This window comes from Mycena indigotica (genome assembly GCF_014461135.1).
Source record: "Mycena indigotica strain 171206Taipei chromosome Unknown Mind.scaff0011, whole genome shotgun sequence".
NCBI classification, from domain to species: Eukaryota; Fungi; Basidiomycota; class Agaricomycetes; order Agaricales; family Mycenaceae; genus Mycena; species Mycena indigotica.
Genome location: NW_023503010.1, coordinates 789,994 through 861,755, shown reverse-complemented (window position 1 = coordinate 861,755; position 71,762 = coordinate 789,994). Strand labels below are relative to the sequence as shown.

General features: G+C 52.6%; 3 protein-coding genes across 3 annotated transcripts; 1 reads left to right on the top strand and 2 right to left on the bottom strand.

Annotated features, from left to right (window-relative positions):
- Positions 1-2,132: 2,132 nt before the first annotated feature.
- On the top strand, positions 2,133-4,387 carry MIND_01160500 (uncharacterized protein; the record flags this gene model as incomplete). Its single annotated transcript, XM_037368128.1, has 4 exons — positions 2,133-2,617; positions 2,667-3,035; positions 3,156-3,899; positions 3,949-4,387. 4 exons carry the CDS (start codon positions 2,133-2,135, stop codon positions 4,385-4,387), a joined length of 2,037 nt encoding a protein of 678 aa, XP_037215054.1.
- Positions 4,388-41,950: 37,563 nt separating this feature from the next.
- On the bottom strand, positions 41,951-43,613 carry MIND_01160400 (uncharacterized protein; the record flags this gene model as incomplete). The annotated part of the gene is made up of 6 exons (XM_037368127.1): positions 41,951-42,530; positions 42,582-42,740; positions 42,876-42,901; positions 42,942-43,104; positions 43,152-43,280; positions 43,330-43,613. The coding sequence occupies 6 exons, from the start codon at positions 43,611-43,613 to the stop codon at positions 41,951-41,953; spliced, it is 1,341 nt and encodes a 446-aa protein (XP_037215053.1).
- A 4,269-nt stretch (positions 43,614-47,882) lies between these two features.
- MIND_01160300 (uncharacterized protein) lies at positions 47,883-50,340 on the bottom strand (the record flags this gene model as incomplete). Its single annotated transcript, XM_037368126.1, has 7 exons — positions 47,883-48,078; positions 48,128-48,343; positions 48,388-49,146; positions 49,199-49,351; positions 49,444-49,665; positions 49,715-49,849; positions 49,904-50,340. 7 exons carry the CDS (start codon positions 50,338-50,340, stop codon positions 47,883-47,885), a joined length of 2,118 nt encoding a protein of 705 aa, XP_037215052.1.
- Between the last annotated feature and the right edge of the window lie 21,422 nt (positions 50,341-71,762).

Genomic DNA, 71,762 nt, shown 5'->3' with positions numbered 1-71,762 from the left:
ATGTTGGCTTTGACCAGACCTGAACAAATAATGCGCCGTGTGGGACCAAGCTCCAACTGCCTATAAAAACCCAGCAACTTGGGTGTCTTTCACTGCACCCTTCCCACTGCACTCTCTCCAACGCTTCAGTTACATTGACTACCCATTCCCATGACGCGCAAGCCATCCCCAACACGACTTTGGAAAGCAAAAGCCTCCACGGCTACTCACCCCGCAAAGAAGCATCCTGGGGCAGTCATGCCACCATACGAGCTTTCAAAGAAGAACGAGGGCCGCTACAAACTGGCAGCGGCTGCACAACTTGCCTTAAATCTACGACCACTTCAAGCCAAGAAGAATCAACTCTTCCAGCGTGTGGACCCGTATGCCTACGCTAGCTCTATTCAAGCTGGGCAGAAGATGGACGAAGTTGCAGCCGGATATACGCAACTTGCGCCGAGACGATCTCGCCATAATGGAAGGTCGAGAAATTATGTGGCAACGACGCAGCGCCAAAGCATAAGGACTTGTCGGATCGCCCTGAGATGTGGGCCATCTTGAAGGCACTTTATGGCGACAAGAACGCGAAAGGCGGCGTGTTGAACATACCCGGGCTTGGGCTGCGAGTGCGTTATGGGCATAGGGACATTGTCATGATTCGGGGTCGTTTGCTTGAGCATTGGGTCGAGGATTGGTCTGGTGGTCAACGAGTGGCCATTGCTAATTTCACCCACGACACTTACTGGAAGTTTCTTGGTATGCTGCCACCAAATCCTTTAGAAACAGTACAAGAGATGGAAGATGAGGATGTATAATTATATAGTACATACACAAAATTAAGAATCTACTGCTCCGTTCTCCACTGTGTCTGTGCCAAATGTGGCCGTGAAGTTGCCGACCGTGGCTACAAGGTCGGCGACCTTGAGGCCAAGGGTCACCGACTGAGGTTGCAAGGTCGCCGGCTGAGGTGGCAAGGTCACCGACTAAGGTCGCGGAATCGGCGACCTTGAGGCCGGGGGTCACCGATTGGAGAGAGGGAGATGGCTTGGGGAGTTGCCGACTAGGATGCTAAAGTCGCTGACTGTGCAAAGGGGGTCGGCGACTGGAGTGCAAGAGTCGCCGATTGCGGACCGAGAATCGCCAACTGAAGGCTTCAAGCAAAGCCGCTGACTGCAGGGTGGCGGTCGCAGACTATCGCCTGGGGGTCACCGATAGGGCTGTAGGCCGTTGCCGTATATTACGGCGTACGGCACGCCGTAATACGGCGCCGTAACCGTACCGTATGGCAGCCTGGTGCCCAAGTGTACGGGACGGCGACGGGACGGCCGTGACGCCGTAATGACCGTCCCGTATACGGTGACGGTCGCCGTATACGGCGAAGGCTCGGCTAGCGCGCGATTTGATCCGGAGATCGTCGATCCGCCGGGTATCGGACCTCCGGATGCCCGTTGCTACGCTGTCGGTGGTCAGCCAACACGGCCTGGCTAGCCTCCGAGGCAGCCTAGCACTCCAGGCGGGCGCTTGGCACTGCCACCCGTCCCGGCCCGGTCGCTCGGAGGCACCTTTAGCCTAGGTCACACCCAGTGACCTAGCTGGCCGTCACCGTCACCGTAATACGGCGTGACGGCGCCGTCCCGTACCGTAAGCGCCTCGAGCTCGAGGGCTTACGGTACGGCGTAGGGCCGTCCCGGCACCGTCAGAGGCCGTACCGTACACGGCCGTAGCCGTATACGGTACGGTCTACAGCCCTAGTCACCGACTGTCCCTTGGGGTCACTGACAGTTTTGGTGGACAGTTGGCGACTGCGGCCATGGAGGTACGCGGTCAGCGAAGCTCGGCGGATAAGAGCACAAGGGTCGCCGACTCTGACCCTTGCAGTCGCTGACTGTCGCCGACTGGTGTGACCGCGTTATTTCGCGGCGTATTACTGATCAATGCCGCAGGAAGTCCTCGAAAAATGTTGGCAGATATTAGTGAATGTGGAGCAGCTTCTAAGTTCTGACATCCTTTTTGATATGTCTTACAGCACTTGCACTGCCCATCGATCTCACACTTTCGGTCAAGCTGTCGGGACTTGTCCGCCGAGCCACGTGTTGCACCGCCACGTTCCCCACGCTGATCTCCCTTGTCTCCGTACCACGACATACGACATCATGGACCCTTCCCCATCTGCGCAACCCGCCTCCGAGAGCGACGACGACAACCAGGCCTTGACCGCCGCCGCCCTGCTGGCCGCAGGGACGCAGTCGCGGATGCGGCGAAGACCGGCGCAGCGCGAGTCGGTGGTGGGGAGTCTGCAGAGCGATAATGCGAGGGGGGTGACGTGTGGGGGCGTGATTGGACCGGGAGAGAGGCTGGAAGAGCACGGAGGCGTGCTGCCAAACCCGCTGCCGCTGCCACTGTCGGCTTCAGCGTCACCCTCACCAGTGGCGCGGACAAATGGGTGTGGTGCACGTGTCCACGCGTCCGCCCACCCTGCGCGGGCAGGCGGACGATGGGTAGCTCCGCCAGAGGGTGCAAGTGGGGTAGTCGTCCCACTGGAGAGCACGTATTTCACCCCAGATGCGGCGCGGATGCTGGAATTGGCAAGAGCCGCGGGGTGTGGATGCGCAGCCCATGGTGTCGGGTGTGCGGTTTGGTGTGTGAACTGTCTTATCCTCGGTTACTGTTGGCTGATAACGGTGTAGCGGCAATGCGCTGGGGGCGCTGTTCACACCGTGCAGGACTCATACGGCGCGCAGCACCGGAGCGTTGCGCCGACAACAGCATTATGTCTTCCTTCCGGGCCATGTTAGTCCCGCCATTCAGGAGGCGTCAACTGGGAGTAGACACGCCACAACGACACCCACTCACACAGACGTCACGCCCCGCCCGCCCGCAGTCACGCTCCCGCCGCTCACGACGTTATCTATTCGCCATGCAGGTCCATCGATAGAATCAGGCGTGAGGCTAGGCGGGTCCTTCACAATAGCGCCCGCGACGCTGGAGAGGTTTGCCGCGGCCGATGCGGAGGTCCGCCAAAGGCTAGAGGCAGAAACGGCCCGGGGAGATGTCGAGTGCGTGATTGTTCTATCGTTGTTCGCCTCTACCATCCCTCGTTTACTTTTGTTCTCCGCCTTTCCGCCTGGCCCCTCTTCTTCATCCACGCGGTTTAAGCCTTACTCATCACATTACAGTGCCACCCCGCCCGTAACGGCGCCGACCGTGACGGAACCAGACACGTTCATGGCGATGGAGAGTCCGTTCCGGGAGCTGTACCAGCTGCTGCGCCCCGTGGGCGAGCGGGCAGACGGCGGCAGCAACGCGGAGAACCAGGCGGTTGGCCCCTTCGGGAACGCGGGCGCCGGCTGGCCCGAGCCGCCCCCGCCCCCGCCGCCAGGGATTCTGCCGCCGCTGGAGATCGTCGCGCCGCGGCCGCCGGTCATGGGCGCCGGCCCGGGCCCGGGGGATCCGGCGGCTGCGATAACGGATTCACAACCGCTCCCCCTGCCGGGGATACAACCGTCGACAGGCGCGACCCCGGCAGCGCCGAACGACGGCGTGGAGGAGATGATCGAGGTGTTGCGCATGGTGGCCGAGATGGGGACGCCGGTCCCGCCGCCTGCGCCTGCGCCTGCTCCGGCGGCGGACCGTGACCGTCGGGCCGCGCTGCGCCGACTGGCGGACGAGCAGGGCCGGATGGACCGCGGGACGCCCGGGCCGGTGACAGGGGCGATGGACCGGGAGTGGGACGCCTTGCGTGTGCGGGCAGCCAGAGAGCGCGTTGCGACGGCACGGCAGAACGCGGGGCAGGAGGATATTGCAGCGGATGGCGAGATTGCGCCGTGGTACACCCCAACGATGCCTCCTGAACGATCTGAGGCACCAACGTGGCCGCCCCCGCGTCAATTCCCTGGCGGCGGCGCAAGTGTGAACAGCACGTGAGTGTGTCTTTCCTTCTCGATGCCGTTATGTGTTAAACGCGGGCAGAGCGCCGGGGCCCCGGCTACTGGCAGCAGCGCACGCGCGGAGGTCCAGGCTGACGGCGGTACGGGCGGAGGGACTGCCGGACGCTGCGACCTCCCGCGCGGGGGTTGTTCAGCGCAGGCGGGCCGATGCGGGTGGCAGAGGCGTCCCGGTCGCCACTGGGGCAACTACAACGGTCACCCTTCAGCCAATTGCGTCCGGCCCGCCCGCGCCGGCCGCACCAGGCGATGCTTTGGACGCCGCCCCTCCATTCAACGAGCGCGAATTCATGGCCGCGATCCGCGCGCGGTATGCCGCGATGAATAGTGCTCGAGCTGCCGGTCTGCCGCACACAACTACGGCGGGACCGCCTGTAACCACGCCTCCCGCGGCGCAGGCGGGGACGGCTGCGGGTAGTGAAGGCCAGAGTGCAAGGCATGCGTCGCCCCCGTTCGAGCGCTAGCTGCATATGGATGAAGGGGGGTTTGTGTACGAGGAGAATTGTTTGCACGCGGGTTCATCAACAACTCTGACATTGCATCACTTGGCCGGCCTAATGGTCGACAAGACTGGCTCTACCACTATGTAAACTTGTGATTCCCACATTAGGCAACTCTGGTCTGATCCCATCAATAGCTTTGTTGATCGCGACATGCTGATGCACGATCTTGGTGGTGTGGGCCATTTCTATCAGGTCTTGGTCACCTGTGTAGCCCAATACCCACTGTGTACTATCTAGTCCACCCCAGCGGGGTGTCGCAGATAAGCCATGCTGCTCCCAGCATTGCCATAGAACTGAATAAACCTTGGAAAGGGAACTGAATAAATCTGAGCAGTTCTTAGGTTTTCACCATTTTTCGCACCAAGTCCACATGACTGGCTATTATCACCTCACTCATAGTATGAATAATGTTCAATAGTGATTATATACCCAAGTATAGGAGTCAGTTCTATATAATTATGGACTACTCAAAGAGGAAATTGCATACCAGGTCCTAATAGTAAGTGAAATTCAGACACCTGTGCAGCCCAGATCAGCTCCATATATACTGTTAGGTTACAAGGATGACACAGTTCCCAAAAAGGAAATTTTCGCAGTCTAACAGTGGAATTATAAGAGAGTGTCACACTTTGTCACAAAATCAAAGTTGTGTATTGTAACTATATAAACACCTTTCATTAAGTAACCTATAGTGGTGGCTCAATAAATGTGTTAGCACTGACCCATCATGAGCTTGTATTTAGCTGATGGGCTCCGATCTCAATAGCTGCTCGACCTAAATACATGAATCAAGTGCTAGCAGGAAGGCTATCAAAGGCAAGGATTGATTATGAAGTATTTTGATCATCATTATATGATATGATTACTATATTGATCATTCAGTAATTAAAAAGAGAATATCTAGTACTTTGACAATGTAAGGTGACAGACTTGTAAGTTTAGCTACTCTAACAAAACTCCCTGGCGTATACCCTCCTCACTCCCAGTGACTATGGCACTGATAATACAATACATTCACTCATCAGTAGAATTTGATCTCCATCACCTCTGAAAGATGGGCACAGATCTCCAGAATACATGCCAGAACCATGATGAATTATAGTATGGGGTCCTACTAGACATCCAAATATCCTCATACATGCATCTCAATGTCCAGTACTCAGTCTTAGACCCCACCATTAATGTAAACCAGTTCTGCACTCAACTCATCTTGGAATATTCACCCCAATTCATCCTCCAAAAATATATAGAGATCAATCAGGGTATGTAGGTAGATGTATACACCTCATTTGCCAAGTTTCACATATTTGATCTATAATCAACTGGCAGATCATAGCTGTATTGCCAATATGATATGCAGTACTATTCATCATTATAATAGGGAATAACAAGATTTCGTATGTATATAATGTGGTGTGGGAAATTTAATCTCATAGGGGGACCCCTCCGTATGCTTCCTACTCTTGTTGTGTTGGGGATCCCTCACTTCTAAGTAAGTTATTGGGAGATTGGTGTGATAGGATATTGTTAAGTGCCGTGTCGACCAAAGGGACGGAGACGGAGACGGAGACGGAGTCGAAGTCGGAGACGGAATCGAAGTCGTAGAGCACTTGGGGCGGAACACCACAGAAGGATGATTGGGTGACCGGGGCTTCCAGTTGACCAAGACAAGACAAGAGGAGAAGAGCGGAGTCGAGACGACGCTGGGAGATAGAGACCAGCAACGTTAATTTACAAACTGAAGTACGTGATAATACATCAAAGTATTTATAGTATGAGAAGTAACGGAAACGGAATAAGGTATAACAAAGTAAGTAACAAGATTAGAACAAAGTCAAGTAAAGTAGAAGAGGAGTTGCATACGAGGAACAAGGCATAGATGATTGCATAGATCATAAGTCGGGGTAATTGGAAACGCTCAGTAAATCTTCATTACGTAAAAACCAAATACCGGAGACGGATATCGGAGACGGATGCCGGAGTCGGCACGGATATAACATCCCCCTCTTGTGTTTCTTGCCCACAAGAAACAGGAGCAATGGTCGTAGAGGTAGGAGTCGGAATCAGAATGAGTCGGAGTCAGAGTTGGACTTGTGAAAATTTTGAGTCGAAAGCCGGAAAGGCCGAGATCACCGAGGAAGCCGGTGAGAACGTGATAATAGCAAGGAGGACGAAAAAGGAAAGGGGTGACAAGAAGCACGTCACCGATTGACATCAATCTCTCTAGCTTCTCCTCCTCCCACCATGCCACCTAAACGCCAAAACGCCAGAAACGCGAAGAAGACCAAGAACCTGTACACCAACGCGGTGGAGCAGGTCGAGGAGTTTTCGGAGACGGAGAGGGTCGGTGGCTGGGTTGGGGGGACAGACAGAGACCCCTTGGCTGACGTGTTACCGTCGGGTAGCAACCGACGCGTAGACATGCGGAGGGAGTTGGAGGAGTTGGAGCGTAGAGCGGAGAGGCTTCGTGCTGAGCTCGCGGAGATGGCTCCAAAGGCGCCGTCACCGGGTGGTCGGTCGGAGTCGTACGATCCCGATGACCCGGTTGACAACGAGCCGATCAACGAGGAGGAGTCGGAGCACGGTTCCGTCATAGCCCCATTGGCAGCGGTTCCGGATGATGAAGCAGAGCTCATCGAACGAGCAGCCGAGTACCATAGGAGCCGCGCCGAGCAGCAGCGAGCCCGGGTGCTCAAGGAACAAGAGGAGGAGGCCGAGGCCAGGCAGAAGGCGGCGAAGAAGGCCGCTGATAAGGAAGAACGGCGCCGGGCCCAGGCCGAGTTGGGCCAGAGAGCGGGCCAGAGCTCGCAGGGAAAGCGGACTCGCCCCGCTGACCCTTGCCGAGACGGGCGGAGGCGAATGCCCGGATTGGCCGGCGAATCATACGGCGCGTTGAGTCATCCGCGGAGCCCGAGCCGGCGGTTGTAGCCGAAGAACCCAACAATGCGGGAACACCCGAAGACGCCAAGAACGCCGATAAGGCCCAGAACGAAGGGTCCGATGCGGGGAGCGATGAAGAAGGCAAAAGTAAGTGCCAGACTTGAATTGGATTACAAACCTAACCCGATTTGGTAGAAAAATGCGCCAAGTGTATCAAGTCGGGAAACCCTGCGTGTGGAGAGCGAACCCAAGCCCAACACGACTTGGCACGGGCGGCTTTCCTGCGACAATTGCCGCAAGCTCAAGATCCGTTGCGAGGACGGAAACCCGCCACTGCGATTCCGCAAGAACGAGAAGGAGGCGGGGATGGTCAAGGAGAAGGGGAAAAAGAAGAAGTTTGCGGGGCCACGAATCGTGGTGCCCAGGGTAGTTGCGAAGAAGGCTCCTGCGGAGACGTCAGCGGAGACGCCAGCGGAAATGTCAGGTTTGATGCTCAGCAACGCGGGGGTTGCCGCCACAATCGGCAATCTGCTGATGCGTCAGCGAACTGATCACCGGCAACTCAACCGCGTGATCATGGGTTTACAAAACCTTGGTCGCGAGCTGCGATTCAACGTTGGCGCAATCAATTCGGCGACCACACCCGAACAGCTGGACGAGCGCATCCAGGGGATCGACAAGACCCTAAAACACTGGGATGTGTTCATTCAGCGAGAAGGGCAGTTGTGCCGGGACGCAGATGAGTCGGAATCGGAGGATGCCGTGGGTGAGCCGTACGAGGAGGAAACAGAGGAGCAAGAAGAGGTCGAAGAAGAAGACGCGATGGATGTGGACGAGGAGCCCCCGGCGAGGGTTGACAAAGGGAAGGGAAGAGCCGAGTAGCGGAGACGGAGACGCCTCGGAGACGGAAACGAAAAACGACGAAGATTAGAGTCGTTATGTAAAATAGAATAGTAATTTTCCTTATCTCGATAATCCGGAACGGAGTGAGAGTGATTTGGGTGACGTTAATCCAACTTAGGCTTGTTGGGGTATTGACGATGGAAGGATTCGATATATTCTTCAGCTTCCAAGTCAGGTGCACCAACCCAAGTGAATTGTTCGTCAGTGTTCTCGTAACCAAGCCATTCGACCAGGTAGCGGAGTCGAGCCGGACCCTTGAAACGACGATCAATCTTGGAGTCCACAATCTGTTTGATTTCGAAGTGTTCTTCTCCATCGACTTCAATTGCCGCAGGTGGTGGCTCTTCGCGACCAGGGAACTTGTTGGGTGTGTGGATTTCGATTTGGGAAACGTGAAAGACGGGATGGACTTGAGAAAGGGATTTCGGGAGACGGACTTGATAGGACGCAGCACTGGGCTTTCCGATGATCTCGAAGGGACCAAAATGCGTTTCCGAGAACTTCGAGTCGGACGCTTGGTCTTGATGTACTTGGTCGAGATAAAGACTTCATCACCAATAGACGGAGACGGATCCGGAATGCGTTTCCGGTCCGCAGTCTCTTTGTATTGCTCCTGAGCGTACTTGATCTGTTCCTTGAGGAACTCGTGCAGCTCTTGGAGATCGACGACGTAGTCCTTAGCATAAACATTAGCCACATCACGCTCTGGATGAATCGTAATAGAGGGATCGTAGCCTTTGTTCGTGAAGAAGGGTGATATGCCAGTAGAAGCGTTAGGAGCATTATTGAGTGCGAACTCTGCGATCGGCAGTAACTCGTGCCAATCATCCTGTTGGTAAGAACAATAGATGCGAATATATTGCTCAACAGTTTGGTTCATGCGCTCCGTTTGCCCATCAGCTGAAGGATGATAACCCGAAGTGTAATGGAGTTCCATGTTGAGTAGTTCTCCAAGGGAACGGAAGAAAGAGGACACGAATTCCTTTCCGGGTCAGAAGTGACGTGGGATGGGACTCCGTGTTTCGAGAAGACGTGAATGAGGAAAAGTCGAGCGAGCTCCGGAGACGAAATGTGAGTGTCGCACGGAATCAAAATGACCTGTTTGGAGGCACGATCAACGATGACTAGAATGGTATCGAATTCACCGGATGTGGGGAGCTGCTCAGTGAAGTCCATAGAGATAGAATCCCAAGGACGGAGAGGAACGGGGAGAGGCTTCAGCAGACCATAAGGTCGATGCCTTGGCTTCTTGTTGCGCTTGCACGTGATACAAGATGCACAGTAGTCCTTGACGAAGGTTCTGAGTTCTGGCCAGGTGTATTCGCGTCGGACAAGAGCGAGAGTACGATTTTGGCCAAAGTGACCGGAGAGGATATGGTCATGATGGTGTCGGAGTACAGTAAGTCGCAACTCCGGAGACGTACCGGAGACGAGTGGTACCCAGATTCGATCGTCATAGCGTAAGAGACCAGTGTCATCGAGTTTCCAGCGCGATGAGTTGCCAGATTTCGCGGGGCGGAGAGGCCGGAGACGGCAGCGGGATCGTCATTGATATGAGCCGGATGTCGTCGTGAAGCTTCTTGACATCCAGAATGACGGAGGCGCGAAGCACAGGTTCTTCAAGGAAGGTAGCGCGGAGAGAGGCGTTGAGTTGTTCAGACGTGAAAATAGGGCGAAAATTTTGCGGATTCAATTTTCCATAGGACTTATCCCCCTCTCTTTGGGTAGACGTCCCATCGTCTAGTTAACGCATCAGGCTTACCCCCAAGTTTACCTGGGCGGAATCGGATTGTCATGTTGAAACGACAAAGATACTCGGACCAGCGGACCTGGCGCCGAAGTTAGAACCTTGGTAGTAGAGAAATACTCAAGGTTCTTGTGATCAGTGACCACATCGACCGGAATCGGGCGCCTTCAAGATATTGACGCCAGTGAGTAAACGCATCGAAGATAGCGAGTAATTCCTTATCGTGTGTGTCATAGTTGAGCTCTGATGGCCCCAGAGAGCGACTCCGGAAAGCCACAGGATGGATTTCACCATCATCGCCGGAGACGGAAAGGATAGCGGCGATAGCATAGTCGGAGGCGTCCGTTTCTAGGGTGATTTGGCGGTCTGGGACCCAGTGATGAAGGATCGGAGCCTCGACAAAAGCTTTCTTGAGGTAGTCGAAAGCCTCTTGACACTCAGTGGACCAGTTCCAGCGGACGTTGGCACGAGTGAGACGAGTGAGCGGAATCGTGATGTCGGAGTAGTTGAAAATGAAACGTCGATAGAAGTTACAGAAACCGAGGAAGGATTGAATATCCTTAACCTTTCTAGGCGTAGGCCAGTCCGTGATCGCGGAGACCTTCTCCGGAGACATGCGAAAGCCGTCAGGGGAGAGGATGTAGCCCAGATACTCGGTAGTCGTGACGCCAAATTCGCACTTTGGCAACTTACAGTAGAGTCCGGCCGCGGAGACGCCGTAGGACTTCCCGAAGATGCTCGACATGCTTCGACTTGTCGTCTGAATAGACTAGGATGTCGTCAAGATAGACGATAACTGTAACATCCAGTAAGTCGGCGAAAAGACTATTGAGAAATCTTTGAAACGCAGCAGGAGCATTGGTAAGACCTTCAGGTACAACCCTGAACTCGTAAGAGCCGTAGCGAGGGCGGAATGCCGTTTTGGTTCGTCTCCGGGTGCGATGCGGAGAAGATGATAGGCGTGGCGCAGATCGAGTGTCGTATAGATACGTGCCTTTCCCGGTGCGTCAAGCAAGTCCGAGATCAGCGGAAGCGGGTAGCGGTCCTTCTTCGTGATGCGATTGAGTCCGCGATAGTCAACACAAAGGCGAAGGCTGCCATCTTTCTTCTTAGCGAAGAGAATAGGCGCGCCATGACTAGAGCGCGAAGGATAAATGAACCCGGAGCGGAGATTCTCGTCGATGAACTTGCGGAGAGCTTCCAGCTCGTTCTGAGACAGAGAATAGACGTGTCCGATGGGTGGTTCTTCACCATCAACGGTCTCGATCTTGAGATCAAATTCGCGATGGGGCGGAAGGTTGAAGGCTTCCGTTTCCGAGAAAACATCGGCATAGTCTCACCTGCTAATCCCATATATCTACTCTAATTAGAATGAAGAGCCCAGTGGGCCCTTCATTCTAAGTAGAAGAGATGTTATGGGATTAGCTATGCTGCAGTAAGGTCCACAATACTTCTACTATAACTTCAATAACTTTGCAGCTTAACAGTATACTGTCTATGCTGCAAGTATGATACCTATGCTGCAATTACAGAGCTTGATTTATCAAGTCAGAGCACTTATGCTGCAACTATAGTACTTGTGCTTCAACAATATTTGTTTGTACTATTCACATAATCATTAGATTGACTTGCCAAAAAAGGAAATTTTTTGAAGCTAGCACAAAAAAAATTCGGATTGATTGTCTACTAATTTGTCCATTAAAAGCAGTAAGATACCAGTGTAGCTGAGGCAAAAAATGTAGGCAGGGGCATAATGTGAAAAGACGACAAGACAGAGAAGACCAGTATCAAGATAGGTGGACAAGGTGGACAAGGATTTGGAAACAAAGCTTACTCACGAAGGCCTGGGGGACCTTTCCCCTTCTTCCCCTTGACAACAGCACGACTTCCTGCTGCATTGGCAAAGGCAGGCCGTGGCCGAGGCCGAGGACGAGGTGGTTCCTTACCGCAGCTCATTCGGGCGTTGAAGACGACGCAGCGCCCTCCCACCATCGCCACTGTTCCGAGAATCTTCATCAGCATCATCATTCTCCTTGTCATCCTCCCCGCGTTTGCGTTTATGTCCCCGAGCCTTCTCCGTGTCTAGTCTTTCCTCCCGGTCCTCCTGTCGCTTCTTCTTTCGCGGGAGGCTCCTTTGCATCATCCTTGTCGCGCGCAGAAGATGCCCGGGCCGATGCTGCTGCCGGCTTGACACGCTTCCGGCTTGTAGCCTTGGCCTTTTTGCGTGCTGCCGCTGCCCGCGCCAAGGCTGTAAGCATCTGGCGCTTCTTCTCCACCCCACCTGACCCCAGGCCCGCGTCATCACCACTCTCCCTCTCCCCGGCATCTTTGTCTGAGTCGGAGTCGGAATCTTGGTCAAGTTCGGCTGCTTTCCGTTTCTGAGGACCACGGGCTACGCCGCTGTCGCTGCGTCTCTTTCGCTGCCGGGCTGGTGCAACCTCGCCCTTTTTTTGTCGTTGTCGCCATTGCACCAACTCTTCCGCAACCTGGTCATCGGTGAGCTGTCGCCATTTGCAAGTCTTGTCTTTGAGAGCCTTATAGATTAGGCGCGTGTCCGTGTTGTTCTGCAATGACATCTGCTTGAACGGGACACCATCAGGCCAGGTCAAAGTGACGTTATACGCGGCGATGATCTTCTCAGTGAAATTGTCGAAGTACATCCGGACTTTCTTGCCAACAATGTCGTCTATAGTCAATGAATCAATCTCGACAGCAGCGGCTAGTCCAAACAAGACACCTACTTAAAGTGCTTTGGATGATCGCTGAAGCTTCGACTCTCATCTTCTGGACAGTCGGCGCGGTTATTTTGCCTGAAGCGGTGTTAGACGAGAAGAATAAGCAAGTGTAGAAACAGACCTTCATGTCGAGCGACTGCCCATAACTCCAGCAATGCAGTCAGCTCCGCGTCGTCTTTCCCGAGAACATCAGCGAAGAAACGCAGTCCACCCCCGGCGTCGATTGCGACAGGGGCAATTGTATCGTTCAGGTGGCCACGCGAAAATATGGCAGCGCCAACCATTCCGGTACGCTGGTTAAGTCTGATCATCTATTGGACCATGCTCAGTCAGTATAGATCGTTGATTTCGCAGAAAACGACGCACATCGTTGGATATCTCCTTGAGTTCGTGGACAGCGTCCATGGCCGCCGACTTATTGTCTGCACGGACACCCGTTCGCTCGTTCTGCCGTTGCGCCTTGATGTCGTTGATAGCATTGTCGATGTCTTCCTGTGAAATGCTATCCAGAAGCTCTGGGTCCTGCGCTATCATGGCGTGGACATCCTTCAGTTTTAGCTTCTCCCCAATGGGACGATCTATTTGCAATTAGTTTAGGCCTTACTTGAGTAAAGAGAAATCAACGTACCAGCATTAAGTTGGGCCATCAAGTGCTTCATCTTCGCATTATGAATGCTCACGACCCGGCCGTTTTTTGATAGCGTGGCGAGAAGCGTTCGTGATTCGCTCGATGATCTTTGCCTCAGACATTCCATACTCTTGAGCAAGCCGAGGAACCGCCTCGCGTACGGGCTTGAGAAGGTTGTTGATAGCACTGGCGAGATTTTGGCCTCGTTTCGCCTTGGCAGTCTGACGAGCTCGCTGATTGGCACGATAGTTTTCGCCTTTCTTCTTGGGTTTTTGGCGGCGGCTGATGAGAATAGGCATGTCGGGGTTGCGACTAGCGTGTGTGCTAGTGACTTTGTTGAGCAGCGACTCGTCGACCCAGTCTCTATCTCCATCGTCGGGGGAGTATGACATCTTCGTCCCCAGTGTCGTCGACAGGATTCGCAGAAGACATGCTATTTGCAGTTAGGTAGGAATGGGACAGAGATAATGCAGCGCACGCACAATATAATGGGTGTTGTCGTGGATGTAGTACGGGTAAGAGCACAAGAGTGGTCGTACGATCCTTCCCAACGTAATATTTCGGATGTGTGCGTCTGTGAAACAAAATGGAAGTACTCAATGGTCACCGTCACTTGTAAAAGGGTCGCAAAGGCTGTGTTTTGAATGTGCTAATCATAGAGTTTGAAATGTAACGAAAGCGGGTCTACGAAGTGAGGGTACTGTGATGACGGTGAAGTCGCTCTTTGAGGCTGTCGCGGGTGTGGAGCTCAATTTTCCCACCACTGAGCTCGTCGACAGCCTTGACACTGCACAACGTCAGTCAGCTGGCGCGATTGAAGGTAATAGTTCAGCCTTACCAGTCGTAGTAAATATGTCCAGTGGTAGAATTGAATGCAAGCATAGTTTCGCGTTTGCCCTTTGGCTTCGCCTTCCCCGTCGTCTTTGCCTTCCCCGTCGTCTTTGCCTTCCCCGTCGTTTTCCCCTTTCCTTTCGCTAGCTGCTTTCGCTGGCTGTCGGAACTCGATGATAATGTTGTAGATCCAGAGGAAGTTGCAGGCGCTTCTTCGGCGTTGGTTGTAGGCGCTTCTTCGGAGCCAGTGTCGGTTGGTAGCTCGGGAATTGGTGAAACTTGGCCAGGCGCGTAGCTTCGATGCTGATTCTTGGTGCGGCCAGTGGTCGAGATAGACTCGTCTGGAGCACCAAATGACATTGGCGCTCGTGGGCGATGAGTGAGTGAGGGTTGGAGTTGGGTGGTAGAAACAGAGGGTGAAGCCAAGTTACAAGTATATTTGTCGAGTTGGGAAGCCGGCAAAAGGAAGCGAGCAAGAGGCGGGACATCACTGCCCACGAAGGCTTTCCTGGCCACACTCTTTGTCGAGGAAGAAGAGCTTGTTGTTGTAGCGACAGTGTAAGTTGCAGAGCCGGGGAGTATCGCACCCGTGGGCACAATGGGAAGAGTATTGTGGCGCCCTGTCGCGAGATTGTCGTGGTCCAGTGCACAAGTCAGATTCCATGATCTTGTGAGACACTTCCACGTTGCATGCCCGGTGATATTGTCCCGAGACGCCCCAGGAGCCGCCAACGCGGCGCTTCTGTAAGAGTCGATGTGAGATACAAGCAGGCATTCATCAAGCAAAAAACACGCACTGAAGGGTGAATGCTCCCACATGCGGGACCAGCCAATATAGCAACTTGTCGGATTCTTCATGAGACGTGAAGGACCGATAATTGGAGCTCGGAAAGAACGGCGGAAGGCAGAATTCGCCAAACTCGTCCATTTGGGATGGATGATGGAGTCAAGCCGATACACGTCACGGGACAGAAAAATCAAGGGCATAATCATATTCGTACTCATTGTCAAGTGCTACTGGGTGCTCCTAAATCTTAAGAAGTACATACGGTGTATCTTCCGTGCTAGAAAGACGAGATGCCGTTGATGTATGAAATACTCGACTTTTGACTGGGTACAGTGTCTGCGATTTGATCATACTTGTCCATTCGTGCTCCAATAGCGATGCAACCTGAGAGCGCAGAGCCTCCATGATCTTTGGACGGTGGATATTCCCCACCTGGTTACGGAGGTCGGTTTCGAATTGGCGTTCACGGCGTTTCAAAAGGCCGTCGATGGTGCAGCAAAGATCCATAAGGTCAGATTCTGCCGGTGGGCCATCGACACGTAAGATAAGCTCCATGTCGAAGAGCGGAGGCTGGAGCCAGTGTGAATAGGCTTTGTCGTTGAAGTTGTCTTCTTGGGCATCAAGGAAACCGTAGCGCTCGGTGTAGAGCTCTGAAGCTGCCCAGAACTCCACTGAGTTGGGAAGTTTGAGGCGAGGGATGTGAAGTTTTGCAGTTTTGCGTCGATGACGCCGTGTTTTACTAGCAACACGAACAGAAGTGCCTCTACTCGTTGTGGGTGAATATGAGTTAAATTGGGTGGCTATTGGGGTGCATACCGTTCACCGGTGTCATATCTATGATTCGCGGCACGGCGAGCAGCTGCTTGCTGCTCGGTCGTGTTGTGTTTGCGGTGTCGGCCCATTGGGGTGCATTAACTTGAGTTGTGAGGAGTTATGATTGCTGTGTGACAAGCTATATCTGCAAGACCAACAGCGCGCGGAGAAAAAAAACAGCTATTTGACTGTAGATTTCTGGGTTTGGAGGATCGGGCACACCCTACGAGGCTTATCTACCACTCATGACTATTATGCATTCGTATGCACCGAGATCGGGTGTCATCAAATGACCCCGACTTTTATTTTCTTATCTAAATGTCAACTAGGGTTAGGGTTAGGTGCATGGACGAGCAAAACAACAACCTGTGGCTCAACACCACAGGGCAACAGGTCAGATAAGGAGGTGTAGTACCGTAAGCAGTTGTAGGTGTGGAGCATTCCAGGCTCAGTAAAGTAAATGCAGAGAAGAAGGTAAGGTGAACAGGCCATTTGAGCGTTCCGTGCTCGGAAGTAAAGGAAGGTAAGGTAAATAGGCCATTTGAGCGTTCCGTGCTCAGAATTAGGGAGGTGAGAAGGTAGTAGAGATAGACTGAGGGATGAGTGAACGAGGAGTGTAGGTTGTGGATGTGGAGTGGATGTGAAGCCAAGTAGAGATGGTCGGAAGAGATTTATAGCGAGAAGATTGTGTCGCGTAACGAGGGAGCGGGTGGTTATATCATGAAAGCAGGACGGGGCTACACAGGTTGAGGTCGTGGTATGCTGTGGGTAGTGGGCAACGTACCTCCGAGCTCTGGAACATCTTGAGCAGTGGAGTCGCTGGCGCCCGCTGAGTGGTCATAACGCTGGCAAAGACTCCATTAGCCGAGGTGGAGAAGAGGACGGTGCAAAACGTACCATTCATGCTTGGTCTATGCCAGCAGTCGGGGAGAGGAAAGGACAGCCGGAAAGACAGCGGGCGAGGGAACTTGAAGACGAGAAACTGACGAGAAAGAAAAGATTCGTCAGCAGTGTCACACTGTCACCATAAACACGACCAAACACTGACAACAGCAGTCGTTGACCACACCATGCGAAGGTCTGCTGCTCGGTCTGCCCGGTTGACGGTCCTGGGGAACTCTAATCCGAGCTCGGGAATCTTCTCGTCCAATGTATCTGAGCGCAGATACCTCACTCCTAGCGGCATCAAGAAACATCGCGTGGAGGTCGCGAAGACGATCGAGGAAGAGAGGGAAAGTAAGCCTCAGTCTTTTGTACGCTGGAGCTCTTGGCTGAAATACTTGCAGCTATGTCTACTAGCTCATTGGACACCCTCAGAACTCTTCAAAATCTTGCAAACGACGCCGAATTCGATGCTTCAGATCTTTCAGCCCAAGAAAACATAACAACCATTGGCCATGTTCTGGATGGGAGCCGCCGCGCAGAAATAAGTCATGCTGGAGGAGATTTTGAGGACGTAGAGGGGCTTTTGGAGCAAACGAGGCCTTCCCGGTTAGTCCATACCTCGTGGTTATACTGTCATTGATTTTTCTTAGAGCTCGATACCACGACTGGCGAACCCGTCGAGAACGGACTCAAAATCGAGTAGATGCGTTTGCTGTCCAAGCGCCGCAAATGCTCAAAGCCTATCTTCGTTTCCGCGCTGGTGATCCATCGACCATACCATTCCCCAACCAGGAGGGCGCCGACTTGTATAGCGTCACTATCATCGATATCTTTGGTTGGTTGGCCACTCTCTCATACTCAATATGCTCACTCTTTACAGAAACAAAGTATAATCAAGACATATGGCTGGACCCAACTGCTGGCGGCATCGCATCGGCGCTCATTGCTCAAGGACTAATTCCCTGCGCTCCATGGTCTCCCAGTCTCGTTATATCCTTCAAGACTCTTGAGCTATATCGTGTCGCTCATGCCAGATGTCCTCAATACACCATAAACGCCTTCGTCCAGACTTTGAATGATCTGCATGGCGTACGTCTATCCCACCCTCCGCAACGACTTCAGACTCACTTTTTCTGATCTCAGATTCCTCCCCGACCATATCTCATCCAGCAATTCTCCATTGCTTACGATGTTCTATTGGATTTACGACGACGAGCAGAAGCTAAGGTGCTTGCCATTCTCGGGCGCAACAATGGACCTTGGCGCCTCAAGAATGTGTGCCCAGCATGCACTTACAAGCTAAGCGACGAGCCAAAGCTCAAATTCGGATATCTCTTCTCGATGGATGGGAATGATTCACTGAAGAGGGTAGAGAGGAAAGAGCTCAGCGATGACGGGGAGTATTTCCGAAGGAAGGAGCGTCCCGATAACCGTGATGCGAGCAACGGCTATTATATTCCGCGTGCACGCGTTAACGAAGTTTGCGAAGACACCTTCCGGGAAGATCTCTGTTATGGATGGCGAGGTTGGTTCCTCTCATTGACGGAGACATCGTGACTTATCTTTCCATTCCAGGTTCATGGTACCAGTAACCCCTGCGCCGAACGATGGAAAAACATCAAAAATGATGTTACTGCGAAAATGTGGGGGATGTTTGACGAGACGGGGATATTTCTTTCCCTGTGTCGTCATGGCTATGTCATGGTGGCTGCCGACATGGTCCAAAGTGGAGAACTGTGCGTGCTTTCAGCTTATTTTCTGTGACTGTGTTGACAGCCTTGCTAGAGCTAAATATGCTCTTGCCGTTGTTCAAACCATCCTTTTGCTCATGGAGGACGAGGATGGAGGGGGAGGATATGATGTGGGGTGCAATTTGGAGAAGACGATTGCCAACAGCCCTCTGGCCGATCTGGCAGATGCCAAGGGGTTCCGCTGTCTTGTCGGCGCCTTCCACGGACATGCCCACAACCGCCTTTGTCAGCTTGGATTCCTCGCAAGCTACATCGAGGGCTTGGGCCTCGAAGACTTGGAGACATTGGAACGATTCTTTTCGCGTTCCAATGCGCTGGCGCGATCATGTCGTAACTCTAGCGCCTTCCATTGCCAGCAAGAAATCACTACCTACTTCAAACACGTCGACGGCTTCGAAACCAGCGCAAATCTAGGTAACTCTCTTCTTTTCTTCTCTATATTTCTTTTCTCAACAGAAGCACAGGTAAATTCCTTTGCGACAATTACAATCAAGCGCTGGATATTCTCGATGACGAGCCGGACCTTCGTCGCCTCATGCTAGAGGAGGGCATCAATGATGTTTCGGACTTTTCTCGAGCGTTGGAGGAGGAACGACAGCATTTGTTGGAGTTGAAAGAGAGTGCTAAGCCGGCAGAGACGGAGACGACGCGGTATATCAAGCTGCTCAAGAAGCTGGATTCATCAACGTACGTCCACATTTTGACTTGATAACTCTACTCATTCTGTTTAGTGCACATTTACGAGAATGTCGCAGTGCAGCACGTCGAGCGCGTGCTGATGATGCCGACTTCATACCTGGGCGCACGAAGGCACAAATTCAAGAGCCGCCCGCCCGATCAGCTCGAGCGAGACGTCAAGGCTGTTGAGGAGCTCGAAGTCAAGCTGGGCATTATGCAACGATGGAAGATTGACGAGCCCCAATATCAACAGGCCGAGCGCGACGCCCTAGCACTCCAATACCGTCAAACTGTTGATCGCTTGGAGCTCTTAGTCGTGGAAACGACTTTTGGAGTTGACAAAATTGCATCGCTCGGACACATGTATGTGTCGCTTTCATCATGCATCATATAGAATAGATCTGACACTTTTGAAGGCTATAAAATGCGGTCGCATTTGGCGAAGTCGATTCAAGTCCGCTCTAAGACGGTACGAACGGCTGTCGAACAGTACAACGCGCTCGCAATATTGCAAGACCCGCCAAAGCCTACGCTGGACTGGAAGGACGTGGCTACACGTACCTTCCTTTCAGAGTTTGATTTGCTACGCGACAGCACACACAATGTCCAGCAGCAACGATGGGCGCGGCCTGTCTATCGTGACCTTATGCATCGTTATTTCAAAACCCTTCGGGCTCGGGAGGAAATCCTGCGCTTGAACGTCGAAATACGTCGGTTGATTACTTGGATGCGGGACGACTACGAAGTTCTTGAAGGGTGTGGAGGCTAAGTTGCGTGACCCATCGGGGAAGTCGGTGGAGCAGGTGCAACAGGACATTCTGCTCGCTGTCCAACTGGCGGAGTACACCTCTGTCCGACATCGTTTTGATCAAACACACATGGATCGATTCAAAGCATTGGCCAAACAACCTGGCTTTACTGGGTCACTCGCATATGGAAATGCCTTACGACCATCAGCGGTACCGGAGATGACAGAGATGACGGAGATGGATGCTGACATTTTGGGTATGGACACGATGGATGATATCGAGGATAGCATGGTGGACATCGAGGGGCAAGACGATGAAGATGAAGACTCGGACGATGAGGGAGACGATGCGCATGATGCTTACATATCTGATCTCACATATTACTTGGCAGGTATTGGGCTTGATGAAGAGGAGCGTGGAGCGTGGGATTAATCGAGTAGTGTTTTTTTTTCGCTAGCTTCAAAAAATTTCCTTTTTTGGCAAGTCAATCTAATGATTATGTGAATAGTACAAACAAATATTGGTGAAGCACAAGTACTATAGTTGCAGCATAAGTGCTCTGACTTGATAAATCAAGCTCTGTAATTGCAGCATAGGTATCATACTTGCAGCATAGACAGTATACTGTTAAGCTGCAAAGTTATTGAAGTTATAGTAGAAGTATTGTGGACCTTACTGCAGCATAGCTAATCCCATAACATCTCTTCTACTTAGAATGAAGGGCCCACTGGGCTCTTCATTCTAATTAGAGTAGATATATGGGATTAGCAGGTGCATAGTCTTGGTACTCGGGTGGGAGACGATTAACCTCAGGCTCGGCTTGAGCTGCTCGAGCAAAGGCTTCGTCAGAAGGGACTGCACGAAGAGTGTACTGATACGTATCTTTATCCGCAATAACACAGCGATAAGCCGCAGCAGAAACAAGAGAGATTTGGGGCGCGACAAGAGGAGTCTTGCGCGTGAGAGTTATGGCCGGAGACGGAGTGTCAACCGGAGACGGATCGTCCAATACAGGACCAAGATTTGTTGGCGAAGGGGGCGATATAGGAGCAACCGGAGAGGGCGGAATCGATTCCGATTCCGGAATGTCCTCGCTCGTAGAGGAGCTGATCGCAACAGGAGCAGGCGTGATAGTAGCCAGTTTTGTCGACAAAGACTCCCTAGACGTGTTGGAACGGAAAGAGACGGTGGCTTCAGACCAGTTAATCAACGGATTAAAGCGGTTGAGCCAACTATATCCAAGAACCATTTCGCAAGGAGAGTCCAGATGGGTAACATAGAATTCCACAAGGTGGACTTCGCCAGACGGAAAGCGGATGAGAAGACGGATTTGTTGGTTGATGGTTGATGAGGAGCCGTCGAGGTACCGTAGCTTGACAGGCGAAACAGCATAGAGCAAAAGATTCTTCATTTTACAGATAGAGGCAGATATAAAACAATGAGATGATCCAGAGTCGATAAGAGTCCTCAAGCGGGAGTTGAATCCCGCCGCTATGCGTTGTACGACGGAAAGAGTTGGGGTTGAACCAGACTCTATTCCTGACAGGATCGAGTCCGGGACCCCCGGAGACGGGACGAGAGCGGAAACGTGAAGATCGAGAAAGAGGGCGTGAGAAGAAAGAGCGGACGCGTTGAGACGTACCTCCGGTAGCAACCTGGAGTCAACGCGGCTCGGTTCGGCTGCAAGAGGGACCGAGTCGCTGACTATTTTTTTGACTCAGTGTTGTCGACCGGAGTGGCGACCGCCGGAGACGCAGCCACCGGAGTGATGGTAGTGGCGCGTGCGTCCAACATAGCCTTCTTCTTTCGACATTCGTTGGCCATATGCCCAGACTTGCCACAGAAGAGGCAAAGCTTGTTCTTGATTCTGAACTCGCGTATTTCTGGCTTCAACTTCCCATCAGGACCAAGAAGGGAAGCGTGCGCTTTGGCTGTCTTCGTCTTGTCGTTATTGTTGGAAGACGACGAGGAAGCCTGTTGCTGAGAGCTGTTGGAGCCCTTGTTGCCAGAATTGAATTACCACCGGAGACGTTTCCGTTTCCGGAGTTGTTGCCAGAGGAGCCAGAAGAGCCAGACGATTTTTTCGAAGAGGAGTCCTTTTTAGAACCCCCAGACCCAGAATTCGAGCCACCGGAATGGCCACCGGAATGGCCAGAGCCCGAACCAGAACCAGATCCACCACCATGAGAATCTCTTAACTCCCGCTCCCTCTGCTTCTCCGCTTCACGCTTCCAATACTTGCCGTCGATGAGACGGGCAGTTTGCTTGACTCCGTCCAGCGTATTAAGCGTAGACGTAGTGCATCATGTCGTCCTTGATACGTTTAGGAAGACCGGAATAGAAGGTGTGTCGGAGAGCGGAATCACCCCAATTGGTGATGAGAGCGAGGGTGTCGAATTGGATAATGTAAGTGGTGATCTTATCACCGGACTTCATCGTCACATTCCGGATTTTGTCCTCCGCGTCGCCAACCGGGTCCTGAGGACCAAAGTTGTCCTGGAGTTCCTTGATGAACAAAGGAAAATTGCCGTCCCAAGTCGGAATCGCAATAGCCTGGCCCTGATTCATGGCATACAGGTTAGGCGTAAAATACGCCAATGCGTTTCCGCGCAGATACGAGGTGATGTAGATTATTTTCTCGTCATCAGTAGAGAAATCTTGCTCACGCCGGCAAAGTGCATATAGCACTGGGTGAGGAAAGGGACGAAGCCACGGGATCGGAACCGTCGAACGTGTCCGGTGCCCGGAGAAGACTCCGATTGGAACGGGCGCAGCATTGTTGCGCTGAGGAAAGTTGGTGAGGAAATGTTGGAAATTTTGGAGAGCGCCAATCATTGCGCGTTGAAGATCACGGCCCGGAGAGCCAGCTCGAGGGACTCCGGCACCACCACCTCCACCAGGTGGTCCACCACCTCCACCTCCACCTCCTCCGCCTCCTCTGCCACCACCACCCCCAAGAGGGCCCCAGAATGGATTTCCAGATCCACCAGGGGCGCCACCAGGACCACCAGGTCCACCAGGTCCACCAGGTCCGCCGCCACCAGGAGGTCCACCTCTGGGAGAGCCAGGAGGGGAGCTAGAGGGCGAAGTCAAGAATGGACTCGGCTTGCCGCTGAAAGTCGGAGAGGCGTTGCGGTTTGGTTGACCTTGACCGGAATCGTTTCCGTTTCCGGAGCGACCTTGAGCAGGGCACCTGTTAATCCCAATTATCCCTTCAAATTAGAATGGACAACCCACCTGGGCGTCCATTCTAATTTGAAGTGATGATCTCCAAGTCCCTATGCTGCAGTAAAGGGTACAATAAAACTGCAGTAAAGTTGCAATATGTTAGACAAATTTTTGACCAAGTTATATTTGCTGCTCTATTGGGACTAGGTGCCATCACCCGATCAGACTTGCCAAAAAAGGAAATTTTACTCGGACCCATATACCAGAAGAAGCCAACTCATACATATACTCAGATCAGATCAGATCACAACTACCAAAAAAGGAAATTTTACAGAACAAAAGCATCAACCCGAAGACTCTAGATTATATTACACTTCTTGTTCCTCCTCATCAGTACCAATTGCTGCCAAGCTATAGGCTATCTCGGCTATGTATTCATCGTAAGCATCATCACCTTCATCTTCTAAGTCAGCTTCATCATCGACATTGTCCACCAACTTGCGCTGTTCACCATTGACCACCTCATCATGGCTCACCCTAACATCAATATAATCCACCTCCATCATCATTGTGTCGGCAAGTCGTCGAAGGGCAGTCCCTGGCTCTAACGATCCGGTGAATCCTTCACACATTGCCAGCTTCTCGAAGCGCTGACGATGCATGTCATCAAAACGGTGTCGCTGAGATATATACTCGGCAAGCTGTACCGCTAGGAGACCGTCCTCGAAAACTTGTTCCGATGTCTTGCCCAACGGGTTTCGAAGCTCTCTCTCCTTTTCCTGCAGGAACGCCACCTCATCTCGCATCCATGTCAGAACTCGACATATCTCCATATTAAGCCGTTTAATTTCCTCCCGCGCCCTCTCTATTTTGAAATATCGATGCATAAGTTCACGGTATACAGGTCGGGCCCATCGCTGATGCTGTACAGCACTTGTGCTATCTCGAAGCAGGTCGAAGTCGGTGAGAAATGATGTGGTCGCAACATCCGTCCACGCAACTTGGGCTTTTGGTGGGTCTTGCAGCGGCGCCAGCTGGTTGTAGGTTTCAATCGCCCCGCGAATTGTTCGTGACCTAGTTTGAAGGGCCTTCGCCAGATGGGTTCGCATCTTATATGCTGTCAAGACTGTCAGCCACAATCCGCCCATCGATAACAGCCACATACCAAGCCCCGACTGGTTCATCTTTGTCAACTCGAGCAAGCGCTGGACGATCAAAAGCTCCAGCCTATCAAGTGCTTGATTATGCTGCAGTTTTGCCATCTCCTTCTCTGCCTCCCGATATTGCATATCCTCCGGCTTCCATCGCTCCTCAATGCTCAGCTCCAACTCTATTTCCATCACCGTTTTCCGATCGTGCTCAAACCGCTCTTCGGCTTGTCGAGCCTCGATTTCCGCCTTAGGTCGTCCAGGTACATAAGCGGCATCATCCGAACGAGCTCGTCGAGCAGCGCTTCGACAGGCATTCAAGTTAGAACTAAACAGATCAATATCTTGATGAGCCATAAAGAAAAGACTTGCGTTGATGACTCGAGCTTCTTGAGTGCTCGAACGTAGCGTGTCGGGCCAGTTTCGGTTGGTTTGAGACCGTCTTTCAATGCCACGAGGTACTCTTTCTCCTCCTTCAAGGCAAGATGGAAGTCTTCTGCAGTGATCCCTTCGTCTTCCATAACAGCTTGAACACCACGTTCGTCGGCGAGGATTTTGAGGGCCTGGGTATAGTTGTCGCAGAGAAACTTGCCTATGGGAATAGATTAACAAATGAAAAGGAATGAAAAGGCAGCTTACCGAGATTGGCATACGTGTCGAAGGTGTCGACATGCTTGAAGTAGGTCGTGATTTCTTGCTGTCGGTGGAAGGCACTTGCATTACAACATGAACGGGCAAGAGCATTTGAGCGCGAAAAGAAGCGCTCTAAGCCCTCGAGATCTTCGAGCCCCAAGCCCTCGACATAGCTTGACAAATACGAAAGCTGGCAAAATCTGTTGTGCGCATGTCCGTGGAAGGACCCCACCAGACAGCGCAACCGCTTCTCCGCGGCCAGATCTCCAAAGGTGCTGTTCCCAATGGTCTTGTCGAGGTTACATGCTACATCGGAACCGGCCACCATATCGTCGTCGTCGATAAGTCGAATGATGGCATTGACAATGGAGAGTGCATATTTTGACCTGTTGTTCCGTTAGCATGAGTCCAAGATATTGGAATTGGAAAACACTTACAGTTCGCCGCTCTGAACCATGTCGGCGGCGAGGATGACAAAACCGTGGCGGCACAGAGTGAGAAAAATTCCTGTCTCATCGAACATCCCCCACATTTTGGAGGTCACGTCGTTCTTGATGTTCTTCCATCGTTCGCCGCATGGATTGTTATTTGCCTATGAAAACAAAATTAGTAGACCCCAAGGTCGCAAACGAATAAGCCAACCTTGCCGTCCGTTGTCAGTATTCGTCCCAATGGTGTCTTCGCAAATTCATTGACCTTTTCGCGAGAGATGTAGTACCCGTTACTCGCATTCCGATTATCTGTTCGTTCTCTGCTTTGTAGACGGTCCCCATCATCGATTAACTCCCTGCGCGCTACCCGCTTGAGGGAGTTATTGCCGTCCATGGCGAACATCATCCCGAATTGCAGTTGGGGCTCATTGCTGAGCTTGTATGTACATGCTGGGCAAACATTTTTGACGCGCCAGGGCCCATTGTCGCGGCCCAGTATCGAGAGAACTTGTGTTTCAGCGCGGCGGCGTAAGTCGAGCAACAGGTCGTATGCGATGGAAAACTGCTGGAGTAGATATGGCTGATGTGGTAGCTAAAGCACGATCAGCTAATTGAGCAGCAAAGACAAGACAAAAAACACACACCTTATGAATGTCGCTCAACGTCCGAACGAAGGCATGTACAGTGTATTGGGGACAGCGCGCATGAGCAACGCGGTAAAACTCCATGACTTGAAGGGTGAAAACAAGGTTGGGGGCCCAGGGAGCACAAGGAATGAGTCCTTGGGCGATGAGTGCCGACGCAATGCCGCCAGCAGTCGGGTCGAGCCAGACTTCTTGAAGGGGCTTGGTCTCTGCAAAATGATAACTTTAGTAGGAACGCGGATTGAAAGAGAAGGACATACCAAACATACCCACAATCGTTACTGGGTAAAGGTCGGCATCGGGTGTATCTGCAGGCGGGACGGCAGACTTGTCACCAGCACAACACCGGTAGTAGGCCCTGAGCATGCTGCTCATTTGTATTTCGAAGGCGTCAACTCGTCTTTGAGTACGCTCACGACGAGTTCGCCAGTCTCGATAGTGCGGTCTAGACGCTTACATTCAGAAAGTTTCAAGAAAAAGTGAGCAAACGCACCGAATGACTTGTTCCGCCTGCTTCAACGACTCTTCAATTCCCTCAAACTCCCCACCTGCATTACTTATCTCTGCCTGGTGGGTCCCGTCCAGCACTCCACTCAGAGTGATGATGTTTTCACGTCCAAGCAAGTCCGAAGGGTCGAAGTCATCGTCTTGTGCCAGGTTCTGAAGTGCATGCAGTGTATCGAGAGCTTCATTGCTCATAACTGCACTTGTTTAGACACAGGATATCGACATTGACAACGGACTGTACCTGCCATATCATTTTCCAGAGCTTGCGCTGAATCGATGCGGTACTTCTTGACTGCTGCAGCGTTTAGAACTCTCCGCTGAGTTGTCAGTGGCGAGAATAAGCCTGGTGTAGCACCCAATGTCCCGAGCACTGTCAGTCGGGCTGAGCGAGCCTTCGACTTGTACATTTCTGCTGAGCGTGAGGGTGTGTGACCGCCTGTCACTTGATGACTCATGCCTCTTCCTCACTCTCTCCGTCATCCTGCTCGTCCAGCAACCACACATGTTCCTTGTTCTCCTACGGGTTCAAGGTAGGAGTATCCTTACATGCATCGGACTGCGCTGACACTGCCTTCAGCTTCCAAATGCAGGACTGGACTTGACGGACTTGACTGAATCTTGCTGTTCGTCAAATTGCTGTCTACACTTCTCAGCCTCAACTTATCATGGTGCGTCATTGCGGTCTTGAAAGCAATCCCATTACTTGAGCCGTAGTGGTAAGATTTAGGCTATTATAGCCCAGGAGTAGCTTGATAGGATATACCCAAAAACCCAAGCTGTTCCTAAGGACTAGGAGCTCCTATGCTGTGCCATTCTAGCTTTTGCTAGCCTAGTATCTCAGTGTCACACATGTCACACATTTATAAAATACATTTTAATTCTTTATAGCTAATCTAAGGCACTTATCTAGGTATGTAAGGGTATCTCCTAAAGAACATTATTGATGTGGAACAATTTTTGATGGCCATCAGTAGTTTTGATGGACATGTCCAGATACATCATTTTTGTCCCAATTAGGACAAACATTGATACAGGCCTTCCCCACTATATACCGGGTCATCGGCCTGAAGAAAAGGAGTTAGCATTACTATATAGAGTATTTTCTTTGTCACATCAATCAATTTGATGGAGTTATCACTCATTCTGAGAGTATTTCATAGTTTATCTTGCTAGCAATTCCTAGGTCTACCAATAGCTTGGTTTTTAGGGTAGATCCTATCAAGCTACCCCTAGGCCTGTAGGCTAAATCCTACAGCTACGGGTGATTACTTATACATCTGTAGTATGGCCCATGTCTCCGAATCGACACCATTGACGATCGACAATGCTGTCGACAATCGATAGCCGGCACTATACGCTATTTACCCACCTGCTGCACCACACTTCTACACCCACATTACACACGCGCGCGCATTCTACAGGCTGTGTTCGCAGACCTCATCCTTATGCTTTACTTTCGATACCTGGAGCGCGGAATGCTCAATGGACTTTCTACCTATCTTTCTTTTTTCTCAGCGCGGAATGCTCAATGGACTCTCTACCTATCTTTTTTTTTTCTCAAGATGGCCTCTCTACATACCTATTCCTCCACCTCCTTACCTATTCTGTCCGTTTTCGATCTATCCATGCCTGTGGCCTTGGGCTGCAGGCTGAAGTCTTGACGATCGGTCGGTCGCCTAACCCTAACCCTACACGAGAGAAATAAAAATCGGACTCACTTTCTTTCGCTCTTCTGCAAGCTCATGACCTCCATTGCTCTCAAAATTCAGGGTATGTATTGAAACATACTGCCCGAGTCCTCTTATCCCTTTGCGAAGCTTCGATACACACTTTCCTTACAGTCTCTTACCGTCTAACATGATTGATTTGTGCTTTACAAGTTTCTGGTCACACAACCAACTTCTCTTTTCTGCTCTCGATGGGCCGCCATCGCAAATATCATACCCCTGAACAACAGCGAGCAGCTCGTCATCTAGCCCGACAACGATATGAGCGCAGCCCACGGTATGTTGTACTATCTCTCGTTGATTAATCTGAAGCTTGCTAGTGGACTAGTTGTTCGTGCTTCCGCACGACAACAGAATTTGAAGCACAAACGCAAGATTGCAAAACGTCATATCCCCCGCCTTGTTCTCCCCGATCTTATCGAAGATTGGGCCTGCGCAAATCTTCATAGCGAGCACTATATTATATATTCTATGACGCACAAGAAAACAATTTCGACGGTAGCTACTTGGCCCATTGGCTGGCACTCCCACCTTTCGACTCTTCTGCCATCGAGAGGAGCGAAAACTACAGCTTGACATATCTTTGTTGTGCTGTCGACGGACTGCTGAAACATCGAGAGGAAGCCTTCGAGGAGCGGCTACGCGGCGAGCTGGGCCATCTTAAGAAGTCACCTCTCATGGATAAGCTTCGCGACTTGGTTCAGGCTCTGGTAAAGGAAGATTGGGCAAACCTAAAAAAGCTGGAGTTGCTATATGACACTGGAACACCCGAATCGTACATCTACGAACGCCATCTGATATTTTTGGCACGTAAAATATATCGGCTGTACTACCTACGATCTATCTCAGTCTGAATTTAATACCCAACTGCTTGTCTAGTTGTGAATATCGACGAGGAACTATCAACGAGAACAAATTGATGCTGTGACGGGCTTGTCTCTTACGACGAGATTATGGAGAGCGACTTCTGCCATCCACCTCTCTTCACCAGCACGAATTGGGTGTCCTTCAAGCATCACGAGGAATCGGACAAGCTGTATTATTGGGTCGTTCCGCGTGTTGGAGCGTTTTCTATATTGTGTGTGGCAGTCTTTTTTTCCAACACTTATACTCATTTTCATAACGTTTTCAGCAGCGCCGCCTTGAGCGCACCTGGCGCTAGCCGTGACAATATCACTGGCCATGCAACCTGGGCTGGTGTCAAGTCTCGCTGGAACATCTTGTGTGCTTTGGATCACGACAATCCAAGCACTGGACTTCATGAGTCCCTTCCACCGCTGCCGACAGGTTCTATCTTGCCTACTACACCCCAACTCCCCACAACAGCATCGGTCCATGTCACTGCAAAGCGACGAGCATTGGGTGTGGGAGATCTCCCCCGGGTGCACGTTTTTTGCTTCCCATGTCGCACTCGCCAAATTCGAAAAAATTCTTCTTTCGAGCCTCCATCTCCAGCCTTCCAGCATTGCGAGCACACAATTGAGCACACAAATGCAAGTTGGGGAGTCGATCTCAGCTTTGGGTGGCCAACAACAACATTTTATTGGTTCTATCTCCTCTATTCAGAGAGCGCCGTCGACAACAACGAGTACCCCTGCCTGGGACGGTCCAGAAACGCCTTCTACGTCACCCAATCCTCCGGCCTCGACATCTTCTCAAGCCCCAGCCACAAAGAAAGGCCCACGAGAGACGATCTTTGCGTACAATTCAATAACTGGCCATGTCTATCGTGACCAGTAAGTCTCCTCCAAGCTGAGCAACAGAGCAGCTACTGACGCCTTTCTCCAGTGCAGCGGCTTTGGACGAGCTCGACAGCGGGAGAATCGAGCTCCACAATCGGCAAACCCTTCAGCAACGCCTGTATAGTCGTGGCATCGAAGACGCAAGGCAGTGTAGACTCGTCACCCATTTAGCACTTTCGTAAATCCATTGACCTTCTGTGATATACCGACCACAATCCTTGTGAAGGTGAAGTGTGAAACATTTACGGCCCGTGCACAGACACTGCACGGACCCTGATTACGTAGCCGCGGGCTTGCTTTCCTTCCCCTCCAGTCACCAAGGTGAGTCTGCGTTGTGCCTCAGGCTGGCCATACTAATACGACTTCTAGCTTCCACTATGCTCCACAATATGCAAGACCTTCCTGAGGACGACGAAAATCCAGAGTGGACCGACGAAGGTCCCTCTCCAGTGGATCGAATTCTCAGCACCCATGCGAGTCGAAACCCGCAGCGTCCAGTCATCCCGTCCCGTCCCCTATAAACGAATCAAGAAGGGGGCGAACTTCCGCGCCAATCAGCGTGCTCATCGTGAAGTCAAGATGAAGAAAGCAAAAGATCTCGCAGACGCGATCCACAAGTTGCTGGAACCGGTTCGCAAGGCCATTCCGCAACTGGCAAAAGATTACGATGTGTCGACCACCGAAATCATTCGACGTGTCACCAACGCCTCCCAGCGTATCAAGAATCCCCGCAGAGTCAGTGTCCAAAACGCACGAATGAGGTGTATCATGGCGAAGCTCAACGACGGTATGTTTCCCTTTACTTTCCACAAAATATATTACTCACTACAACATGTTAGGTCGTCCTAGCGGCAGCAAATACAAGCTGAAAGATGTCCATGCCATGGTTGCGAGCGACCCTTCTCTTGCGGAAGACATCACCCCCGAGGAGCTGGAGGAGTGCATTCAGGCTATAGAGGCGCAACGCGAAGTCCGGAAAGTAGGAGTACGCGCCGACAACAACAATCCGTAAGTGTGGATGGTGTTAACGAGATCAAGAACATCACAGCTGAGGTACTGTCTCCGCGTTCTAGCCTCAAGCATCTGCTCATGCATTTCTCGTCAGATGACAGCCCTCAATCAGCGCACTGGAATTCTTGGAGCAGCGTTCTTCACCCGCGGTCATCTCAACGACACAATGGCTCCCGCCGTTGTTGACGCTGGCGCTCTCAACTTCTTCCTCGAAACCTTTCATAAAGATCCGGCGCAATTGTCAGCACTACTGGAGCTATGGGCTGTCGGAAAGCGTAACGGTTGGTCATCATTCTACTTCCTGCACTGTACTGACTTTAGATACAGGCAATATGGCCGCTCCCAGCGTTCCCCAAATGAGGATCGACGCTGCCGCGATGATCCAAACGCAATTGGGTAAGTTATTGTATGCATTCATCTGTGCTTCGTCGCTTATGTGTTACTAGAGGAAATTGTGGGCAAGCGAGTACGAATGGTCTTCGACAATTACGCAGAGAAGGTGGTCGCCGTCCACAACGTGGCACTACGCTGGCCGGAGGATACCCCATTTCGACGCATGTCTCTCCAAAACAATGCCGACACTCGCACCATTTATCGTGCATTGAAGGACAAATCCTGCCGGTGGGAAAGACTGACTGACGATGGGGTGGAGAAAGAGTTAAAGCGGTTGAAGAAACTCCAGAAGAAAGGCAATCTGCCTGTTCCAAAGGCCCGCAAGACCCGTGCCGACAAGGGAGTCGCTCGTAATCGGACTTCGACAAAGAAGCGCAAAGATGTGGGTGGCTACAACGACGACGAGGACGACGAGATGGAGCAAGACTCAGACGACCACTCAAGCGCTGAGCGTGAAGGGAGCGAGGGCGAAGGGAGCGAGCCGGAGGGTAGCAATGAATCACGGCAGTCGACTACTGAGCAGAGACGCAAGATGTTGACTGCCCTTTCGCGGGCAGCGGCGGCGCGTCGGCAGCAAAAGCAACCCCGCAACATCAGAAGAAATCATCTCGACGCAAGCAACAACAAACGGACAAGCAGGCTGCACAACCTGCCGCCAAGAAGCGTAAACGGGTAACAGGGGATGATGATGAACACCGAGGCCGTAAGAAGATGCGCGTCGACCACGACAAGGAGAATGAGCCCCACCGCGATGATGGGGGCAAGGCTTTGAAGCGTCTACAGCATCAAATGCAGCAAGGGAGCTCAGGGGCTGGTTCACCATCCCGTCCACGTCCGGCGTCCGCGTCCAGCATTTGGGAAATCAAAGGTGGATGATGCTGTCGCCAAGGGATTTGTCAAGGGCAAGAAGGGCCAGGGACCCCCTGGCCATCGTGATTAGCATCAGTCGGACTTAGACTTTTCTCTCCATTTCACTATTCTGCTACAAGTCTTTCACATACAGTATAGTTTGGCCTCATTAATTCTCTTTTCATACTAATAGTTAGTTTTGGACAATCTCTATGCACTATTGCTTAACAATACCTTTTTTGGCGGTTGTGATCTGAGCTGATCTGAGAGTATTCTGTTATGAGTTGTCTTCTTGTATATGGGTCCGAGTAAAATTTCCTTTTTTGGCAAGTCTGATCGGACTCTGATCTGTGATGGCATCTTGATCTGAGTATATGCTGTTATGAGTTGGCTTCTTCTGGTATATGGGTCCGAGTAAAATTTCCTTTTTTGGCAAGTCTGATCGGGTGATGGCACCTAGTCCCAATAGAGCAGCAAATATAACTTGGTCAAAAATTTGTCTAACATATTGCAACTTTACTGCAGTTTTATTGTACCCTTTACTGCAGCATAGGGACTTGGAGATCATCACTTCAAATTAGAATGGACGCCCAGGTGGGTTGTCCATTCTAATTTGAAGGGATAATTGGGATTAACAGGTGGAGCAGGGCTCATGGGCCTACTAAAAGCGTGCCGATACATCGGGACTGGCTCGCTTTCTTCTTCAATGTCGTGAAGGCGTGTGGGAGTGAGGGGTCGGTAACGTAAAGTAGGAGAGACGGGAGGGGAACTGACGTTAGAGAAACGACCCGTGTTTGGATGCGGAGTCGTTGGCATAGGAATAGTACTTGGATCAGGATCCTGCGGAGACATGACAAAACCAGGCCGGAAAGGGTTGGTCGTGCCAGTAGGTGTCCGAGGAACGGGAACAGGAACCGAAGTGACAGGAGCGCCAGCATTGTAGGTGAAGTTCGCCATAGGCGAAGTGAGAGGAACCATTTGTTCGTAGAAGCGGGATGAACGCCGTTGACCAGTATTGGCGGGGTCAATGTTGTTAGAAGAGAGGCGTACGTTTGACATGGTCAAAAGGAAGTGAGTTTGTAAATACTGTTAAGTGCCGTGTCGACCAAAGGGGCGGAGACGGAGACGGAGACGGAGTCGAAGTCGGAGACGGAATCGAAGTCGTAGAGCACTTGGGGCGGAACACCACAGAAGGATGTTTGGGTGACCGGGGCTTCCAGTTGACCAAGACAAGACAAGAAGAGAAGAGCGGAGTCGAGACGACGCTGGGAGATAGAGACCAGCAACGTTAATTTACAAACTGAAGTACGTGATAATACATCAAAGTATTTATAGTACGAGAAGTAACGGAAACGGAATAAGGTATAACAAAGTAAGTAACAAGATTAGAACAAAGTCAAGTAAAGTAGAAGAGGAGTTGCATACGAGGAACAAGGCATAGATGATTGCATAGATCATAAGTCGGGGTAATTGGAAACGCTCAGTAAATCTTCATTGCGTAAAAACCAAATACCGGAGACGGATATCGGAGATGGATGCCGGAGTCGGCACGGATATAACACCTTCAAACCATAATATATCCATAATAATAAGAATAATAATAAGAATAATAATAATACAGCACAATAATAAAATGTAATATAATATTGGCCAGCACTATACAGTGTTGAAAGAACAGGAGAAAAGTTCAGTGCTTATTCTGTAAAGTACAGGATTTATACTAGTAAGTTCTACCAAAGTCTGACTTTTTAATGAAGTTTCCAGTAAGATATCAAGTGATCATTGAGTTTAATTAAATTTGAAATATAACAACTACCAAAGAGTGGTATAATGTCATAGTCTCAACATATATAAGCATGATCACATCATAGCATATCAACACTACGTTATTACCTACCTACCAGTACAAAAATCAACTCACTTGATGAAGGATTGGTGGAGATATTGCAGTGTCAATGTAGGTGATGAATCATCATAGCATAATATAGCTATACAAATAACATTTTATTGTCCGGGATATTGATCTTATCATTTAGGTACCCTTGGTAGTGCTTTAATCACCTATATAAGTTATCCACTTGCTGATATATTACTCAGATGTAGATCAGCTAATAATTGGCCAATTCTAGTAATACAATTATTCAGTTGCGACTATAGGTCACTCAATGAAAGTTGTTTGTATAGTCAAAATACACAACTTTGATTTTGTGACGATCTGTGACATTCTCTGATGATTGTACAGTCAAATAGTGAAAATTTCATAGTGAAAATTTCCTTTTGGGGAAATTTGTCACACATCATGACATATGTAACCCACGTGCTGAGTTCAACCCAAGTCTCTAGAGGGTTTGAATTATTCATTACTATTCATTATTATTCATATCAGAATACACTTATATGATAGATATACATATACTAATAAGCTAAACTATATACAATGCTACTAGGAAATACCCAGTCTATCAAGGGGGGTTCAAAGTTCGAATCACGGATATAGGGTCGGAAAGTTTTTTTCCGACCCCCCCTCCCCCCCTCCTGCCAAATAGAGTAATATATTCTCATGATCAGCGTCATGTGACCACTGATGCGATCAAAAAGTGAGATAAAAAATTCAATCTTTGTGAAACTTTTTTTTGTAAAAAAATTATACATGTGTATGTGTATATGTGTAGGTATGTATGTACCTAGAGCCTTCCAACACACACATGGCAGGCCATATCAACACTCCAACATGTTCACCTCTCATCAATTACCTGATGCATGGGCCTCTGACAGAGTGGGCTATCCAAGTGCATGGGCCTGAAAGTATATAGATATAAGTAATGAGAGTGCTGAACTATAGAAATTAGAAGGTATACACTATATTTTCAGTGTCTTTATACCCATATAAGGCCCAAATCTTTTACATACAAAAAGTTTTTTTTACCCCCCAGGGACCCCCCCCCCTCCCCCCTACCCCATGTGCCTGATAAGGATCTTGAACCCCCCTTGCAGTCTATTCAACATTATTTATACTATGAGTGAGGTGATAATAGCTAGTCATGTGGACTTGGTGCGAAAAATGGTGAAAACCTAAGAACTGCTCAGATTTATTCAGTTCCCTTTCCAAGGTTTATTCAGTTCTATGGCAATGCTGAGAGCAGCATGGCTTATCTGCGACACCCCCGCTGGGGTGGAGTAGATAGTACACAGTGAGTATTGGGCTACACAGGTGGTCTTGGTTCCAGACCCTGAGCCAGATGCTGCTGAAATGGAGATTGAGGAGTGGTCTGCTGGTGAGGTTAATGAGATTCTGACTGACACTGAGTCAGAGGGGTCTGTCCTGGGGCAGGATGAGCCCTTGGAACCAGAGCTGGACAACTCAGACATTGAAGAGGAGGAGGAGGATTTGGCTGCACAGTCTGGTTCTGACAGAGACTCAGAGTGGGCCAGTGAGTCTGACTCTGACTCTAACTCTGGTGAGCTTGTTTAGGGCCTGAGGATGAGGAGGACATTGGAGATGCCCAGGCTGCAGATAACTATGATATTTCACTTTAATTTAAATCAAAATATGCAATCATCTGCAGACATCTCACAAGTTTTTCAGTAGGCTTGCAAGTCTTTGTAAATAATATGTACTTATTCAATTTAGACAATTATAAGTATATTAAAAGAATGATATTGCAGTTATATTCCCTCCAAAATGATTGGGAGTAGATTATAAGCTAGCTAAAGTGCTTTTAGGGGCTAAGTCACTAAAAGTCTGAGGAGTGCACTATAAGCACTTGTTGTACTCTATAAGTGCTTGACAAGCTGTATCATGATTATCTGATCTAACAGCACTTACAATTGATCCACTTTTTTCCCGATGGTCTAGCATGCCAAAGGCTTGTAACTTGCTTCTATTTGGTTTTTCTTACATGTAGCACCAGGAGGGAAGGAAGCATAGTGTAAGCAAAGTGCTGAGCACAAGCCACAGGGGAACAAGTTGTAAAGCAAATAATTGCTTAGCATGTTGTTCACATTTCATTCCTAGCACATGCGTTCTATACTTTGGATGATTGTCTCCAGATCCACGACTTATTCGATAGTGCATCCCTCATTCGACGACACAAGCTTCGGCGACTGCAGCGCAGTGAGCAGCTTCTGGAACTTGGGGTTCCCGGCCTGGCCCCTGCTGTACAGCGCGGATGTCAGCCCGTTGGCCTTGGGGACGTTCCTGCAGACGATGTCGCGGTGGCGCGCGACCAGCGTGAGGCGCGCCGTCGCCGCGGCCTGGTCGACAATCGCGTACTGCTGGAAGGCGTTTGTCAGCAGCGCCTCTGTGTATATGCATATGAGCGACAGGCTGGCAGGCAAGCAGAAAAAAAGAACAGACGCACCGACGGCGCCGTTCATCGGCCCGGAGATCATCACGTTCTGGTAGATCTCGGCGGGCTTGGCGCGGACTGCCAGCGTTCACCTTGTCGGTATTCGCATTGCTGTTGTAGAGTTGAAACTAGCAACACATGTCGTGCATCAGTATCTCCCCGAATCAGTCAAAGACACGCACATCGGTCCAGTCCTTGGTCTGGCCCGGGAACTCAAATACCCCGGCGCCGGCGCCGTTCCACGTGTACTCTATACCGCACGCGTCCGAGTCAGCGCTGAGCGATATGTTCATCGGAGCCACGTACCGAAAACGTCCACCTTCTCCGGCGACTGTCGCGGAATGCCAAAACACGCGAATTGCGCCACCGCGATGAGACTGTCGGTGAGATAGAAGCCGCCGGCCACCTCGGGCTTGTGGTTGAAGTCCCCGATCGCCGCGGTGTTCTTCAAGCTGACCCCGCCCGGCCAGCTTGTCGCCGTTGGCCGCGTCCGTGCCGTGGAACAGCGTGATTTGGCCCCGTGCACTCGGGTGCGATACGCCTGCGCGCGCCTCGTGTCGGTTTGGCGCGAATTCAGCGTAGCGCGCTTCCAACTCCTTGGTAATCTGCGCCTGGGAGCATGCCTTCGTGGCGACGGCACTGCTGGCTGGTTTAGCGGAAGCGGCTGCCGAGGGGCTTCCCTTTGACGTCGGCTTAGTGGGCGGCTTTACGGGCGTCTTCGCAGGAGCCTTCGTTGTTGTTCCCTTCACCGGACCTTTCGCAGTGGTTTTTTGGGGAGGTTTCGTCGGTGTCTTTTTGCGGGGGCCTTTGTGGTGGTTTTTGGGGAGGCTTCGTTGGCGTCTTTGCAGGGGCCTTTGTCGTCGTCTTTGGCGGAGGCTTCGTCGGCGTCTTTGCAGGGGCTTTCGTAGTGGTCTTTGGCGGAGGCTTCGTCGGGCGTCTTTGCAGGGGCTTTCATGGTGGTCTTTGGAGGGGGCTTCGTCGGGCGTCTTCGGTGGTTTCGCCGGTCCCTTCTTGGGGGCCACTGGCACTGCCGGGGCCTTCATGCCAATGCTGACGAGCCTGGCTCGTCCCAAGTCACACCTTGTCACACAGTTTGATTTCCTATTTTAGTTTCCACTTCCTTTTCTAGTTGCCATTTTCCTATTTTAGTTTCCATTTCCTACCTTAGTTTCCATTCCCTATCTTTCCTGACTTTGTTGCTCATTTTCCATTTGATTTTAGTTTCTATTTCATTTAACCCTTATTTATCTAGTCTATAAAAGCTTGTTCATAGTTAGTAGTTATCATCATCCTCCCCAGTGCTTCCCCTCCCAGTCTTTCCCTTCTGAGTTTGAGTTCTCTTTTGAGTTCTTGAGTTCTTGGTGTTGAGTTTCCTGAGGAGTTTGTTAGCTCTGAAGGCACTTGCACACTTAGTCCTTGTTTGTCATTTTGGCAAGCAAGCAGCACGTCATTTTGGAGCCCACCGCGAGGGTCTTCAAAACAGCTTCCGAAACTCCTTACACTTTACCGCACCAACCAAGCCTCCAAACTGTAAATTGCGCCAACTACTACAGAGCTGTACAACGACCCGCCATTTTCCTGAGCTTCAGCCCGACCCCCGCATTTTACTACTCCCTGACACAATCTCCGTCTCGGCGTCCGGCACGCTCTCGCGCCCCCGATACTGTCCAGCTGCTGTTTTCGTCGTCCCGCGCCTGTCTCTCCGGAGCGACCCCGTTTTGCGCTCCTGAGACAAGCCTGGCCCTGAAATAAAGTGTTCTGCGCCCACTTGACGACGACACACCTTGGTCGTTTCACCACGCCGCGGTAGCTGTTTCCGATCCCCGCATCCTCCCTTAGCATACCATCCCCTGGCTGTCGCCGCACACGCCGCGCGACGTTACCCCGTCCACCAGTTTGTGCCCCAGACCTGCACATACAACCGTAAACTCGCCGCTACGCGGCCTGCGCCGCATTCCCGCCATCCCTACGGGTTCAAGACCCCGTCCCGCCGTCGTCCGTGCTTGCCCTCAGGCATCTGACCGCCCGTTTCTGCCCAGTCCTGTTGTGATATTTGAGCCGGCCTGCTAGTCTTGATTAATCCGGCTGCCGTTTGCGTCCCAAAACTCGCGCCTCTAGTCATAAAGTCAGCTGCGGCGCTCAAGTTGCGTCCACTACACCCACGACAAGTCGGTCCAGCCGCTACGCGTCGGACGAGTACTTGTCTGCGCCGCAAGGGCTTCCCAGTTCAGCGTTTCAACCCGGAACGCCGCCGCCACAGTCGTGTTGTTATCCTAGCCACCCAGAGAGCCATCCTGCACCGACGACGCGTCGTTACAGCGCTTATACGTGCAACGAGCACTCACCAACGTCTATTTCGGTTTGAGAACCCTTTGTGCTCCATCCCCACCTTGCTGCGCCAGTGCTTGCCCTTTCTACTCCTCAGCGCTGCCCGTTGCCGTCCTCCGACTGTTGTATTGCTCCTCCACCGGCGCCACACTCGCGTTTTTATCCCAGCCACGTCCCGACCATCCATACGAGTCCACTACACCCACGGCAAGTCGTTCCAGCTCGACGCGTGCGACGAGCACTTGTCTGTGCTGCCCTGGCTGCCCGGTTCGCGTTTCCACCCATAAAGCTGCCGCCCCAGTCGCGTTGCCATCCTAGCCCTTCAGAGAGCTATCCTGGACTGAAAACGAGTCATTACAGCCATTGCACGTGCGACGAGCACTCACCAGCCTCAACCATCGTTCGAAAACCCCCCATCCTTCATCTCCGGTCCTCTGTGGCCGTTGTTGCGCTTCCTATTGCTCTGGGCCGCCCGCTGCTGCCCTTGTATTGCGCCGCCACGTTTGTATTGCCGACCCAGCCATCCAGAGAAACCATCTGTACCCACAACAGGTCAGAATAGCCGCCGCACGTGCACAAGCACTCACCAGCAGCGACTCGCTCGCAAAAAACCCCGCTCGCATCTCCGCCCATTCCTGCCCTCCCGACCCCTCTGCAGCCCGCAGTCTAGCCCTTTGCCAACTCCCAGAGCCTTCCTACCATTGTTCCTCGTTATTTGCCGCTATAATTCGTTCTTGCTGGCGGCGATGATGAAGGTTGAAAGCAAAATGAAGAGATGTGACCGATGCGTGACGCCGAAGCGCAAACGCCGGCCCGTTGCCCGAACGCGGCCGAAGCCGGCAAGCAGACGCATTGCCGCTGCTTCCAACCACCATCCCCGAGCCGCGCCCGGCGACAAGCGATGCCACAGCAACCGACTCAGCCATACATGCTGCCGCTACTCCCACCACCGTGACCCTATAGAATGAACTTTTCCCGCGATGCGAACTGCGAACTTCTAGTTGAATTGAGACCACCCTGTGCTGTGACCTGCATACATTTGAACCCCGAGCTGCTTACCCCTGCGATGCACAAATTACCCATGCTGCTAAACCTGCTGTTGAAACTTTGAGCTGAGAACCCACCCGCGATATTGTTGCCTGCTGCGCTGCCACAACCCCGAGACGCTGTTTTACGCTGCTGAATTGCTCCCGCCACCACCGCCTCCTACACTTTTGACCGCTTGGCGACCGCTTCTGATCCGGATCAACCTTCTGAACTACATTTCCGCTGTTGCCCTGATTCGCAGGCCCATGTTTGCCTGGTCAGGCAGTGGTGTAGTTGCCTTAGGACTTCCTTTTTGGAAAGTTGCCAGACTTGATGAAGTCTATTGACACTCTCCCCCATTTCTGTTTCACTTTTTACTTTTCTGATTTATTCCTTCAAGTTGTTAGTGTTCTCTTTCCAGTGAGTGACTGGGGACAGTCACTTTTTGAGTTGAGAGGAGATGACGAGCCTGGCTCGTCACAAGTCACACCTTGTCACACAGTTTGATTTCCTATTTTAGTTTCCACTTCCTTTTCTAGTTGCCATTTTCCTATTTTAGTTTCCATTTCCTACCTTAGTTTCCATTCCCTATCTTTCCTGACTTTGGTGCTCATTTTCCATTTGATTTTAGTTTCTATTTCATTTAACCCTTATTTATCTAGTCTATAAAAGCTTGTTCATAGTTAGTAGTTATCATCATCCTCCCCAGTGCTTCCCCTCCCAGTCTTTCCCTTCTGAGTTTGAGTTCTCTTTTGAGTTCTTGAGTTCTTGGTGTTGAGTTTCCTGAGGAGTTTGTTAGCTCTGAAGGCACTTGCACACTTAGTCCTTGTTTGTCATTTTGGCAAGCAAGCAGCACGTCAATGCCCAGGTCAGCTGGCATCGCCCACAGACACGAGATGCATTACTCACCGGAGGCTTGGCTGCCCTGCGCGCCGCACGGGCTTCGAGTGCCTATGAAACATGTGCGAGATCATGAGAGACAACACATCAGTAGCAGGACCGCGGCGCACCATCAGCTCGGCGTCGTCCGCTGCCAGTGCGGGGGGCGGCGGGCGGGTCGAGGGTGCCAAACACAGGCAGCGCCAGAAGGAGCGCAAGCAAGAGGCTGGTCGGGAAGCGCATTGGAAAGTCGCGGCGGACTAGTAGTCGTAGAGGCGGATGCTGACTCAGTGGTTTAGCGGACTGAGCGTTGGTGCGAAGAAAAGAATTGAAATGCGAGCCAGCGCAAGGGGATGAGAATCAAGAAAAAAGAAAAAAAAAAGAAAAGCCGGCCTGGCGGCGAGAAGGTGAAGGAGTGAGTGGGTTGAGGGAACAACGAACTGAGGACTGCCTGCTGTGGACCTGGTTTTTTATACGCGTAGTTGCTCGTTAAACGTGCTTGATGCGATTGAATTCATCCGGCCGAGGCCAAATGCCTGGGCCGGGGTGAGCGGGGTGGCAGTGCGTTTGTCCATAGAAGGTCGGCGCCGTACGGGCATCGGGATACGGCATTCCACAAGTGCCACTTGTATGCCCCACTGATGTTGCCATAAGTATTGTTTCCGCAATCAAGAGGAGAATCGACACTAGCATTATCCTTCGAAACATGAAACACCGCGATTTCATCATTCGCGTTCTACTAGACCGCCGTGTTGTCCGTGTGAGGTCAGAAGTGATGACGCGGAGGAGAAGTACTGTACAGTTGAAGAGGCTGAGGAGCGCGTCGGAATTTGAAGCGTGGGAGGTAGTGAGTTAGAGCATTGAGTGCGATCTCCGTGGGACCTTGACAGAAGGCTGAGCAGGCTTCGTAGTTCTGTGCAGAGAACTGTATCCACTGGCACCGTGACGGGGTGCATCGCGGGAGGGCGGCCACGTTGTCGATGCAAAGGAGTCCACCTGGTTGGTGGTGTCGAGTCAAGAACGAAGCGGCGACGTGGTGCACCGCCACGTTACCCACGCTGATCGCGCTCCCGCGCCATCAAGGCCCTCCGCGCGTGGGCCCCGACGAGCAACCGGGGCGGCGGCGTTCTGCCCGCGGTCAACACACAATCAAGCTTCTAGAAGGAGACACTCACGGGCTCCTTGCAGGAACTGGAGAAGGCGGCCACATCGGCGCCTCGGACCGTTCCGGCGGCGGTGTTCGGGCCGGCGTCCGGCGGCGGCCCCGGCGGGGTGTGTCACGGCGCAATCTCGCCATCCGTTTCAGCAGCCTCCCGCCGGGCCGCCACGACGCGGTCTCTGGCCGCCCGCACCCCACCCCCCGTCCCCCATCGCCCCTGTCACCGGCCCGGGCGTCCCGCGGTCCATCCGGCCCTGCTCGGCCGCGAGTCGGTGCATCGCGGCACGCCGGTCAGCGCCAGGGGCGGCGACGGGCAGTGGGACCGGTGTCCCCATCTCTGCCACCATGCGCAGGACCTCGATCATCTCCGCCTCGCCGTCGTTCGTCGCTTCTATCCCCCCAGCGCGCGGCTGGTCAGCCGTGGTGGTTACGCCCGCAGCCACCGCCGTACTCCCCGGCCCCGGCCCCGGGCCGGCGCCGATGACCGGAGGCGCGACGATCTCCAGCGGGGGGAGGATCCCGGCGGCGAGGGCGGGGGCGGCTCGGACCAGCCAACGCCCGCTTGCCAGACGTCCGGCCCGGATCCGGTGCGGAGCACCCGATTCAAGCCGGGGCTCCGGACCCAGCCCCCGACGCATTCTTTCTGCGTCCAAGACGCGCATGACGACATCATCTGAATCGGCGTCAACGTCATTGTTGAATTGGTTGGCATCGGTGGTGGGTCTGTCGTTTGGCAGTCAGCCCCCGTTCGAGTTCGACAATGGGAGCACTTACGACGCGCCCTGCGCGGCGTTGCGGTTTTCTCCGTCGCTCAAATTTGTGTTCCCGCTGTCTGCGTCGCCGGCCCGTAGGCTCACCGCGCGGCGCCGTTGGTACATCTCCCGGAACGGACTCTCCATCACGACAAACGTGTCTGGTACGGGCGGGGCGTCACTGTCATCGGATGGGTGAGCTTAAATTCGCGTATGGGGAAGAGGGGGCCAGGTGAAAAGGAAGAAGGGTAAGAGACATTGGACAAGAAACGGGGGACTGTAGAGACGAACAACAAGCAGAAGAGAAGCCACGCACTCGACATCTCCCCGGGCCGTTTCTGCCTGCAGTCTTTCGCGGACCCCCGCATCGGCTGCAGCGAACCTCTCCAGCGTCGCGGGCGCTATTGCTAGTAGGGAAGGCCCCCCTGCCTGATTCTACCGATGACCCTGAAGTGCGAATGGGCAACGGCGGAAGTGTGACTGCGGGTGGGCGCGGCGTGGCGTCTGCGTTAGTGGGTGTCGTTGTGGGTGCTTGTGTCTGGGCTCTGCAGCCCAATTAACGGTATAAAGAAGAAAGAAGAGGGCCACGAACCGTGCATCATGAATGGCGGGACTGACATGGCCGGGAAGGAAGACATAATGCTGTTGGCGGCGCAATGACCCGCTGCTGCGCGCCGTATGAGTTCTGCACGGTGTGAACAGCGCCCCCAGCGCATTTCCACTACACCGTTATCAGCCAACAATCATCGCAGACAAGACAATTGACGCACCAAACTGCACACCCGACACCATAAGCTGCACATCCACACCCCGCGGCTCTTGCCAATTCCAACATCCGCGCCGCATCTGGGGTGAAATACGTGCCGTCCAGCGGGACCACTACCTCTCGGAGGCGGGTTGCGCAGATGGGGAAGGGTCCATGATGTCGTATGTCGTGGTACGGAGACAAGGGAGCTCGGCGTGGGGAACGTGGCGGTGCAACACGTGGCTCGGCGACAAGGCCCGAAAGCTTGATCGAAAATGTGAACTCGTGCTCATTGCGATGCAGGGGCATCTTCTGAGCGTGTGAGATCGATGGGGTGAGCAGCGCAAGTGCTGTTAAGACATATCAACAACAATGTCAGAAGCTGCTCCACATTCACTGATATCTGTAGGGCTGTAGGCCGTCGCCGTATATTACGGCGTACGGCACGCCGTAATACGGCGCCGTAGCCGTACCGTATGGCACCTTGGTGCCCGAGTGTACGGTACGGCGACGGGACGGCCGTGACGCCGTAATGACCGTCCCGTATACGGTGACGGTCGCCGTATACGGCTTAGGCTCAGCTAGCATGGATACTGATCCGAAATAGGGCCGATCCGCAAGGTATCGGGCCCCCGGTCGGTCTCCGGCGACCCCTTGTCAGGGTCTTTAGCAGCCGCCAGTCATCCAGCGCATCCCCATGAGCCGCACAACACCGTGGGGATGTGCTTGGCATCATCGCCCGGCGCGGCCCGGTCACTCGTAGTTGGGCTTGGGCCTGGGTCACATCCTGTGACTACGAAGCCGTCCCCGTAGCCGTATTACGGCTGGACGGCGCCGTACCGTACCGTAAGCGCCTCCTGCGGGAGGTCTTACGGTACGGCTTGTCTCCGTCCCGGACCCGTAAGCCGCCGTACCGTACACGGCCGTAGCCGTATACGGTACGGTCTACAGCCCTAGATATCTGCCAACATTGTGCGAGGACTTCCTGCGGCATTGATCATCAGTGCCGGAGTGCTGTGAGATAAATAGCGAGCAGTCCGAGTGAGCTGCTGTGGAAACTTCCCGCCATGGCCTCACTTTCCCGGATAACCACAGTTCCCAGCATCCACAGCAGCTGGTCCAACTCAAGTAACACAGGCCCCACAATCAACCTACATACTGCAGCAAAACCTCTCATACGCTTCATGTATGGCCGTGAGGCATATAAACTCATTACAACAAATCGAGGGAAACTATTGTCCCCACTGGTCCTGGATCAGTATCTCAGCTATCTTGGGTCAGCCTCTAACTCTTCAATAAGACTCAGACAATTGTTGATTATTTATAGTTCATCTAATGTTGCTGCTGCTACAAAACAGATGATTTTACAGGACCTTCATTTCAGATTCAAATACCCAGAAGATGCAGCTGCCACAGCACCACTCATTCAATCACTCAACATGCCTGCAAACAAGATGATATGGCAAATGCTGCTGGACTCCTCCATACCAAAAGTGCAAGTACCAACATTCAAACTTGTTGTAACATTATGCATCTATGAAGATAGCCTTCCAAAGGACTGTATAGCTGCAGCATTCATCCAATCACTGACAAACCCAGCAAACCTTATGATCTGGCAATATTCCTTAAGTTCATCAGACCAGCAAGTACAATCAGATGCATTGAAATTTCTGGAGATGCTGTGTAACCAGGGGCATGTCCTTCCGAGTAGCTTCATAGCAGTATCATGGAGGATATTGCTTTCACTACTCTCAGTTTCATTGTAATGCCATGTTTCTAAATATTCTCTGTTCTTTTTTTTCTAATTGATTTGCAGGACAACATATAAACAGAGCATCTGGATCATGGCACATCTCTGCTGTATGCATGCTGGTTCAGGTGTTCAGACAAATAACCTGCCTACTCTGCAAATCATCCATGATAATATCTCCCAACAGCTGGTTCATCTGTTGTTAGAGAGATGGTCATTTGAGCACTTGTATAGTGCAATATCTGGGGAATCAAAGCAAAAAAGTTATGGCTCAACAGTGTCAACACCTCTTCATAAGGATCTAAGGTAAGCCTTCATTAATCTTTGAAGCTTTCACTCAGTCTTAATGTGATATAGCATAGAGGAAGCAGAAGCTGTTATTTGCAGAGCCTTTCTTACAAGTTTCCTTACAGAAGAAGTCACTTCAAGTGATGATATATTCCATTGGAAGCTTATTAATATGGCACCAGTGCTATGGGATGAAAACTCAAGGCATTCTGGTGTCTGCAAACAGTTTGCCTTCCATTATATTGTAGCAGGATACTCTAGATGGACATGGCAGCAAAATGTTGAGCTTTGTGGACAGCTAGCCCTCTTGAGAAGGTATATTTAGCAACCTACAGCTCACTATGTATGCTAACTAGAGCCCATAGACATTCAGACTTAAGTGTCCAGTCAATGAAATCAGTACAATTAGCACTGGATGCTGTTTCTAATGTAGTCCTGGATGTTGCAGTGCCACCAGTGTTATCAGATGATTATAGATACACTATATTCAAGAACAACTTATCTGCTATTAGCCCTCAGCTAGAGTCACATAACATGTTGCCATTGACAGCTATATACCAACTTCCTGAAATGTATATACCCCGAGCCTATATGGATATCCCTTGGATAGTGGCAGTAGAGATTTGCAGATCTCCATTATGGATGTTCCCTGTGGATTGAAAGTACATGTTATTCCCAGTATTAGAAACAGCTACTTAGTGGTATGTTAAATACAATGAAATTTCATGAGTCTTTCTGTCATTTACATGTTGTTATACAGCCTGATGAGAGAAAGACAGAATACTGTAGTATTTTCAAAGTATTTTACTTAATTTGAGTGCCAAGGTGGCATAACATTTGATCTAAAGATCCCTGTGGGAGTTCAGGAATAACCAGCCACCTATTTCTGCTTTGGATATTCACATGTCCAACCTTTACCAGAGCCTTGTGGGATGATCAATTATCAACTGCACAAGAGTTCGCATATGATACAGCCAAAAAAAAAAAAAAACCCAAATCAATGTACCAAAAACAAAGAAATTCTCCCCAAATTTGCTGGTGTATACAAGAAATAGGTGCTATAAATGGACTGGGGTTTTGTCACCCGGTTTCAATCACTACCTGATGTACAACTGATTATGAGGAGCCTCTATGTCCACAACTACTGAAGATGAATACATCATTGATATGCTATTAGAAAGGTTCTCAAGAGTACCATTAATTGAATATAGTAGTTGATCACTATAATATGATATGATCCCTGTATTTGCTATTCAGTTATAGCAAATGAAATATCTAGTACTCAAGGAATATGAGGTAGGTGACTTATACATTCAGATACTGACTGCTTCAAACCCCCAGTCACAATAGCACTGAGAATACAATGCATTCACTCATTAGTAGTGGTTAAAGCTTATTTGAAAGGTGCCGAGCCTTACTCGTCAAGCATGTCATGTGACCGCTCCACTGAGTCAGCAGCCATATCTGGTAGCCGCCTTAGTTTCTCTTAGTTTTTCATAACCTTTTTAAGGGTTTTTTTTTTCTTTTTTAACTAGCAGAAGTTCTGCTAGCCAAGTACTGTAGCAATTTATTTAATTCGGCAGTCACGTGTCACACCAGCCCTCCAGCGCCGAAGAATTTCGGCGTGTCACAGGCCCACAGCTAGATGCCGAATGTCAAATGCCCATCAAGGCATCAAAAAAAATTTGGCAGCCCTCTGGGCCGCTAAATAGGCCGAAAAATTTCGACTGTCACACACATCGACAAGCAGCGCCGAAAATTTAATTTTGGCGCCGATGTTACACCATTTTGGGGCACCAAATTGAATAAATTACTACAGTATACTCCTAACATCAACAACATGAACACAACCCAGGGGAGGATCCAAGGAGAAGAGACTCTAAGGGTCCACCTGCTAGGCAGCTGACTATATACTGCTTGTCTGTAGCTGCTGCTGTTGGGCACAGAAGGCGTGGGCGGTGTTGCAGGCAAGGTCCCTGGGCAACTGTTGGGAGGGTGTTGACAGATCTGTGTCATTGTCTGAATGGACAACCTGATTGCAAAGTGGAGGTTTCTCTGACACAATCTGTCTGATCTGTTCCCGGTGTGCCAGTGAGACACTAGGAGAGCCTTACATGGCCCAATTGCAACCCAAAGCCTGATAGCATCAGTAAAGCGATGCTTTGGTTGGCAGTTCCTTATGCTGCTTAAAAAGAAATAGTTGACACTTTCAAGCAATCATTTTGTTTTTCCACAAAGGTAGAAAGCTTTTTATATGAACGGAAGTAAGCCCAGAATGCGACACAGACTCACAGTGTGTGGAACTGAAAATTCCTATGTAAGTGGCCTCACATAATGTTTCTGTCCTACTTTGTAAGTATTAGTATGTCTAGGTTACCAATCAAGCGAGTGTTTGGTAGGTGAAAGATTTACAAGGACGATAAACAATACACAGCATATTCAAAGCAGACAACATGGGGCACACAAACACAAACCCCGCTTCATCCATATGCAGCTAGCGCTCGAACGGGGGCGACGCATGCCTTGCACTCTGGCCTTCACTACCCGCAGCCGTCCCCGCCTGCGCCGTGGGAGGGCCTGTCCACAGCATCGCCCGGTGTGGGCGGGCCGGGCGCGACTGGCTGGACGGGGACCGTTGCAGGGACCGCTGCGGCCGTTTGGCCCGCCCGTACCGGTACCGCCGCCATCCTGGACCTCCGCGCGTGCGCCGCTGTCAGTAGCCGGGGCCCCGGCATTCTGCGCACGTTCAACACACACTGCGCATCGAGCAGAAGGAAGCACTCACTCGTTGGGTCTGTCCACAGCATCGCCCGCGGCCGGCGTGGGCGGGCCGGACGCGATTGGCCGGACGGGGACCGTTGTAGTTGTAGTTACCGTGGGGGCGACCGGGTCTCGGGCAGGCACCGCACTCCCCTCGCCACTACCACCTGCATCCGCCTGCCTGCGCGCCATCAGGGCCCTCCGCGCGTGGGCCCCTACTAGCAACCGGGGCGGCGGCGATCTGCCCGCGTTCAACACACAATCAAGCTTCGAAAAGACACTCACGGGCTCCCTGCAGGAACTGGCCCCATCGGCGCTTCAGATCGTTCCGGCGGCATCGTACTCGCACTGCGCGGGCCGGCTTCCGAGTCCGGCGTTGGGTTGTACCACGGCGCAATCTCGCCATCCGTTTCAGCAGCCTCCAGCCGGGCCGCCGCGACGCGGTCTCTGGCTGCCCGCACACGCAACGCGTCCCACTCCCGATCCATCGCCCCTGTCACCGGCCCGGGCGTCCCGCGGTCCATCCGGTCCTGCTCGTCCGCCAGTCGGCGCAACGCAGCGCGACGGTCACGGTCCGCCGCCGGGGCAGGCGCGGGAGGCGCGACCGGCGTCCCCATCTCAGCCACCATGCGCAGCACCTCGATCATCTCCTCCACGCCGTCGGTCGGCGCGGCCACGGTTGCGCCTGTCGGCGGCGGTTCTATCGCCTGAGGAAGCGGTTGGTCAGCTGTGGGTGAATCTCTTATCGCAGCCGCCGGATTCCCCGGCCCGGCGCCCATGACCGGAGGCCGCGGCGCGAGCATCTCCAGCGGAGGGAGGATCCCCGGCGGCGGCGGCGGCTCGGGCCAGCCAGCGCCCGCTTCCCAAGCGCCCGGTCCGGGACCAGCGAGGAGCTCGGCGTCGCCGAAGGGGCCCACCGCGTGCGTCTCGGGCCCCAGCGCCCTCCGAATCGGTTCTGCGTCCAAGAGGCGCATGATGGCGTCGTCTGAATCAGCTTCAAGTTCACGGTTATTGCTGCCGGCTTGGTTGGGATTGGTGGTGGATCTGGAGTTCGGTCAGCCCCAGCAAAACAGGGCATGTATAGGAGAAGGCTCACTCAGTTGCGCCGCGGCCCTGCCCGCCGTTCTCTTCATTGCTTGAATTGGTGTTTCCAGCGTCTGTGTCACCGGCCCGTTCGCGCAGCCGCTGGTACAGCTCCCGGAACGGACTCTCCATCGCCATAAACGTGTCTGGTACGGGGGGGGTGGCACTGCAATCCGATGAGTAAGGCTTGAACCGTGTTTATGGAGAAGAGTAAGAGCCGAGGTATTGGAGAGAGCAAGCAGAAATGAAGCCACGCACTCGACATCTCCCCGGGCCGTTTCTGCCTGCAGCCTTTGGCGGACCTCCGCATCGGCCGCCCTGAACCTCTCCAGCGTCGCGGGCGCTATTGTGGGGAAGGGCCCGCCTGATTCTACCGATGGGCCTGCGTTGCGAATGGGCAATGTCGTGGACGGCGGCAGTGTGACTGCGGGTGGGCGGGGCGTGGCGTCTGCGGTAGCGTGTGTCGTTGTGGGGACTGGTCTGCATTCTAGGTCGGCGCCAGAGCAAGAAAGAGATAATAAACACGCACCGGGTTAACGCGTCTTGAATGGCGGGGCTAACGTGGCCCGGCAGGAAAATATAATGCTGTTGCCGGCGCAACGCCCCGGTACCGCGCGCCGTATGCGTCCTGCATGGCGTAAACAGCGCACCCAATGCATTCCCACTTCGTATTCATCAGCAGAAGTCCTGAATCAGACAACAACAACAGCACACGCACCAGACTGCACAGCCCACACCACGTGCCGCACACCCACACCCCGCTGCTCCTCCTAGCTCCAGCATCCGCGCCGCATCGGGGTCGAAGTACGTGCTCTCCAGCGGGATGACAGCGGCGCTCACTCCTTCCGGCGGCGCCACCCATCGTCCGCCTGCCCAGTAAGCAGACGCGTGGACACGTGTCCCACATCCATTCGTCCGTGTTGGCGATGACGATGGCGATGGTGAGGCGATTGGCAGCGGGTTGGGCAGCACGTCCTCCGTCCGCTCCCCGCGTCCAATCACCGCCCCACACCATATCCCGCTCGCATTTCGATTTTGCAGACTCCCCGCCACCGACTCGCGCTGCGCTGGTCTTCGCTGCAGCGTTTCCGCCGGCGTCCCGGTGATCTCGTCGTCGCTGTCAGAGGCGGGTTGAGTATGTGGCGAAGGATCCATGATGATGTCGTGGTCGTGGTACGAAGACAAGCGCGATCAGCGTGGGTAACGTGGCGGTGCAGCGCGTGGCTTGCACCATTTCCTTTTGATTTCCTTTCTCAGGTGTCGCGAGTCAACGATTTTGTGATGACTCACTGACTGCAAGCTGGAGGGGAGTCAGAGGCCCACGTGTGCCGTGTGGACAGGGCTTACTATTAGTAAGTATGTTCCTCGACTAGTAAGCAACCTATAAGTGGATACTGGTGACTCTTGGGTGACTCAGAGGCCTACACAGAGGCTGATATCAATCAAATGTGCAAGTGTATCGCATGGAATTTTCGCCTCGTGGGCGCCCCCATTAGAAAAGCTGCTGGCACAGCCCCGACACTCTGGCACTATATAAGAAGCAGTGAACAGGCCGTGAAGAAACAAGCTACCGGAAATCATCTCTTGACTTCCACTGCTCCTCCGAGTCCTTATCATGGCCCACAACTCCGACTCGCAGACGCGCAACGTGAACTATCAAGGGGAACGGCCAACGGCGCAGTATCCCCCCCAACCATGCCGGCCGTGCCTCGATAGAAACTTCAAGTAGGGCTCCCAACCGTCCCGTATACAGGGACGGCCGTCCAATATTACGGCCGTTGCCCAGACCGGGACGGCCTTCCCCGTACCGTCAAGTGGCGCCGGCGGATCTCATACGGTACGGCACCGTATGGCCGTAACCCGTACCGTAGACGGCCGTTATATGTCAATGGTTTACCTGGAAAAAGTTGGTAAGCACGGATTATTGTCCCCATTCAGCGGATTTCCTTACGAAACTTGTTTAACTGGCTCAAATAGGTCCCAATCTTGTCCCAATTACCTAAATAAGGTGGGACGGGCGCCGGCGGCCCGTATCCGGGCTTCCCACGTCCGTCACCCGTCCCGTACAGGAAGGGACCAACACCGCCGACGGTACGGGTCCCGTACCGTAAATACGGCACCGTAGACCCGTCCATAGACGGGGACGGTTGGGAGCCCTAACTTCAAGGTACGGCCAACATCCCAGTCCACCGTGTACTGGCCCGGGCAGCCAACTGACTTGTGGTTCCCTTAGTGCGAGCTGCTCACGGCGGCGGAGAAAGAGCGTCGGCGTCACGGGGTGGAAAAGTACTCCGAAGAGGAGTTACAGTCGTGCAAGTGGTGCCTATCCTTCCCCACGGATCCACCGACTCGGAACGGCTGGCCCGGGAGCCCAGGGCTGGCGAAGAAATCCCGGCCTAAGCCTGTCGAAGTCCGATGCAGCTTCCGTCCCGACACTGAGCTGCCAGTCATCGCAAACGTGAACGGCCCGTCGGCCGGCCGGGGCCCGGGCCAAAGCATCGAGTCAATGTCAACGCGCGGTCCCGGACCCTCAGGTTTTACTCGGTCGCGAAGGGCCACGGGCACGCAAGCTCCTGCCGGCGGCGGGGTCCGGGCCAGATCTGCTCCCCCACCGACACACCGTAATCACGGTCCGGGGGCCGCCGGGCCCTCCAATTCACAATCCCAGCATGGGATCCCACCACTGCCAGTGGCGCCGCCTCCCTCGCAAGGCCACGGCGTTGGCATGCCAGGACCCGGTTCTCAACAGCACACTGGAACTCCACCCGTATACTCTACGCAGGACCCCGCCGGGGCCGGCCCGGGGGATCACCGGACGCGGCGCACACGCTTGACGACTCCCCATGGCCAGCAGCCCTATCCCCAAGATCAAAGCAAGCGAAGGACTCGGAAGTAGTAGAGTGAGTTGTCGTTGCTACACTATAATACGTGGTTTGACTGCAGTGGCAGGATCACACTCAAACCACACTGGCAGTAGAGAGTTACAGTTCAAGTTGTCATCCATATATCTGTGTTGTGCTTGCAGCATATTTACTTCAATGTGGAACTTTTCACTGATAATAATTGATAAACTGGTTTTTGCATTACAGTCATTTGCATATTGATGTGAAACTCTGGCGCGATCACATGGTGTTGTAATATTGCTTCTCTAGCGAACTCCGGGCGGATCACTCAGCCCATCCCAGTCAGACTTTGGTAGAACTTACGGGTATAAATCCTGTACTACTTTACAGAATAAGCATTGAACTTTTCTCCTGTTCTTTCAACACTGTAGTGCTGAAACGCAAGAAAAACTAGCACACTAACACAAACAAACTCCAACACAACACACTAAATCAGCACACAAAACACAACAGAACACAAAACCAGGGAGCCTAACACCAAAGTACACGGGCCGAGTCTCGGATCACTCGGATCACTCGGATCAGACCGGATCAGAAGCGGATCACGTCGGAGTTTGAAATGGGTGGGGTAGTTAACTGATGCGCGCAAGTACGGGGGTTCCAGCTAAAGTATATAGCTGCTGCAATCCAGAAAACACGTTTAACGGCTCGGAACGATAAGGGTGGAGTGATTAGGTAAGCGAAACAACGGGCGGGACCAAGATCAACAGTGGGCGGGAAGGCGGGACGGCGGGCGGGCACTCGGAACAACGGGGCGAACTGACAGAACTTCTTCAACAGAAACGGCGATAACGGAGACGGCGATAACGGCGACAAAAGATAACAACGGCGATAACCACAATAAACCCGCGCAGAGCCGGGCACTCGTATTCTCTGTCCTCTAGTGTACAAACGCTGCAAATATATACCTCTAGGCGCACTGCCTACTCACTGCCCTCCAGCCTGCGCAGGCCGCTATCTGGCCTGTGCCCGCAGTGCACACAGCGTGTACAGCGCGTCCTCTAACGCATATCGCCCTCCTGCTTACGCGTATCAGCTTACGAGCTTGGGCCGCTCGGTCCACCAGCGGTTGGCGGTGTTCTGGACGCGCCTCAATGCGGCTATGCCAGTATTTTGTGCTCCGGACGCCCTCTGGCGTCGTCCCAACTTGCCAGACGCGTGCTGGACGCGTCCCAAAGGCCCCCAAGGCCTCCTCTTGGTGTATTTACGGACGATACGGGCCAAGTTCGGACCTTACGGCGGTACGGACAAGCGGCCGGCCGGCCTGACGGTACGGTACGGTGTACGGTGCGGTACGTGATACGGACGTCTACGTTGGGTAGACCGGCCGCGTATCACGGCCTCGGCCATGCCAAGCCCGCGTTATTGGTGAGATCCACGATTTCCATGCGGTCGCTCGCCAAATCTGTGGCCAGGGAGTTGGAACAGCGGCCCGGTGATCCCATCACCGTATCGGCCCGCACGTACGGATACGATACGGAGCATACGGTCCACTGTCGGAGCTCCACGGTACGGACATTTCGTCCGTACGTACGTCCATATGCCGTATGGCTACGGATACGGTGCCGAGCCCTACAGCCGTCACGGACACACTGTCAGCTGATGACAGAAGCTGTCAAAAAACATCTTTCCTTGACTCTCACCACAACACGAGAATGATGCGTCGAGCCGTTGCCAAGCCCAACTCGACACCAGGGGACTGGGGAGGAGTCCTAGGAGGTTAGGAGTAGCGCCTGGCCCGCAAGGGATGTACGATCGTCCATTCTGCAGCTAGGGACGGGAGCGAGGAGGCAGCGGCCCGGGCAGGCGACAGTTCGCCGAACCAGAGCAGCACGTCTGGATAGTTTTCGGGTCAAAACAGCACGTCTCCCATTGCCAGAAGCCCGGCCCAACTCGAGCTGGTCCCCGCCTCCAGACGGCCTGCATCCCTATGTGGCCTGGTAGGAAGGGAATGCGCGGGGGGGTGAGGCAAGGGAGGCGAAGCCACGGGGAATGGCTCACGAGGGGAAGGTACTCAGTGGCGCACCGGGGAAGTCAAACGGCGCCGAAGTGGTGAACGAGAATGACAGCGCACGGGCCTTGTTTGAGGGTCCCATGATGCGGCCCGAGGACGCCGCAGGGACGGTGAGCGACCTGCATGCCGCTTCCGGACGTTCGGGCGCGTGGAGCGCCCCAGGTCCCGATTCCATGCCTGCAGAGTATTGGAGCGGGGAAGAAAATGGAAACAGGAGCGGCAGTAGAGGAAATTCTCCGACACCGCCTGTAGGTCCGCAAAACGCGAGTCCATCTCCAACAATACATACACGTTTTCTTCGTCCGTGCACTCCTAAAACTCGAAACACCACGGAGACCCGCGCAAATCCCTTGCCTCGTAAGCCGTCGCGAGCGGGCCCCACAAATTACAACGACAGTGAGAACGGCTGCACCAATTGCACGCACGCCAAACGTTGCCGGGAGCTTAAGGGCAAGGTCGCCGGATTGACCCCAGACAGTGCAAAGACGGCCTGTCTGCACGCAAAAAGAACACCAAGGCGTGATAGTCCGGACGACCTCGCCGAGGCGGCATAACGGCTCGCCCATCGTTGCCTATGACTTCATACGGCATTATGCAAATTGAGTAGAGGAGAATGAGAAGATCCTTGTGCAGCTTTGAGCCACACAGCTGCTGGACTTGATTTCAGAGGTGTTCGTCCATGTTCCTTTCCGTTTCTGCTTGTCCATCCTAACATGATACTAGCGTCAAAGTCACAGAAATGAAGACGGGGGTTCCTGCCAAGACAACTGAAAGGGAGGCAAAGGTGAGTTGTCACTGTCCATATTACTAGTATTGCAGTATCTCACTATATACCCAGAATAAACCACGGAAAAAAGCGTCTTCAATGGACAAAATGAAGTCCACAGCGAAGGAAAGGGGCAAGGGGGAGAAGTCGAAGCTGAGCACATCTGTATGTCCCAATACTCATCCCTCGTTGACCATGGACTCAAGGTAGTGGCAAAGAAATCGCAAGTGCAAGCTGGCACCATGGAAGATGCTATCGACATTGATTCCCAGGTGTGTTCCTCATCCTTCTGAGCCGCTTGATACTGAGGCTCTTCTCAGAGCAACTCTTCATCGGACTTGGACACAAACAACTCTGCTAATGAGCCGTTGGAGATGCCCAAGTGGCAAGAGGCTCGCAGCACTCTCGGTGGGAAGTTTCGGTAAAGCTGGCTTGGGTCACATGACTACGGCATCACTAATCTACTGTGCAGCCCAGCGACTGCAGGTGCCCCCCTCCAAAACAAGGCTGCCCTCGGCCGTCAACAGAACTCCCCTCTTGTTGTACCAAGCCCTAGAAAAAGTGTCCTGCATGTTGTGGAATGTATCCCCAACCATCTAATGGAACAATGCCGTCGATTTGATCTTGCGTGAGCGGGAAAAAACGTCGATCTTGAAAAGGTGGGCCCAGATATATCCCTAAGCCATCCCATTGACAGAACCAGTGAACAAAAAGATTGTAAACTGGCTCGAAACCCCCAGGGAGGACAAAACACGGCTGTGGTACCCATGCTGGTGATGGTACGAGCAACATGAATAGAGTATGAAGGTAGACCTGAGTTGGTGGGGGGAGAGTGCGAAGATATTCTGTGAAGTCGGGACCTTGAGTTGCCCAGGTATGTCGGATAATGTAAGGGCAACCCCGGAGGCCTGAGATCAAGGTCCTAGCAGGAGAGGATCCAAAGCGTGAACATTGGTAAGCGAATACAAATGAAGCTGACCTAGCAGGGGAGGATCCAAAGAGAAGAAACTCTAAGGGTCCGCCTGCTAGGGAGCTGACTATATACTGCTTGTCCGTAGCTGCCGCTGTCGGGCACAGAAGGCTTGAGCAGCATCGCAGGCGAGGTCCCAGGGCGACCATCGGGAGGGCGTTGACGGATTGGTGATTGTACGGGCGAGATGGAGGGCCGGACCGGAGTTGGAACCGGAATCGGACCGGAATCGGACGCGTCTCCGGGCCGAAAGGGAGGTTCCCCTGACATCACCCCCCCCTTTGAATGCAGCGTCCCGACGCATAGACCGGAATGGAATCGAGTCGAAGGTCGCGGAGGCGATGTGTCGTGGCTTGCCAGGGTACTTACGATAGAACTCCGCAATTTTCTCCGGGGCGAAGACGCGGTCGAAGCGGACCCACTGGTCGTGTGATGCGTCGTAGCCTTTCCATCTGACGAAGTAGTTCAGCCGTTTATACCTCACCCTTGCGTCCAAGATTTCCTCTACTTCCCACTCCGGGACTCCGTCCTCGAGGTCCGGAGGGGGCTGGTCGTAGCCGGGGTGTCCGTCGAAGGGGTCGTCCTGGGTGAGCTCGAGCTTGACGATGGGGAAGACCGGGTGGAGCTTCAAGTAGCGCGGAGGGAGGACTATCTTGAACGGTCCGAGGCGGCGATGGGAGAACTTTTCCGAGGGACGAGTCGTCCTGATGTCAGAGGCATCCAGCCGAACATGGTCGCCAACCTTAAACTCCGGAGACGGAGTGCGTCTCCCGGAGACGGAGTGCGTCTCCGGTCATAGTAGCGCTTGTACTCCTCTTTGGCCTTAGTGAGCGCGGCTTTGGCTTCAGCAACACCGGTGGCGATCCGGTCGCGGAACTCGTTCACCGACTCCATGGCGGAACGGACTCCGGGTTCGAAGCCCATGCGCGGGAGCCATCCCGTGTCCGTCATGAAGGGGACCTGCTGCGTGGAGGAGTGAACATGGTTGTTGTAGGCGAACTCCGCGGCCGGAATCAGCTCATCCCAGTCGTCCTGCTGATAGTTGGTGAAGATCCGCAAGTACTGCTCCAACTCCTGGTTGACGCGCTCTGTCTGACCGTCTGTCTGCGGGTGGTACGCGGTAGACGTGGCGGGCTTGATGCCGATTAGACGCCAAAGTTCTCGGGTGAAGTCCGCGATGAACTGCGAGCCGCGGTCGGAGACGTACTTCTCCGGAGTCCCATGGTGCCGCCAGACATTCCGGTAGTAGAGGCGGGCTGCCCCTACTGCATCAACCGTCATATGACACTCCGAGAAGTGGGCACGCTTTCTGAGGGTGTCAACGACGACCATGATCGCGTCGTACCCATGGGCTTCGGGAAGCTCTACGATGAAGTCGACGGAGACGGTATGCCAGCGTTCCGGGGGCGTTTCCGTGGGGTGCAGCTCTCCGTGGGGCAGTCTCCGGAGTGCCTTGGTGCGACAGCACAAGTCACAGGTCGCAACATACCGGCTGATATGGCGAGACATCTGAGGCCACCAGTAGTTCCGGGAGACCAACTCCAAGGTCTTGAAACGACCTGCATATCCGGTGACTCGGGTGTCATGGCAGAGCTCGATGATGCGTCTCCGGAGGTCCTTGTCCTTTGGTACGACGATCTTTCCTCGGAAATGGAGAAGACCGCCGGAGACGGCCCACTCGTCAGAACGTGAGGAGCGGGGGCCTCGAGCTTGACCTTGGACCTTTAGGAGTTGCCGGGCCGCTAGTGCGACGGGCTCCTCCAAGTCTGGCTCACCGGAGAGGGCATCACGGATGTCGCGAAGAAGTTCAGAACCAGGGCCGGAAACGGAAACACCTTCGAGTGCGCGATAAAGCGCCGCACGAGTGGTCATACCTGCGGCTGATTTGACAGGTACCCATCATCCGCATCCGCAGGTAATGCCACCTGCGGATGGAGATACCTGCTCCCCTACGGATGGTAGGAACTGAAGGTTTAGGTATTATACTATGGCAGGTACCTGCAGGTATACCTGTACTGACTTGAATTATTCGTAATATTACTTTTAGAGAGTTGTGACCATTGTCACTGATCGCATTGTCGTCCTGAACGGCCATGTAGTCCAAGCGCTAACCTACAAAGCCACTTGGGCAAGCGTATAAAAGGCGGCCTGGCCTTGACCCCCCCACCAACTATCTCATATCTCTCTTCTCATGCCGCCGAAGCGAAAAACAACCGACACGTCACCTACAACTCCATCTCGGACTTCCAGTCCAGAGCCGCAGCCTGAGCCGGCCGCAAAGAAACTCAAGACTGCCTTGTCGGGGCCGGAGAAAAAGGATGCTGCATTCATTGCCGCACTGAAAAAGCGCCACGAGGAACTAGATACCGAGGATGCAGAGGCCGTGGCTCGGTGCGTCATCTGCCCAAGGCCGGTTTTCATTCATACTAACATCCTGTTTCAGCGCTTCAGGTTAAGCAGTGGTCAGCGGCCGACACACCCTGCTACAAGCACTATACCCTTCCGCCTATCATCAAGACAAGTGGTACTATTGTGCAGTATGAATTCCACTGCCAAAAGTGTGTCATTACCGTCACCACGACCGCTATTTGGCTGACTTTCGTTACAGGAGCCCCTCCCGATTCGTCACTCGTGCTCGCTACGACACATCCACCAGCAATCTCAATGATCACATGAAGTCTTGCGACCCACAGACAGGCGCCAACACCATTGTCAAATATACGAAGGGCGGTGATTACAACAAGGGCGATTTTCGGATGTGGGCTGCAATATGGGCCGCAGTGTGCAACCGCCCGTTCGCGATAATAGGGGACAAGCCTCTTACGCGGGTCTTCCAGAGCTTGCAGCCGAATGTCGAAGTCCATTCTCCGGACACCCTGGCCCGCGATATCACCCTCATCTTTGACCTTACGCGTCCACAAGTCAAGCCTTTTCTCTCGGTGAGTACTCCAAGTGTTCTTCTGTCCGCATCTCCTCATATCGATGCAGAAGGTGCCGGGAGTGTTCCATGCGATGCTGGATGGGTGGACATCGCCGAATGTGCTGTCCATGCTGGGTTTGCTGGTCCAGTTTGTGCACGAGAACAAGCAGCAGTCGCTCATGCTTGATATGATCCCGTAAGCACCGACTTCACTCTTTACAGTTGACAACTCACCAGTCCGAAGGCTCAATGTACGTCACACCGGCGAAAACCTTGCCGAAGCCATCTTCAAATGCTTCGAAGATTTTGGGATCGAGAAGAAGGTGCGCCAGGTAGTCTGTCGGTCATCCACATTGTTCTCAATAGCATTACAGGTGCTGAGCGTCGTGGGGGACAACGCGTCCAACAACGACACAATGATGCGACACCTCGTTGAGCTCTCACCCATTGGGGCACGTCTCGATACCACAACACGTGTGCGGTGCTTTGCCCATGTCCTGAATCTTGTCGTCAAGGTATTTTTGTGTCCTCTACACATGCGCCGAGTACTAATTAGTTCACAGGCAATATTGTCGCCATTCCAGCCATTGAAGTCGGAGAAAAAGCTTACGGACGAGGATAACGAGGACGAAGACGCTGATGTGGATACCGAGTTCTGGACTGCTGAGGAGGAAGTTGATGCAGCCGTCGAAGCAAGTGACGCTGCTCAGATTGAGGCGTTGGACCTCGAAGCTGCTGCCGAAGCTCGCGACTTGACGATTAGTCCCACCGAGGTAGAGCTGGCAGAAGCAAGAAGCGTTTATCGCCGGGTATGTGCGGTACTTCATGATCTTCAGCTTCGTCTTATGCTTTCTAGCTGCTCAGGCTTGGGCACCGCATCTTCAACTCGGGCGCTTTGCGCGCCAAGCTTGCCGAATATGTTCTATTGCTCAAAATGCCCCGGAAACTCATGAAGAGGGGTGTCGCGACTCGGTGGAATACCTATACCGATGTCATTGAATCAGGTCTTGAACTGGCGCCGGCCCTCAATCGTTTGTGCGCTGCTGCGACCGGTCGTCGGAGCATCAAGCCTCTGGCACTCTCCGACAACAACTGGCAGCTGATGCATCAGCTATACTCGATTCTTGACGTGAGTGGCCACTCATTTACCCAGTCCTCTTCTCATAATTGTAACCCTTCAAACAAGCAACACTAGAGATGTCCGGCAACTCGTTTCCGCGGCTTCATACTGTCATCCCAATCATCGATGTCCTCAATGGCGTTCTCGAAGTTTCAGTCAAGCAAGAGAAAGTCCCGGTCTTCGTACACCCGATTGACGCAAAGTCTGCAACTGGAACGGACGTTGCTCCGGCAATGCGTGCTCATTCCTCCGTTGTTCGCCTTGCTGCGTTAAAGGGGTTAGCAGTTCTTGATACATATTATTCGAAGACGGATGAGTCAATAATGTACCGTGCAGCGATGAGTATGTGATTCACTCTCCTCGGGTTGTTCTCGCTGACATCATCACAGTTTTAAATCCGGCCTTCCGTACACAGTATTTCGACAAAGCCGAGTGGCCAGAAGCCTGGAAGAAGATGGCGGTCGACCTAGTCCGAGACCAGTGGACAACATACTACAAGATACACGACACTGGGTCATCTCCCTCAACAAGTACCGTGGGCTCGAAAAAGAAGCTTTTTGCCTCCCTTCACGACGAGCCGATCACCTGCGACCCCTTCGAACACTTCATTTCCGGGACGCCAACGCCTAAATCAAGCTGCCAGGACCCCTACGTGTGGTGGGCGACACAATCGCCTTATGCTGCGGCTCTCGACGATCCAAACAATGCAGCGCTGATCCGTATGGCGCAGGACTTCCTTGGTGCCCCGGCAACGTCGGTCGATGTGGAGTGCGCATTCTCGTTTGGTGGTGGGATGGTAACGAAGCGACGGCACGGGCTAAGTGCGGAGAGCATCCGTGTAAATTCATGCGTGGCATCATGGTATAATTCCGGATTGGTTCCCGAAAGTCTCATAAGTAAGAAACTTGCATCTCGTGCGTCAAGAAAGGTGGAGGAGCTTTCGGAGGATGAGTCGAACTAGGTTACCCAATGTACCCGTCAAACTAGGTTACCCAATGTACCCAGCTGTTATAACATGTTATTATGTGCATCACCTGCGAGTACCCGCAAGTACCTCCTGGAATACCTGTGTGCAGGTATACCGGCAGGTATACAGGTACCTTACCTGCGGGTGAAGGTACTTGAGCTCCTATAGGGTTGGGAGATGGAGGTATGACTTTTTGGGCTGAGAAATACCTGCAGGTCAATGCAGGTACCTGACCTGCGCCACTCGTGGCGGCGCTTTAGTGCGCGAACGTGGAAGAGTTCGGGCCGCAGAAGGACGACGTCAGAGTTGTCGGAATCGACTCCGTGGTCGGGTCTCCGAGAGAGGGCGTCAGGTCGACCCATGTCGCGGCCAGGCTTGTGGTGCGGCGTGAAATCGAACCGGGAGAGGTACAGGGACCACCGGGCCTGTCTCCGGTTGAGGTGCTGCGTCTTCCTGAAGTACTCCAAATTCTTATGATCAGTCCAAATCTCGACAGGGTGCGTGGCGCCCTCGAGGAAGTGTCTATACTCCTAGAGTGCGCGGATGATCGCGAGCATCTCCTTGTCATGGATTTCATAGTTGTGCTGGACATTATTGAAGCTTTTGGAATAGAATGCTACAGGGTGCCACTTCCCGTCCGGGGCGGATTGTGAAAAAACCGTGTAAACCTGGAGGTCTACATGTGACATCACACTTTTCTTTTCTCTCTTACGCTACCACCCTGTACGCGTAGTCAGACAGAATCACCCCCGGACAAGGGTCTTGTTGTACCTCGGACCGACCACTGAGCGTTCTAGTGTTTCTGGGCCCACCGTACGCCCAGTTTCCACTTTTTTTACAACATCCATCCTTGACCCACTACTGCCCCCCCCCCACAAACCGCATTCCCACTTCAATCGCACCCCACCGAGGCTCTGCGAACTCTTACGAGAACTCGCCAAGCTTCTCACGCCGGCGAGCTCAAAATACTTCTGGATCTCTCACGCCGTCGAGATCTGACAAGCGACAGCCACCGAGCCACTCAGGCAACTTAGCCTATCGGACTGTTCAACGGCCACCGAGCCAATAACCCACTCGAGCAACCTCGCTCACATACTGCAATGACCACCGCGTCTAGAATGGCAACGGGACTGGAATGCGCAGACCGCGCCAAAAACCTCGCCGGAACCGGACTTCCTAATCGGGACACCGAGGGCCGAACCTTAGCCCTGTCACAAGTGACAACTTGCCGCTCACCCGCGGTACCTTTTCCTTCCCCACCACCCAACGACAACGCGCCATACACGTGACCTACACACGCCATGTCTCTCGCCCGTGCCACAGTCACGAACAAAGACCCCGCGAAACGCTGCCCCACCTTGTCTATCGGATCGTACGACCCGGAGCTCTTGCGCGAGTTCTTTGATGCGCTCGATGCAGTTCGCCAGTGCGTCCAGAAGCCTGACGAGGGTTTCTTGAAGTACTACACGCGCCTAGTCAGCAACAACGAGCTCCTACACGGCACAAAGTCTTACCTTGACGAGGCCGCCATTTGCGCTCATGCCGCTTCCCATTGTCTCGACAAACTCAGCGAAGCCCTGGACGATGTGACGGAAGACCTGACGGCTCTCGCAACCACGCGCGAATGGTCCAAGGCCGTCGAGGCGATTGATTTCAAGCGTCGCAAGGACGAGGCGGCGCGTAAGGCAGAAATCGCGGCCGCTCTTGCGGATCAGCAACGCGGGCTTACTCGGGCGATGAACAACAAGCGCACTCGCGACTCCAACGACGATGACGGGCAGAACAAACGCCGCACGGACCAACGAGAACGTCCCGCCACGCGCAGCAGGCTCCCGCGCGAGATTCCTGGGAGAAGACGAACGTAAATTGCTCGACGAGAATTTTGGGTGCCGCAAGTGCCGTAAACCATTCGTTTTCCACTACGCGCGCGATGGATTGTGTGACTTCCCGCCGGCGGACGTGGAGAAGGTGACGAAGAGCATGATTCAGACCGCGAAGGCGAACTTGACCGCAGAGCAACGCGCTAAGCTCGCCGAGAAGACTAATGCGGGACCACCGGCCGCTCGCAAAACGGCTTTCCAGGGCCGCTCGGGCGCCGGTCGCTGCGCTTATCAACGACTTTTATGAGGAGGACGATGAGCTGACGGACGAGGATAGTGACACGGAAGTTCTGGCTCGCGTACGTGGATCCGATAGCACAACGAGCGAGCCTGACCGCCCGTCTATTACAGAGCTCGCCGACCCCCTACGGAGCCCGTCCCCCGCGTCAGCCCACTACCTCTGGAACTGCTTGATTGAAGGCCCTTGAACGAATCTTCCCATTCCTGTGCAATCCCTTATTGATAACAGCTCCCACTTGGTCCTCATAAAGGACGACTTAGCTGAACTGGTTGGCCTCCGACGTAGACGCCTCGCAAAACCTTTTTCTTTCGATCTCGCAATTCCTACCGATTCCCGTTCTCCACCGATGATTACCGAATATGTGAAATTACACCTAGTATCCACGGACCACTGTTACGTCTCACGTACTGTACGAGCTATGATTGTCCCCGACTTGTGCGTCCCCATACTGTTGGGAACGCCTTTTCTGTACCGAAATAAAATTGTCATTGATCACGAACTTCGCACAGTGGTTGACAAGTCGTGTGGCTACGACTTGCTGAACCCCCCGCCTCTGCAACCTGTTAGGAAACCAAAGAAGAAACTTCGCGAGGTTATGCGCGAGGTACACGACAACAGACGGCTCTTAGCAAACCAGCTACGAGGCGTCTGTGAAGCTCGGCGCGATCGCTTGGATGCGCTGGGCCTGATGGAATACGGGAAACCTGTGAACGTCGTTTCTGCGGTGCACGAGCGCATTCGAGTTCTTGCAGAGTGGGAGCGACTTCAGAAGAAAGGCAACTCGATTAAAGCTGATTTCCGACCTATCTTCGACCCGATCCCACACGTCGATGAACTGCCGACGGACGTGAACTGTGAAATCAAACTCAAAGAAGCATCAACAACGCTGACGCGTAGGTCTTATAACAGCCCACGAAAATACCATGAGGCCTGGAGCATCCTGATCAAGAAGCATTTGGACGCAGGGCGCATACGCCCCTCCAACTCTCCATTCGCTTTGCCCGCTATGCTTATACCGAAGGCGGACAAGGAGTCTCTTCCGCGTTGGGTTAATGATTACAGGGCAGTCAATGCGAACACAGTCCATGATGTGTTCCCGCTCCCAAGGGTCGATGATATCCTTGCAGATTGTGCAAAGGGGAAAATCTGGTCCAAGATAGATTTCACCGACTCCTTCTTTCAAACCAGGATGCACCCTGACTCTATCAAATATACCGCGGTCAACACCCCGCTGGGCCTTTACGAATGGCTAGTGATGCCGCAAGGGTTGCGCAATGCACCTTCTGTGCAACAACGGAGAGTGACAGCGGCATTGAGGGATTTCATTGGCCGCTTCTGCCATGTGTACATCGACGATGTCATTATATGGTCGCAAACAGAGGAGGAACACAAAAATCACATCCGTACCATATTTGCGGCACTGGAGAAAGCACGACTGTACTGCAACGAGAAGAAAACTCAGCTCTTTGCGTACGAGATAGACTTCCTGGGACATCACATCTCACAGCGCGGAATTGAGCCTGATAAGGGCAAGGTGGAGCGGATATTCAATTGGCCAGAACCGAAGAGCACCACCCACGTCCGTGCATTCCTGGGATTGGTGAGATTTGTGGCCCAATTCCTGCCGGGTCTGGCAAAACACACTGAGGCGTTGTCCCCGCTGACGACAAAGGCAGCGGAAAAGGAGTGGCCGGGCTGGAAGGAACACCATCAGGTCGCGTTCGATGCGATTAAGTCGCTGGTCACTGGTGCGGATTGCCTGGTGTCTATTGACCACCAGAACATGGGCGAGAATAAAATTTTTATAACGACCGACGCTAGTGATACTCGCTCAGGTGCAATCTTATCTTACGGCCGGACCTGGGAATGTGCTCGCCCGGTTGCTTTTGATTCTATGACTTTTAAGGGCGCAGAGTTGAACTACCCTGTGCACGAAAAGGAACTGCTAGCTATCATTCGGGCGTTTCGCAAATGGAGAAACGACTTAATAGGCTCTGAAATCTCTGTCTTTACGGACCATAGGACTCTCGAAAATTTCTCTACACAACGCGATTTATCCCGCCAACAGGCGAGATGGATGGAATTCCTCTCTCAATTCGACCTTAAAATCATATACATTCCGGGGAAGGATAACGAGGGTGCTGACGCGCTTTCGCGGACGGACTTCGTGGACAAGGACCCTCACGACGTGGAGTGTGTCCAAGTCACGACGTTACCGGTGGCCTCGGTAGTGCCGCCGCAGATTGGGGCGACGATCGCGCTGACGCTGACACGTGAACCATGCCCTCGGGCTGGCGTTAACGCCGTGCTGGATGTTCGCGCTGATGCTTCCTTGCTCGACACGATCCGTGAAGGATACCCACTCGACAAATGGACGGCGAAACTTCCTGGATTGTTGGGCTCCCTGCCTGGTTTGCGGGTTGAAAATGGCCTTTGGTTCATTGGCGAGAGATTAATAATTCCACGTCATGGCAACCTACGGGAATCTCTGTTCCACATGGCGCATGATGCGCTGGGACATTTTGGGTTCGATAAATCGTATGCGGCCCTACGCAATAGTTATTACTGGCCCAACATGAGGAAGGAGCTTGAGTCCGGATATATACCCGGGTGCGCGGACTGTCAACGCAACAAGTCGTCGACTAAGCGAAAGGCTGACCCACTGCACCCGCTGCCAGTACCAGATAGCAGAATGGACTCGGTTGCAATCGATTTTGTAGGTCCCCTCCCGGAGGATGATGGCTTCAATTGCCTGGCAACGTTGACAGATAGACTGGGCGCGGACATTCAATTGGTCCCAACTAGGACAGATATCTCCGCGGAGGATTTTGCATTGCTTTTGTTTGATAATTGGTACTGCGAGAACGGACTCCCGCTGGAACTCATCTCGGATAGAGACAAACTTTTCGTGTCAAAGTTTTGGAAGGCTTTGCATAAGTTGACTGGTGTGAAAATTAAAATGTCCACAGCTTACCACCCGCAAACGGATGGTGCAAGTGAGCGGACGAACAAAACTGTAATACGGTGCATTCGGTGTGGAAGTGCCATATGGCTTCCACGTCGCCAACGCGATCACGTACTTATCACGTGTCAAGCTCTTACGGGCGTTAACAGCCATCCCCTTCTCATCTCCCTCTCCATTTTCCATATCTTCATATTCCACAATATCCAAAACCGAACTCACAGCGGCGTGCAACAGCTCGGCGGGACTTGGGTGTGCAATAACACAGGTCTGGTCAACCTGTTGTTAGCGCTGACGGCGGCAGCGTCGCCATCGTATTCGACTTGTCCTCAACCCGGCTGTTGTGTGTGGTTGGGAACCAGGTGGAGGACCTCGGCCTCTGTATGTACTCATATTTCATATGTCATCTCGCTACCCCTTCCGATCAGTAGATACCGTTTCACTGTACTCAGATAGGAGAAGGATCTCATCTTACCTTCCACTCTCACCTCTGAGTTTGAGCAGCGCGAGCGAAAGCGCAAAGTCGAGCCCGAGCTCTCCATTTGATTCACAAGCTGAGTACACCTTATCTTATCTCGCCACACCCTCTACTCCACCTCTAGCGCATATCTCGATACGACCTCGGCCCCATCGCTGTCCTCGCTTGGACACCATCGCCCTTCTTCATCGGTACCATGTATCGCACAACCAACGTGGCTGGGTCCGCGCGTTGCCCCGGATCTGTTTCAATATGATGAACACAGTAAATGCCTCAACAGGCTTCTCAGGATTCCAGTTGAAGACAGGCCGTGCGCCGCGACTGCTGCCTCCCTTGTTGAACCCTCCGGTCTCAAGGGAGGAAGTTCGGGCACAGGACATCATCAGCACAATTGAAGCAGATGTCGCGGAGGCTAAAGATAACCTGTTAGCGGCCAAGGCCTTGCAGGCAGACCAGGCCAACAAGACGCGCTTGCCGGACGTTGCGTTCAAGGTCGGTGATCGAGTCGTCTTGAACACCAAGAAACGTCGCAAGCATTTCTTGAACTCGGGGAAAGGGCCGGGTGGCCAAGTTCATAGTACGGAGTGACGGTCCTTTTAGCGTGATTGAAGTTCACCCGGAGTTTTCAACGGTAAGATTGGACCTGAAAGGCCATAGGACGCTAGACCCGGTGGTGCATACCTCGGAGGTCAAGTTATTCGTTGAGAACGACCCAATACTTTATCCTGGTTGCAACCTCGATATGCCACCGCCGATCGTGTCGCCCGAAGGGGAGGAGGAATACCTGCTCGATAGGATAGTCGATGAACGTTCCTTCCGCGGGCGCAGACAGTTCAAGATCCACTGGTACGGGTATGGCCCGGAAGATGACGAATGGGTTGATGAGGCAGAGGTCGAAGATCTAGAGCATCTTGATGCATGGGAGGCAGGCCTCTCTCAGGAGGGTATCACGGACTTGAGCACTCTGGGTGGCAAAGAGCCTCAAACTTCCATCTCAACTTTTCCTCAAGATTCTCAAGGTCCCGTGGACTCCCGCAACCTCGACATGCGAAGCCGTCTACGGAGACGCGATTCGAAGGGCACGGTCGCCACGTCTGCCGCACAACCCATCACTGATGGTATGTGAAGTGCTCGCAGTTGGCTGGAGGAGGGTAGGATTTTTTTTAAGTGGGGGAGGGTGTAAACCTGGAGGTCTACATGTGACATCACACTTTTCTTTTCTCTCTTACGCTACCACCCTGTACGCGTAGTCAGACGGAATCACCCCCGGACAAGGGTCTTGTTGTACCTCGGACCGACCACTGAGCGTTCTAGTGTTTCTGGGCCTACCGTACGCCCAGTTTCCAAACCGCCCCCGTCGCATAATCAGAGCTGTCCGCCTCGAGTCGGAAAGGCCGTGCGTCGTCCGAAATCGCCAGAACCGGTTCCGAGGTGACCGCGTCCTTGATCGCTTGGAACGCGGAGGCCTCCTCGTCGCCCCAAGTCCACTGCTGGTCATTCTTGGTGAGCACGAGAAGAGGGCGCGCAAGGGTCGAGAAGTCCCGAATGAACCTGCGGTAGAAATTAGCGAACCCAAGGAACTGCTGAATGTCCTTCTTGTTTTCCGGAGTCGGCCAAGCGGAGACGCCTGCAACCTTGACGGGGTCCATTTCGACATGGTTATGGGAGATGCCAATACGTGCACTGCCAACGGAGCTACTGCTTGAAATCTTCAAGTACTGCGTTCGCTCTGTCCCGCAGCGCACGTACCCTATACCATGGGCAGACACGAAACCCCTCGACCGGCTGATGCGCATGCCGTGGCGCATCCTCTCCACCGTGTGCTACCGGTGGCATGCCATTATCGCCGGGGTTGCCCTTACATCGCTTCTGCAAAGAATTCTAGACAAATAATATAAGCAATGCTTAGAACAATCATTGGAATTATCAGCATACCTTCCTCCATGAGTGGGGGCAGAGTTGCGACACTTCCCTTGTCATATTGCAGCTGTTTATAAGTGAATCTGTCAGTGAAAGTGTCAGAGGATTGTGGGATCAAGGAGACTTGTAGGATCAATATTGGATCAAATATGTCACTGGAGCTATATATTTTAGTTGTGCAGATTCACGCTGTAAATAGTGCAAGACAGCTGGCATCAAATGGGGTCGGAAATTACAGGCTCTTGACAGGCTCCCATCATTCATATGTCATTTCTGTCAATCATTACTCACTGTGTGGCTTCACGATCCCCAGAGCTGTCAACGCCAATCCTATGATTACAGGACTGAGTCCTATGTCTACAGGACTCAGTCCTACTTGTGATGGGCCCAGTCCTACTCCATAGGACTCCCCGAGTCCTACTCCTACTCTTTTTGCCATTCCTCCGAAAAGACAGCAGGGAAGAGTTCTGGGCGACATGCACTCTATTTCAAGTTGACAATGCACCAGCGTTGCGGAGGCTCACCTTCGAAGACGTGCCCCCAGCCGTGCCGTGGACGCAGCTTGTCCATGTCCACTTCAAGTTGGGGCCAATCTCTGCGACGGGGACCCCGTTATACACACTGCTGTCTTTCCTCCTATGGCACTCAAAATGGGGAAAAAATACCCCGAGAAGAAGGACCGGCCTCCGAGGAGAAACTTGGCGCTCCTTTGATATTCGCAAGGAATGTGGGCTCTTTTTGCCCCAAAGTACACCAAAGTCTTGCAACCTCATTCGCCGACAACTCGTCACTCCCGTAGGGTAACGTTAATAATTCCAAGGCAATTTTTAATATTGTAAGTTACAACTCCTGTTATTAATAAATTCTTAACATGTATGTTAATAACAAGCACGTGATTTGTAATGATTCGTTAATAAACATGTTAGAAAAGCTGTTAGTTACAAAAGATAATATAGTTATTGATGTTAATTAGATTTACAAATGTCCTTTCCAGATTGCCGCCTTGTCAATCGATGACACCTTTGTCTTAGAGCCATCTGGTATCGGTATACCATTGCTGGAACCAGCACCAACCTCGGGTGCAAGTTGCTCGGGAGCCAAAAGGTCGCGCAAGCCACGCGAGGCCAAGTTCATTGCGCGATCCACAACAAACTTGAGCAAACGCGAGGATTCTTCATCGTCACTATCCATCTCAACCTCGGGGGTGATCTCCTCATCATCTCCATCTTCCTCCGAACCCGATTCAGACTCAGACTCGTCTCCATCAGGCCCATCCTCACCGTCCTCCTCTAATTCTTCGGCTTTGTCATCCACAGCTGAACGATCAAGAGCTTGCACAGCTGAAATGCGGCCAGAGTCAAGTTTACGAAACTTGACTGTCGGATGGAAAGTCGGATTAGCTGCTCGCTGCTCTGCCCGGTGATACTGCCCGACCTGAATCATGTTGCGAAGTGTGACGACAGATTGCCGCCCACGCAAGGGAGAGTTCATCCAGGTGACCATGGAGTTTGTTCGTTCATCGGCCATAGAATTTGCGGTGATTGAGAACATTTTGAGGACACAAAGAGCAAGAAAGCGAGCGAGTGGATGCCGGAAAAGGATTTCCCACCAGTGTCGCGCATCGCCATCCTCGATCGGCCGGTCAAAATCCCTCCCGACAACTCATCACTTCCGACAACTTGTTGCTCTGAGCGACAACTCGACACTGTGCCTGTCATTCTCCGCAAACTGGTAGTACAGTTTATGATAATGATAAGGATAAGTTTAGTGTTGTCCAAATACGGATACGATACGCCTTTTGGCGTATCGTACTCGTATCAATATCGTATCGGGCTACCTGGGGCTATATTATATCTGTACTGTATCATATTGTGGTTGTCAAGATACGATACGATATATTTTCAATATATCACAATATATTGACTACATTTTTTTGGTACGAAGAGTTTCGATGTAATTGACACCTTCCCCCAGTCCTGACTTCAGCCATTCCTTACAGATGATATCAAGGGATGCGGTCTCCGCTGTCATTCGTGGCGCGTTCATCCGTCAAAGTCCGCTTGACACTGGAGAATAAGCGCTCGCATGAGACGCTCATACCGGGGATGGCAAGTACATCCCTTGCGGCACGCGCAAGTGTACTGAGCGTTCCCTGGTTATTCTGTCAAGTGATTAGCTGGAGATTCCGAGGTAATGGCCCAGAGATACCTTCCACCAATCCAAAGCGTTGTCAAAATCATTGGCGACAGGCGAAATATTTCCGAGATAAAGGTCGACTTCTTGTTTTCCATCTTCATTCGGTGTCGGAGCAGTTGTTGTAGATTTTGTTGACAAGCCATTCATTGCGATGGCCATAGCGAAAATACTGGGCTGGCTTGGAGCAGCAGCAGGTGTGGATAAGGTTCTTGCCGAGCCCGAGGCCGTATTTGAGGTCGAATACGCCTTGGCAGTGTCGAGGAGAAGCTGCTTTGCTCGAACGGGCAAAGTCTTGTCCCAGTTTGCGCTCTCGAAGTACTTGACACGAATCGCGGGATGAAGGACTATAATAGCACCCGTAGCTGTAAGTTTTAGGCTAAAGCCCTATGTACAGCTAAACAGGTGCTTGCCTACACGGTTATTTCCACCTAGGGCTAGCTGTACCTAGTGATTTAGGCTATTGATTCAATAATATCAATGATGGAATAAATTATTATATAATATATATAAGTTAATAATTATGTAATATAATACTTTAAACTCCTTTTCTTCAGGCCGATGACCCGGTATATAGTTGGGAAGGCCTGTATCAACAACTTTCCTAATTAGGACAAAATGATGTATCATGAGATAGCCATCAAAGTACTGATGGCAATCAAAAATGGTTCCACAATAAAATCATTATCTAGATAGGTGCATTGCCACAGGTGCTAGGATACCAGATAAGGAATAATAATATTTTTTTAAAATAAATGTCACACATGTCACAAAGCGTCACATTTGGCTCTAACAGAGGCCAGTAAAGGGCTGCCTAGGTAGGGCTAATCCTCTAGGCAAAGGGTTCCCTAGCCATACCTACTGGTTTTAGCCTAAATCTTACCACTATGGCTCATAATAGTCGTGAGAAGTCGAAGCAGGAATATAAGTACAAGTTGTGCATACCGGCAGCCAAGAGTGCATAATCGCCAACGAGAGCCTTATTGATGTACTTTGTTGCCAACTCCGCGCCAGCACGGAGAGCCTTTGCTAAGCCATAGGGTGCGGACTCATGTTCGAGAGCCAGCCCCTCATAGTATAAGCAAGATTCCATTTAGCTGAGAATATACGCACGCTTCTTGGACAAGCTCGAGTAGCTGTTGGACCCGAAGCTGGATCAAGAACTGCTCATTCTCCGCTGCCAGACCGCCGTAGTGCTTCGCCCATGCCGCGGCAAGCTCCAACCCATGTCTTCCACGCGAGA